Source organism: Sinohyriopsis cumingii, chromosome 19, assembly GCF_028554795.1.
Source record: "Sinohyriopsis cumingii isolate HCF-2022 chromosome 19, ASM2855479v2, whole genome shotgun sequence".
Lineage (NCBI taxonomy): Eukaryota > Metazoa > Mollusca > Bivalvia > Unionida > Unionidae > Sinohyriopsis > Sinohyriopsis cumingii.
In genome coordinates this window covers 66,400,454-66,472,542 of record NC_142979.1, presented here as the reverse complement: position 1 = coordinate 66,472,542, position 72,089 = coordinate 66,400,454, and the positions used below count along the sequence as shown (strand labels likewise).

The 72,089-nt window shown below is 36.2% G+C and overlaps 2 protein-coding genes across 11 annotated transcripts; one reads left to right on the top strand and one right to left on the bottom strand.

The window, feature by feature from the left end:
• Window positions 1-16,170: 16,170 nt before the first annotated feature.
• LOC149775874 (3 beta-hydroxysteroid dehydrogenase/Delta 5-->4-isomerase type 1-like) lies at window positions 16,171-56,714 on the top strand. Of its 5 annotated transcripts, XR_016416506.1 has the most exons (8): window positions 16,465-16,758; window positions 17,560-17,579; window positions 19,167-19,312; window positions 20,119-20,283; window positions 22,978-23,196; window positions 28,935-29,272; window positions 54,065-54,231; window positions 55,468-56,714. XR_016416506.1 is itself a non-coding variant. In XM_089943451.1 (6 exons), exons 3-6 carry the CDS (start codon window positions 19,177-19,179, stop codon window positions 29,495-29,497), a joined length of 1,083 nt encoding a protein of 360 aa, XP_089799577.1. In that variant the 5' UTR covers window positions 16,171-16,405; window positions 17,560-17,579; window positions 19,167-19,176; the 3' UTR covers window positions 29,498-38,682. The 5 variants fall into 5 exon arrangements, 4 of the variants coding, with proteins under 4 accessions (XP_089799577.1, XP_089799579.1, XP_089799578.1 ...); XM_089943451.1 differs by lacking the exons at window positions 16,465-16,758; window positions 54,065-54,231; window positions 55,468-56,714 and adding an exon at window positions 16,171-16,405 and having other exon boundaries at window positions 28,935-38,682; XM_089943448.1 differs by lacking the exons at window positions 54,065-54,231; window positions 55,468-56,714 and having other exon boundaries at window positions 16,468-16,758; window positions 28,935-38,682.
• On the bottom strand, window positions 38,670-68,660 carry LOC149775873 (uncharacterized). 6 transcript variants are annotated; one of them, XM_089943442.1, is made up of 9 exons: window positions 68,535-68,660; window positions 62,199-66,676; window positions 61,135-61,356; window positions 58,478-58,614; window positions 54,533-54,625; window positions 51,961-52,034; window positions 49,567-49,650; window positions 46,618-46,712; window positions 38,670-41,529 (listed from the first exon to the last, which is right to left on the bottom strand). In XM_089943442.1, exons 2-9 carry the CDS (start codon window positions 64,686-64,688, stop codon window positions 40,771-40,773), a joined length of 3,954 nt encoding a protein of 1,317 aa, XP_089799568.1. In that variant the 5' UTR covers window positions 64,689-66,676; window positions 68,535-68,660; the 3' UTR covers window positions 38,670-40,770. The 6 variants fall into 6 exon arrangements, with proteins under 6 accessions (XP_089799568.1, XP_089799569.1, XP_089799570.1 ...); XM_089943443.1 differs by having other exon boundaries at window positions 68,509-68,654; XM_089943444.1 differs by having other exon boundaries at window positions 62,199-64,605; window positions 68,509-68,654.
• Between the last annotated feature and the right edge of the window lie 3,429 nt (window positions 68,661-72,089).

The window sequence follows — 72,089 nt, the reverse complement described above, 5'->3', positions numbered from 1 at the left end:
TGTTTCTGTTCTTGCATCATTCTATGATATTCGTTTACTCCTGATAAATATGTGGCATAAAATAGGTCTCGTTTGTTTATCTGATCAATATTTCGATTTATTTTAAACACCCAATTAATCCATGCATCACGACTTATATCTTTAACATATTCGGGTTTTAAAAAACTTGCTCTTGAATAATAACTTTTAGCAGCAAACTCACCAAAATCGACTATATCATCAGATTTAATTGGTTGAATTCTTTTTATTGCTTGTATACCGCTTTCAGTAAATTTCTCCATAAAAGCAATCCCTTTTTTTCCCTTTTTTGGTTCTTCACCAACAGCACCTTGAGATGTTTTTTCAAGTTGAGGTTGATCTATAGCTATCTTTGCAATTTGCTCAGCAGTCTGTTTTGATACTGGAAGAAGTTTTTCTTTAATGACCTCTGTAACCCCCTTGGTAGCTATTGTAACGGGTCTAAATAACTGTTCTGCGCTTTCTGCGAATTCAACTTGGAATTCTTGTCTTCCTTGTAGTTTTTCTTTGACAGCATCTCTCAGCGGAATATACTTTTCAATTGCTTCTAGTCGCTTTCGAGCTAATCTAGCAGAATATGGTTCTCCGACGTTTGCCATTATTGATATAATAATGATTTAATTAATAGTAGCAGAGAGGGTGCTGCCTCCAAATTGGCACCGACACGATCGCGTATTTTCCTTGCGATTTTTCGCGATCAGCGATAGGCTGGGTAAGTCAACAGGGTTGTCTCATACTAGATATCGTGATTTTTTTGCGATTTTCCAGGAAGGCTTATTTTGCGAAATGGAGAGTGAACCAATTAGAGGATGTTCGCCCCCTCTGCTGCTAACATAGTAAATTACCAAATCCAACAATCGACATAAGTTAATCTTGCATGTTAATAATTCGCTATACGCTACGCTATGATATGTTGATAATTCAGCTATACATGGATGATTCCATTTCTAATAAATAAAATGTACATAATAACGTATCAACCTTAAAATACCTACTTCTGAAAGTAATGGTCAAACAACAGACAGGCAGTTTCTGTGTCCAGAATCGGTCTATAGTCGTAATCTTACATAAATACGTATTGACATTAATCCAGGTGCTCTTACTACGAATTAACTATAAGAAAATATGTGTCTACGTGAAGCATGAAGCATCAGCAAATTTTCCCCACAAAGTGACGCAAGGATATCCCAGTCAAGGGTTTACCTTATTTGTCTTCCCATCAGGCTATGCCGAGTAGCAAGACAAATAATTTAACCCTACTACCGGGATTTCTTTTTCTTGGCACAAACACCGATATAGATTATATTTTTCACCAAATGTTTTCCAATTAAATTAAAACAACCTTGCACTTTTACAAGTTAGTTAGCAGATTCAAAATACAGTATTTCCATTAGGTACTAGTATTGCTCTCACTCTATATAAAGGTCATCAGGTTCTCTACTATTTTATGAAAATCTGTGTACTTATCTAAGTAGAGAATCTAGCTATATATGCCGCTCTTAGAAAAAGGGAAGAAAAAAAATTAAGAAAAAGGTTATAACGGACGCATTAGGAAAAGATTACTATGATGTCACAGGTTTACATTCGGGTCTCCGCTGTCACGGAATGGTGTAAAGGTTGTTAATTAAATACATTTACTCGGGTTTCGTTTCTTTTTCTCTGTACAACGATACCCGAGGGTGATTATAATATGGTCTATGTATTTCGAAATCGTGAGTACGATTCGTCCTGTGCCACACGTGCAAGGTGCCTTTGATAAAGAATAACGAAAATTCTAAAGGTATAAATACGTTACTACATGTAAAGGACCTTTACAATACTAATGGTTTTGTCAGCAAGCGGCCTGCTTAAAGGATTCGCACAACTCCAGCTGTAGGGGTAGGTAATGTTTTGGGTTTTAAGTGATAACTAGTGTATTACCATATTTGCCTTTGCATGTTTGTTATAGTTTTCTTTACATACCATAATGCGTGCATTTTTTATTCTTGTTGCGACCTAGTGCAGGACTTATATTGGTAATGTAAAGCTACATTTTTTAAAAGAATTGTTTACTATTGTCTTATCAAGCAGGGTTAGGTTACTATTGAACCTCTGTTTTGTAATTGCCATTATAATATAATCTTTTTAACTTACCATGTATAACGTCCTTACGTTATGTCTGTATCAAGTTTAGTACACTGTATCGGGTATATTTTCAGCTGAGTTTTTGATGGTAGGAATATCCGGGGTGTCCGGTGTTGTCAGAGGGTAGAAACGTCCGTGTGTCCGGTGCGTTTAAGGTGCCGGAGCGTCTAATGTCTAGCGTCCGGAATGTCAAGAGTGACTAAGGTGACCCAGCTGTAGAGCCGTCAAAGGACCAGGGGGACCGGAGGGTCTAATATTTCAAGTGATCATAGTATTCCGAGGGTCCGGAGTCTATATTGGTTGTGAAATTGATTCGGAGGAGCTGTGGAGCGGATATGGTGCACGGGTGACGGAGTGCATCTCCACACATGTATTTTTAGCTGTATGCTAATTTTGGGTTAGTAAGACCCAGTGTATTATTCAGGACTGGAAGGATAGATTGTATATCCGTTCTTGTTTAGTGACATAATTTCGCTACCTGAGCGAATACATTTTTTTTACTATGTGTAAACGCTTACATTGTTTACTATTTGAGTGAACTATATTCATCTTTCCATTATTGAATCATTTGTGAAATCATTTATCCTGTGTTTTAGGGTTACTGACCTAAATTTATTTGTACATTTTTTCATCTTTGAAACTGTGCGTTTTTTGTTAAATAAATCCAATATTTGGATTATAAATACGCACACATCTTCATCATCCACTACTCATATAAATCGCCACATTAAACCATATGTGTCGTCAAAACGTGTTCTGTTGTTAATCCGAAATATCCCACCCGGTTATCTTCTTACATCCGCTATAGTACAATGTGGTCAGTCTCGCCAAAGAAGATGCAATTATCCATTACCATATACACAATGGCGAATCAGTCCTGTGCAATAAGAGCATGTCCATAATAATAATACGGTCGATCGAAGGGTGTTCAATTTTTAATAACATGTATATCTCCGATGAAGTGTCAAAAAATGCGTGGAAAAGGAACATCTTATCTACGCGAGTAGATGTCATGTCAGTGACACAGGGGCTCGTATCGTTGCTTACATTCTACCTGTAATACACGTACTATACAGTAACTACACGACTTCTGTCCTTTCTCACGCGACCTATTTAAGAATAAACGCTGATATTTCAAGCTACATTTCACGTAGCGTAATAAATTTGGTACCGATGTTGAGCTCAGGCATGTGACTTTGTATGCGTATGAGAAGCTTAGCTTATTATCGTGTATTTCAGGAATGCCAGACCATTTTCCCACGCTACTGCTCCACATGGCCCTGATCGCGCCCGCCTAATATGCAAGAACGCGCTGCATGAGTAGTGTAGTGGGGCACCCTAGCGACAAGGGGACTTTACTGTTAAAATAGGAGGGGCTGTACCCTGGCGACAATAGGAATTTAACACGGAGAGCACAGAGGTTGTACTATGGCGACAAGGGGAATTTAACATGGGAGATACAGGACCGGCACTATAGCGACAAGGGGAATTTAACATGGGGAAATTTAACATGGATGGGTCTGTATAGGGACAAGGGAAATTAACATTACAGACTTCCTATAGCAATTATAACGACAAAATTTATAGCGACAAGGGAAATTGAACATGGGAAATGGATATAACACAGACAATAGACAAGACATTTAAAAAAAAAAATTAGGCAAGAAAGTCAATTTCTTTTCGAGGCATATGAATGGCCCTAAAAAGGTCCTTTGGATTTCTTCTTCTTCGATTTCCTCCATTTTTTCTACCCGTTCCTGACTTTCTCCATTATTATTTTCTTTCTCTTCTTTTCCTTGTCCGGCATCTATTCTGGGTGACCCATGGCTCTAAATTTCTCTTGGATCTTCATCCAGTTGTTATTCAGTCGGTCAAAGTCCAATTTCTTCTTTCTATTCTCTTCTTAATTTCTTAATTTTGACCATTTTTCTTTGATCTTCTTTACCTCTACCTCCATCACTTTTCTCATTGATTCCTCTCCTTTCTTCAGTCTGTCCAGACCCTTCTGCACATAACAACAACACACGGTCCCATACAACATATCTTCCAGAAAGCACCTGACTTTGCTTACATTGTCAAGTGCTTCCTTTAAGCTTCCCACTCTGACATAGGGGGATTCATCAAACCTCTCAACCTCTTTTCCTCCTCTTCTATCATCCCTTCTAATAGTTCTTTTGCTACGTTTAGGCTATTAGCATAGTCCAGGTACTCTCCTATCTTCCATTCTTTTTCTAGCCTCTCCACTATATAGATAGCATCCATTATCCAATAGTATATATGTACCAAGTTGTTAAACTCTGGCACAGCCACCATCTTCCTTGTCTTTATTCCGTAGAATGGCGCGAACGACGAACGCTATGAGTTCTTATATGTAAAGCACGGACGTGAAGGAAAACATCCCTACTTTTCTCTTCTCATATTATCTACTATCCACACACGTAAAGTAGCAAAAACATAACCATAATCTACTATCCACACAAGGTAAGCAGCTAAAAACAAACTCAAATCTACTATCCACACACGTTAATCAACAAAAACCACAACCCCAATATACTATCCACACACGGGAAGCAGCAAAAAACATTACCATAATCCACTTGGGTGCGACTTCTGGAAAACTTGCGTCGAATGGGCTTGTGTAAAGTGTAGGTAGCTTGTTCTTGTAACCATCGTTGCGTTTGAGGTAAACAGAGACTTTTCAGTCGAGTTTTGGCAGCACGATACAATTTTTGAACTCCTCCGTAACCGGCAGGATGCGATGGATCGTAGTAAATGCTGGCTCACACCTGTTCCATTTTTTTTGTTTGTTAATAAGTCACCCACTCTTCGCTGATGCTACTTTGAATGGGGTGAAAGGGTGGCTTGGAAACGGATTTATGTGTCCAATGGGCTACGGAAGTGGAAGTCGAAGCAACTGGCAGAGGTGGTAATGGAATGGCTTTGGTCTTCTTTTCTTTTTTCACTTCTGGTTTCCCTTCTTTCCTCTTCACTTCTGTCGAAGGAGGAGTGGACATCATCTTTTTAACCCAAGCTTTCATTTCTTCTCGTTGGGGTATGGGGGAAGGGGTCAACTAGGATGCTGCAATCGTACTAGAAATGGAAGCTGCTGACGGTGTTTGAAAAACTTCTCGTATCTCTTCTTCCTCAGGCCTTCGTGGGGTAGCGTCTCTGGTGACCCCTGGGGATGGTAGTGGTGGTGTGGGGGATGGGCTTTTCATCAAGGTCTTAAAATCTTTCAGAGTGGGTAGAGCTGTTTCGTCTAAAGCTTTCTGGTGAAAGAGTTGCAGTCGTTGCAGGAGTTGACCGTACTTTTGCTACTTTTCTGTTTCGGACAAATCGTGGCGATCCCTCAGTGACTGCATATCGTGTTGTAACTGGGACATCTCGGTCAAATTGGGATTGGGAGGTAAATGCGGGGTCCGCTGTTCTTGCCAACGATGGTATTCCATCCATCGTTTGTAAGGCACTAAAGCTAGTTTTCGTCCTTCCATTGGATGTCAAGGGTAACGTCTGAGATCTTGGGACTTCAAAAGTCCTTTTTATCTTGCTCCCACGAGGCCTCCCAACATGGTTCCCAAGACTCCTTTCAGCAAAGGTCCTAACAAGAGGGGTAAAATTCCTCCACGTTGAAGCAACATCTTCTTTTCACGAATGGGAATTTTCTTTTGAACCATTTGACGAAGAACGTGACGATGTTTGCATAAGCATTGTTTCTGGTGTTTGGACAAAGGGATCGTGCCTTTCAAAACGTTCAAACAACATTCGCACACGGTATCGATGACCATACTGGAGGCCGTTTGAAAGAGTTTTTTTCGCAGGGGTGGAGAAGCTTTGGACAGGACAGACAACATGTGCCCATGTTTGACGAAACGAGGAGGCAGTCCTTTCCTTGTCTTTCCTTGGGGTTTATAAGAGGAATGTTTTCTGGTGGGTGACTTCTTTCCTTGTTGGTTCCGGGACATTCACCAAAAATACACTAACGTCGATGTCTAAGCTCATGCCCTTTTATCTTTTTTTTTGGACTATCGCTTTGTCATCAAGGGGACAATGTGTTTTCCGAAATCGCCAAGGAATCCTCCCCTTTGGTGACTCCTCTTTTTCTTTGAACGACTGTATCTTTTCTTAGGGTAACGTCGATGCTTGGTTAAGCATTTTGTCGCATGACGAGCCTGTCTTTGTCTCTTTCTTTTTTGACGATAGTGACGGTGTGTATTTCTTTGCGGTGACATCATTATGGTTGTTGTTGTTGTTATAGAGTTTAACGCCATTTTCAGCACAAGATAGGCGGCCAGTATTAATGGTGGAGGAAGAACCCGGGAAAACCCCAGAAAGAACCACCGACCCACGAGAAGCTACCGGCAAGCTTTCCCACATATCCACATTTGCCGAGCCCGAGACTCGAACCCACGCAGACAGAGGTGAGATGGCAGTGATCCGTGACGGACAGCGCTTTAGACCACTCGGCCACTCGGGGCCCCCATCTTTTTGGGAGTTCAGGAGCACCAAAAAAATACTGATACCTCTATTTTGTCGCAGTCCTTTTTATACTGGAATGCGTCGCCACTGATTGTCTTTACGTCGTATCAACTTGAGGACCGGCAACATACGTCGTGCAGGGGTTCGCAACGGACTAAATCGAGTCAGTTCTTGATTGGACAAATCCAGTAAACTCTGTAACATGCCCGAACTCTCTTAAATTTTGATTTTGGGAGCAGGTACTTTGTGAGCAGCTGCCACTCCCACTAAAGAGGAGGGTCCCGCCACTGGAGAAGTTCTTGGAGACACGGGTCTCAATGGTGTCATCAACGGAGAAGTGGATGAACCTGAGGCTACCGGAGACGCGGTCACCCTTGTTGCAGGTCGTGGTTTGCGAATGTAAGGTTGAGTCCTGGCTGAAGTGCCTCTCTTGCGACAAGTTTTCTGTGGACTTTTCTTTTTCGGAGGACTTATGTTTCTTTTTCTGTGGGCTTTTCTTTTTAGGGGGTTGTGACCTGGTCTTGACACTGTTGATCTTATTCTTCTTCGGGCTTCGTTTGACTTTTTTCTTGGGGAGAACTTTGGGAGCATTAGGATCCCATCTTAAGAGGGAGCGAATGATGACACCTCCTAGAGTACCGCTACCTCCAGGTTTCAAAATGATTTGCTTTTTGGTTTGAGTGTCGATGCGGGGATCGGCCAGTTGGGTCAAAGCTACTTTGTTCCGATCAGAAAAGCGTTTGGTTTGATGAGGAATCTGAATGATGCCTTGCAGTAATCGACCTGTTGTCACCGTGAACCATCGTAAGACTTCTCTGAGACTGGCTTCTAAGACACGAGCACGTATTTGTGGATTTTTTTCGCGACTGATGCCATACAAGGCACGAATCAATTTGACGGGATGATGAGACTGAAGGGACGTCATGTTCAGACTGTGTGAGACAGACGAAAAGTGACTGAGGTTTTTATAGATTTTCTTGGGTCAAGTCATGGACGGAGACGTGTACAGGACAGGCCCTCCGTTTTCACACCAGTGGTGAAACAAATGGGTACGAAATTGCAAATAATCTGGGGTAGTAGGTTTCAAATCGACAAGTAAATAGGCGTGTGGAGTTTGAGTGGCATCGTCGTACGCCTGAGTCAGCCAAGGCGTTCCTAACTGTTTGGCTAAGACTTGCACTTGCGATTTATCTCGAGGGCTTTTAAACAAGACCACGTAATGAGCATTGAGACTGAGGGTGCGATGGGCTTTACTTTGTTGAAACAAATTTTGAGTGATGTAAATGACACTGGCATTACGATGATGCCCTTTGTGCGTAAACCACAGTTTAATTTCTTCTTCGTCTTCTCCTAACAGATCGTCGAAAATGACTAAATGGGTTTGACGTAAGTCAAGACACAATTCCGTCGTCTTCGTTAGGAATGCCTTCCACAAACACTATGGAATCGCCTTGACTTTCTCGCAAGAGGCTGTACGCCGATTGCCACTCTTCGATACGTTGAGGTGGACGATCGATCAAATGATGTTTATGTTCAATCAAACGTTTGACAAATTCGGTTTTGCCTGAACCGCTAGGTCCAGCAATGATCATGTTAAAGGGATGGCGAAGATACAAAGCCTCCCAAATGTCATGGATCTAAGTGTTCGTCTACGACTTTGAAAGTGGAGGAAGAGGGAGCAGAGACAACTTAGGTAGCAATAGTGTCAGAAATGTCACTTGTGACACGAAAACAGGCAAGACAATAGTTTTTATACTTTTTGCAGGACACGTATATTGATGTTTTAAAAATGAACACGAAAGACTAAAATACATAAAAGCCAAAGTCTTAAGTACAACGATAAAATGCACATGAAAACGAAACGTGGAATAGAAATAAGTTTCTGTACAACATGTTTTGGGTAATGTTCTGTCAAGTTCAAAAGGGGGGTAATGTCACACAAGTGTCCTCCCGAAAGGGTCTTTCAGGAATGTCTATGACAGTCCTGTCCTGGGTGACGGGTTCTTCTGGTACTGTCACCAACACAGGTTAAAAAGTGACTTTTTTCGTTGGACGCTGAAAGGAAGGATCACAACTCTCGAGCATAATGGGCCACTTCTTGGGTCCAAGCCTCAAAACCCCATTTTTTCCAGGCACGTACATCTGTCCAATGGGGGTGTAAGTCACAAGCTACACACACATCGTCATACACGTCTTCGGTAGCTAAAAGTTGACGAATCTTTTTTTCCCGTAGAGGTCGAGAAGTATCCAGATGAAAACGCAAGGCTTTGAGTAAAATGAGTCTCTCGTCAACATTTAAGGCCATTCGGGTGGTAAGTACTGGTATGATCCACGGTTTGAATACTGTCATTGAGTTCCTTCCACGGAATCTGTTCAATCACTTGTGATAAAAGCCGTGGCATGGCAGCCTGTTTTTATACTCTCTTTTTTTCGGATGCAATAAATATACTTTCTAGCCAGAGATCTTCGTTCTCCAGTAGGAAATTTAAATGTTGCATACTGTAACCTACAGTCCAGAGTTCGTTTAGAAGTTTCCTCTTCCACTAAGCAGATTCCACGTAAAAGATGTTGGTAATCCTTTAACTCTTCTTCCTCAATTCGTTGCACTAGGTGAATCTCGAAGTAACCAAAATCATGAACATATCGATCATTTGCGATCTCAAAGTTTTGAACAATGTCTGACCACTGGAACAATTTCTTACGAATCAGTTCTCTTATACCATTCAGGTACCAGTGGTTCAAACACCGGTGACGTAACGGATGCAATTGTTCTTTACGGTTGACTTGTATTTTGACCAGTTCTCGGTAAAGGCGTTCTCTCAACTCCACAGGCAAGCCACGGATGTTCTCTTGTAAAGTATCCATGAATAGGTCATACTAAATCCTCTTTTGTCTGACAGAAGAAATGTACTGTCTACACAGGCATGATTTTACTTCAGTGTCGAATCTAAATTGTTTAGTCACTAATTTGCACATAACACTTCGTTCAGAAGTTTTCTCTTTCACTAAGTTGACGCTGTGTAAAAGATTTTGGTAATCCACTAACTCTTCCTCTGGAATTCGATGCAGTAAGTTTACAATGTAGTACATAGAATCATCAACAAGAAACCAATCCTTTTTAAAACCAAGGGGTAGTTGATGAATGGCTGACCAATGAAACACTTTCAACTGAATCAGTCCTTGTATTGCTTTCAGGTACCAGTGGTTCAAACACCGGTGACGTAACGGATGCAATTGTTCTTTACGTTTGACTTGTATTTTGACCAGTTCTCGGTAAATGCGTTCTCTCAACTCTACAGGCAAACCACGAATGTTCTCTTGTAAAGTATCCATGAATACGTCATACTAAAAAAAAAACTTTTTTTGTCGGAGACAATAAGTGTACTGTCTGGTCAGAAATGGTTTTGCTCCAGTAGCAAATCTAAATCGTTCAGTCACTAACTTGCACATCACAGCTCCTTTCGAAGTTTCCTCTTTCACTAAGGTGACATTCTGTAAAAGATCTTAGTATTCCTTTAACTCTTCTTCTTCTGAAATTTGTTGCAGTAAATCTACCTTGTAGCAAATAGAATCATCAGTAACAAAATAATCCTTTGAACGACGGAATAGTTGATGAAGGTCTATCCAATGAAACACTTTCAACTGAATCAGTCCTCTTATAGCATTCAGGTACCAGTGCCTCAAATACCGGTGACGTAACGGATGCAATTGTTCTTTACGTTTGACTTGTATTTTGTCCAGTTCTCGGTAAATGCGTTCTCTCAACTCCACAGGCAAACCACGAATGTTCTCTTGTAAACTATCCATTCAGAGATTACTGATATCGTCCTACTAGAGGTAAATAGTGACAACTGGGAGACCATCGAGCATGTTCCAGGTAGGCCGAATCTTGTGGTTCCCAGTGGTGAAGTGACACACCGCAACTGAAGCACTTCACTTTATCCCCTTCGCCCAAGTAGGAAAATCCGGCTCTGGCTAATTCTTCAGGGCTTGGTCTTCCCAGATACTTAGGCCATTTTCCTTTGAACGATGAAAACGATTTTCAAAGTTGCAGTATTCAGACAAGCGCACAGGGAACGAATATTCGTCTTTCACAGGTTCGTTTCGATGAGGACAGGGTGACATCGACAGGAGTTTGCTCAGAGCTGTATGACATCCGTATAGTGGTAGACGTGAAGCTTGACATCCACATTTACTATAAAACCCAGTAAAGTGTCCACGATAAGGAGAGCATCGCTTTCGCATCCATCAGGTTTGACACGCACAGCATCACTTTCCATGATAGGGGTAGTGGTAGTAGTGATATTAAAGTCCCCATGATGCTTTACTGCATCGCTCACATTGCAAGGCTCACAATCGCATTCTTCGGCAAACTCCGTTACGCAATTAGAATGGTAACCGCATGGACAATTGCAATTTCCTTTAGGACATTTTCCGTCGCAATGCATGGGTCTTATCCATCCAATACTAGTCACACTATGGAAAGGCAAACTTTTTTTTACAAGCCCCGAACTTGAATGATGTCTCTTTCAAAGGATTCATCTTGTTCGCTTGGTCTTGGTAGTCACAATGAACTATCGATCTTGGACATTGTCCCTTTTTATGTACAGTCCAATACCGACATGTCCATACGGCAAAGTGAAGTGATTGGGAAGTCGCACTCGCTTCTGGTACACAATATGATAGACTTTTTCCAAGGGTCGACTGACGATTTGGTGAGTGGGTAAACGTACAATCTTGTTCGTTTCACGTGTGATCACTTTAAAGTTTTCATCTTCTCCAGACTGCAAGGCTTCTTTCAATACGCCAAAGTTCACCACTCGACTGGTACGATAATTCAGAGTCAATCCATTCACTTTACATAGCCGTAATTTTTAGAACCGCCACTCGCGAAACTTAGAATCTTGTCGTCGGTGTGTTCGTCTGTCCAGGCTCCTAAACGGTCTCCTTCGATGTTAGGGTGATGTTGACCCGGGCACTCGATGTAAATGCAACTGTCCGTGTCAAAGTACAGGACGCGTTCCCTTAACAGTTCTAAAGTTTCGTACAATTTTTGAACAATTCCACGTTAACCCATGTCCACGTCAAGGTGCGTTCTTCCTCAGTGTGCTGACAAGGCTGGTCTTGGTTGCACGTTTCGGTACAAGTACGGCACAAGGGAAACATCAGCTTACCTTGACAATGGTGAGGTAACACGAGATGGTACAAGTCCGTGGGAGGCAAGACTATACATTTGATCAAGTCTTCGTACTGTCGAATGTGGTCCAGGTCAATGTGTTCCGTCAGCAATTGAGGGTGCCCTGCAGGAAAGTGACAATATTTGCACACGTAAGGATACAGCGAACACACGTCCAAGTATTTGATTTCTTCTCCTTTCTCTTCGTCGGCTTGGTACAACAAACAGGTGGCATTAGTCCTTCCTCCGTACAAACTATCCCTCGGGTTCAGGAGGTCCACCCCTTGGTAACTTCCCACGATGCGTTTAAACTCGGGATCGATTTTCAAACGGTGATCGTACTCGTGTTCCCACATTTCCACCACTTGGTATCCTTGTTGTTCTAACTTCAAGCGTCGCTAACAAGTGTCCTGGTACAAGTCTTCCATGGTTAGTTGTAAAAACTGATTTTTGGTGTTACATTCAGGGTAGCAGACGGGACTTCCGTGAAATAAGAAACCGTTAAACTCGTACACGATCTTGGGGTTTTCTAAGTCACAGCCTTCTACCGAAAGCATTCCGATGGTCTTTTCACCTCCTCCGTTGCGGGCATCCTGAATCCATTTGTCTTCCTTGTCGCACAAGTAATGTAACCAAGGTAGGGCTTTGACCGAGTATTGACCTTTGACAAAGTTTGTCGTTTGAGGACTGATGACAGCCAGGGTGTTTTCAGGCATGAATCGTTGTCTGTACACTAAGGGACACGCTTTGGCAATGGTGCAAGCTTCTTTCAAAGGATCGACCCCTCCGTGTTCCATGAACAGTTCTCGAAATTTTCCACAGCAACGACGTAAAATGTCTACGTCGGAACGACGATACTTTAACATTTCTTCCTGAAAGTCGAAAGGGTCAGAGGTATGAGTCTGGTACCAAGCGTAGAAAGCTTCTCGTTGTTCGGTACGCATGTTGTCGGGGCCGTAGTCTTTAGCTTCAGGCAAATGGGGTAGAACGGCATATTGATTGGCTTCGGTATTGAAAAAGTGTGGAAAGTAGCCTTTGGCCATTTCTATCATTCCAAACGTTTTAGGCATTCGACTCAAAGGCATAGTCAAATAGCTCATCGAATCTTTAAACTGTACTTGTCCCACTTGCATGGAAATGAATTTGGCTCCGTTCAAAGTCACTTTAGGACGTTCGGTGCCTTGTTCCGTATAGTACCTCAAAAGAAACTGTCCATCGTATCCGGAGAAATTGTGATCCATCACCGTGGCATGGCGATGACAATCTCCGTAACGTTCGATGTCCTCTTGGCTCCATGTCTCGTCGATGGGGTCTAAGACCCATTGGGCGAAATCGGCTAACGTGTTCGGCCCTCGAAAGTTTTTTCACGTCCTCTAGGAATCTTACTGCAGTGAGAGCAGTGACTAAAGATAGGCTCTTGAATGCACTTTTCACACGCTCGATGAGCCACGCAGAAATTAGGAATGTGAATGCCGGTCTCTTGCATGCATTCGAAATCGGAAAAGATGAAATTCCCTTTCTTCTTCTGGTCCTCATTTTCCTCTTGTTGGGGTTGGTATTTTTGCATGTAGCATTGATGTTCCAAGTCCACGATTTGGTGACAAATGTGACATCGCTTCTTTCCTGGACATACGTGAAACTTGGCATTATTGGTACGTATGCCTTGTCCACACGTAGGGCACAATCTCAACAGTTGACAAGCACATCTTTGCTGTGAACCTTGCGTCTTTAGATGTTGTTGGTAACAGGTAGGGCTGACAAACGTGCGCAGACAAGCTGGACAATGCACTCGTTCTTGTCCTTTGTCAAGACAGGGTTGAGAGGCCAAACATCCTGAGCATTTCCAACCACAATGTTTGTGTTGCTCTCGATTGTTATAGCCATAGTCACATTTCTCACAGTAATATCTGTATCCCAGGAATGCGGTGATACTGGTAATGGTATCGAAATGTTCATCGTGATGAAAGACGTGAATGTATTTTCCGTCCTTAAAGTCTTGGCCTCGAAACAACAGAGGCCCGCGCACTTCTTGAGGGTGCACTTTCGGGGTGTAGCGTGGAGCTATGGCATCTTGCACATTTTGCATTTCAGGAATGCCACAAGGTGTGTCTTTGGACAGGCCGGCTTGTTGTAACAGGAGTTCTGCTTCATTTCGTTGTTTGGCTCGGTCCGATTTTTGAATAGTTTTCCAGGTTCTTTTCCATTCTGCCGTGTCATTCTTGTTGGCGTAGGTTCGTCCCACCACGATAGCCCGGGCTAAATACATCTGGTCTTGAGGGTTGTTAATTTGGACGAGGCTCTTTTTGGTGCTGCGAAGGACGTCCACCAATAACACTTTTCTGCGTCCTGTCCCTTGAGGAGGAGAGACGTGGGTCATGAACAGTGTGGCTTTTCCTTTGGTGATGTCAAACTGGTCATTAGATTGTTGAACGTGTTGAATCTTGTCCATGACTTTGGAAAGGGTAATTTGTGCGGGACTGCTAATCTCGATCCAAACAGGGGATTTCAAACCGTTGTGTTGTATGGAAAGTCTCAAGCGATCGTCTTCTTTGGCTTGACATTGTCGCTTTAGTGTGGTGAGCAAAGAATCGCACATCTCGGTGATAAACCCTTCTGCTTTCTCCAACGGTACGTCGGACTTGAAATCTTTAAACTTCACATTGTACGTGTAAGCCGAGGTTCTAAATTTTCTAGAGGAGCGCTTTTCCGTCTCTCGAATATGATAGCACTTTTCAGGGTTGACTAAGGGTGGTGAACTTTGATTAGATGCAGACTCTCTGGGTTTGGATTCTGGTTCACTCATGTCATCTTCAAAATCACTGGCATGAATTTGTGTCAAGACTTAGCTATGGTACGAGGCGATAGATCACGTTTCTGCCTCTTACTTTCTTCTTCTTTCTTCTCGAATTGATTCGATCGTTTCATCTTGACTGCAAAAAGTCAAATGACTACATGTTAAACACCATGGGTCACTTTATATTCCTGAAAACAAACAAAAGAAATAAGGCCAACCCCCCCCCCCCCATCCTATCTACTTATAAGTGTGAATGAGAAAGTGAGCGTGAATGTGTGTTGTCGGGATATATGGGAAAAGCAGAAACACGAACAGAAATGTCTATAGCCACCACACAAATATAGCATACACACTCCCTCCGCCGCCCCCCCCCCCCTTTTTTTTTCACAAACAAATTTTACCACATAGGGCTTTCATTCTGACCCACGAAAGCCCTTTTTTGACCAACAACTTGCTGGCCCTGAAAAACACTGATTGGTTTAAATTCACACGTGCGAAATACTTAACCAAATTGAGATCTTCAAAAAAATAAAGGGCTACTAAAGCCTACTAGATGTGACAAACTTTTCGGAAAATTCAAGTACGCAAAGTACACAAAATTAAATAGACCTTACAAAAGATAGGAAACTTCACAACTCAGAAATATCTGAAGCGTATGTGACAATCACATGTTTGGCAAGGTAGTATAGGAATAGCCCAATAAATATAGGGAACTGGGCATTGATTGAAACGAAAATTTATTAATACTGCTGCTGGTGTCAATGTGGGTATGTGAGAAAGCTTGCCAGTAGCTTCTCGAAGGTCGGTGGTTCTTTCCGGGGATTTCACGGTTTCTTCCTCCACCATTAATACTGGCCGCCATGTATAGCCTATCGTGTGCTGAAAAATGGCGTAAAACCCTACAACAGCAACAGCTGCTGGTGTACTTCGGTTACTGCCTGAAATGAGAGAGGAAGGAGATGCAGGATGCATATATTGACCACCAACGGAGTACAACGATGGAGGAGGTTGCTGCGACGAGAGCCTGGGCGGGACTTTTTGGGGCACCTGGGCTTCCTCTTGCTTGCTTGGGGGCATTGTACAAATAGCGGTTAATCGCACAATTCAAAAAGTACACAAACGTGTACAAACAAACCAGTCGCACATACCGAAAAGGTGCACGCGACTTTAATCAATGAATGAATGAATGCATTCCTTCACCTGTTTTCGTCACCAAGATGTGGACAAACGTGGAATCGTCTACTCTAGTCTCTTCAACTCTGTTTCGCACGGACTTACCGATGTATTTCCGATCATCGTGGACTATTGTCAGGATGACAGATACAAGCCTTTGGAAGAGAAGAATATACGTGGAGAGGCAATTTAAATGACCGGTCCCTAACATTGCCGGTATTTTGTTTCAGCAACATCATTATAATGGTGATGGTTATGACGATGATAATAATGACGATTTTAGCAAAATAAACTTGTAACTAGGTTTTGCTGATTACTCTTTCGACTCGTTCTTCAATACTTTCACAACGTCGTGGTCATGTATACTCACCGCTTGTTGATTGTTATTTCTCCGGTTTACCCGGATGTAACGCGATGACTTACCGACATCTTTTGCTAAAACCCCCATTGTTAGGGGTTGAGGTATCTTTGGGTAGACTTGGGGTGTTTAGTCTGACCGGTGTTGGAAGTATTGCGCAACGAGGGCCTCGAGCCACGTGTGCCTTCCAAGACGGAAATAGCTGAAGGAAATCGACGGGTAGGCGTGGAACGAAGTTTTGGAAACTTACTTACCTTGTTAGAACCGGTCATGTGGGTAATCTGAGGTAATTTTGTCACTCGGTATGAGTATTTTTCCTTCAGATTATTGCTTTTTTCAAGATCAAGCTTGCGTCGAGCACCTGTGACTTGATTTAGAATACTCTGAAATTGTTAATACAAAGATATCACGTACACTTTATCTGATACGATTAAACATGAGCAAAGTGTTGCAAATATGTACACAAAATATACCAGGTGTTCAAAGTCCTTTATTGTGGGTGTGTCAAGAGTCATTTGATATTTCGGCTGCGTCATTGTATAACAAGGATAACCTTTTAGATAGTTTTGTTTTAATATTGCATCACATGTGCAATACAGTACACCTAAAGGACATATTTAAGGTAGCTGTAAAATGAAAGTAAGTAGATCTGCGTTTTTGTACATGTCGATAAAGATATAATTTATATGAAGGAAAAAGAATTGAAAATTGCTGATACTACTATTGCTACTGTTAGTACATGTACTTCCTTTTCTACAGCAATATTACTCCCTCTTCAAGCGTCAATATTGCTACTGCTCATATTACTGCTACTACTACTACTGTTAGTACTCCCTCTTCTAGCATCAATATTACTACTGCTGATAGTACTACTACTTTTAGTACTCCCACTTCTAGCATCAATATTACTATTGCTGATAGTGCTACTACTGTTAGTACTCCCTCTTCTAGCATCAATATTACTACTGCTGTTATTACTTCTACTGTTAGTACTCCCTCTTCTAGCATCAGTATGACTATTGCTGATAATACTACTACTGTTAGTACTCCCACTTCTATCATCAATATTACCATTGCTGATAGTACTACTACTGTTAGTACTCCTACTTCTAGCATCAATATTGCTACTGCTGATACTACTGCTACTGTTAGTACTCCCTCTTCTAGCATCAATATTACTACTCCTGATATTACTACTACTGTTAGTGCTCACACTTCTAACATCAATATTACCATTGCTGATAGTACTACTACTGTTAGTACTCCCACTTCTAGTATCAATATTACTACTGCTGATATTACTACTGTGATTACTATTTAATCCACAGCTGCCTTTAGAGTTTCATTAACATTGTTTCTTTATAATTTTATTTTATTTTTTTATAAAAAAACAACTGCATTGTTTCTTGATAATTGTACTGTTTTATTTGTTGATTCCAGGTGTGTACATCCATCAACAGGTAAGTACTTCATAGAGAGTATGTGCCAATGAATGTATGTTTTAATGCATCTAATGGCATGTGTCAACTCAATAGTCAGTAATTTTAATCCCTGTGCTGAGAGAGAAAGAGACACACACACAGACAGAGAGAGAATAGTAATACTGAAAATAAATGGCAAATATATATTTTTGTGTATGATGTGTGTGTGATTTGGAATTTTAACATAACCTTAACAATTTTTCAGTTATATTGCTACAATGTCTGCAGTGTAGCAGTTTTATTGACGTCTAGCACTGGGGCTTTCATGCTGGAGACATGTAACATGATGTCCCACCCAGTCACATTATCCTGACACCAGGCCGACCAGTCCTAACACTAAACTCTTAATGTTGAGTGCAAAGCAAGGCAACTGTTAGTACCGTTTTTATAAGTCTTTGGTATGACTCAGCCGGGGTTCGAACCTATGATCTCCTGCATCCTAGGCGGATGTTCTAACCACTAGGCCACCGGATCGGTCTACATATATTTTTGTTCTTACACACAGTTCTTCAACCTAATAAATAATAGCTTTAATGCAGATGAGTTGCCAGATCAAAGCACAGTGCAGTGGTTTATTTTCCCAAACACCAAAATAGAAATTGAAAATTGCATTTTTATTTTAAAATATCTTAAGCAAACAAAGTTTATCATGGAGAGTAGTTTGTATGTTCCAAATACACTTGTATTTTTTAATGAAATTTTTGGAGCATCCTTCTTTCTGTACTTGTACACTTTTTAATGTTGTTGTTGTTGTTGTGGGGTTTAACGCCATTTTGCAGCAGACGATAGGCTATACATGGTGGCCAGTATTAATGGTGGAGGAAGGACCCGGGAAAACCCCAGAAAGAACCACCGACCCACAAGAAGCTACTGGCAAGCTTTCTCACATACCCACATTGGCCGAATTTGAGACTCAAACCCACGTAGACAGACATGAGATGGCAGTATCCATAACGGAGAGCGCTTTCGACCACTCGGCCACTCAGGGCCCCTACACTTTTTAATCCATTCCAAACAGAATCACCAAGTAGATCCTACAAGTGATTGCCATACACTATACTTGGTGCATCTCAATAAAATATATCCATTGCTGCTTTCTTCTTTATTTGGTCCTAGAGGTCATGAAGGTGCCAAAATCATTCAAATTCATGAAATCCGTAGTGCACCAGCTTTTTATATTTGTCCTTTATTCTCCTGATCCATAAATCCACATGGTAGAAGCTACAGCAGGTTCTTATATTTTAATTTTTCACAAAATTGATGACTCTCTATCTGCTACTGCATACATTTTCTTGCCAGCATGCAGAATGCGAACCTGCATCCCCAAAGAATCTGTATTTTTAAATTGTGTTTGTCATGTATAATCAGGTATACATGGAAGTGGTATTGTATCCATCAGTAAGTACATACTCATGTGTTGGATTTATGAGAAGAAATGATTGCAGTAAATTAGAAAAGGAATAAAAAAGTTACCAATGACCATACTTATCAGGTCAAAACAGCAAAGGTATGGAATTTTTATAACATTATATTTTGATTTGCATATTATCATTTCCTTTTTAACAGATTTGTTACCATGGCAACAGATGTTGTGCTGGTTACTGGTGGTGCTGGGTTTCTAGGGCAACATGTAGTTCGGCTGTTACAAACACACACAGATCATGTCATGGAGATAAGAGTACTGGATACAGTGCCTTATAAGAATGAACTTGGTAAAGAAAACCTTAATGATATTTCAGTCAAAACTGACATTATGCACATTTCATCATTTGTACCTACTGTGGCAAACGTACATAAAAATATCTGGTTATATTTCTATTCTCTTTATACTTGTAAGTTATTTGCAGTTTTTTACTCTCAGGATCTTTTAATAATATTTAGTAATAATCGCTTATTGATTAATGGATTATTTTTTTTATTTGATTGATTGTTTGATTAATTATTTGATTGATCAAGCTGTATGATAAATTTATAGGTTTTAGTATCTATGTTCATATCTGTACTATACTGCCCCCCCCCCATACAGTTGTGTTCTTTCAACCTAGTTATGTGAAATAGTGATTATGTAAGTCTTGATAAATGTGTATTTGTGATATTATGCTGTCATATTGCTGGTGTACTTGTGTAATTGTTATACTCTTTATTTAATATATAGCTTTAGTGTTACATGTATTTTATGTCTGTTTGTATTATAGTCATTTTATGTACACATCCCATGTCACATGTTATCATCATCTTTGTCCTCATGGGTTCGAGTCTCAGGCTCGATCAGTGTCAAGCTCTGCAAGTAACTTCTCATGGGTTGGTGGTTTTTGCCAGGATTTTCCTGGGTTCTTCCTCCACAAGCTATACTGGCTGCCATGTATTGCCTTTCTTGAGCCGAGAAATGGCATTAACACCAAAACAACAAGAACAATGCTACTTATTTAGATTTGTGTTATGTATTACTATTTGCATTATATGCTGATGCCACCTAAATAACATTTATATATAACTATAATGGTTGCTTTGCTTTTAGACCATGAGGATAATAAGCCAGTGATAAGCATTGTGGGAAGTGTATCAGATGTGATTACTGTGGAAACTGCCTGTAAAGGAGTAGACAGTGTTGTGCATGTTGCTGGTCTGGTGGATTTCTCACTTTTTCCAGATATGAAGAAACTTGAGTCAGTCAATGTAAAAGGTAAGGAATCACTTTGCATCTATTCCCTTGTAAAATATTTAACATCAGATTTATTGTATGCTAGTGGTTGAGAAAGTACATATATAGTACTCCATCATAATGCCATCCATGGAGCAGAGTACATATAGTACTCCATCATTATAATGCCATCCATGGAGCAGACAGCCTTGAAATGAAGTACATTTAGAGCCATCATTATAAAGACAGCCATTGAGCAGATAGCCTTGTAATGGAGTACACATACCACTCCCACATTATAATGCCATCTATGGCAGTCATAGAGCAGACAGCCTCATAATAGAGTTATATATATATATATATATATATATATATATATATATATACTGTATATGTTGCAACACATTCTTTGTTGGGACACCATAAATTAATTTTTGAAGTAACTTTTGTGTGCACTGTATGATCCTGGACACATCATTTTTTTTGTTGTAAGGTGTGGGACACATTTTAAATAATTCAAAAATTACATGTCAGAAAATGCACTCAGACTCAAATTTTGCCTCCAAAAATATAAACTGTGTACTTAAGATAAAACTCCTTAATCCACTGCAGCAGCATCTCGTCAACACAACCCTTCTCCTGCATACAGACGAGCTATTCTTTTGGTGCATGAATATTTTTTTTTAGCTTTCTCATACCATAAACAATTATTGTTAGAACACATCTCCTGAAGCAGATACTGCAAGGACTAAAGTCAGACTTGTTAAAATTTGCATCAGTCGTGCTAATTCTCACACTTTTACCCCCCACCATCATCGTTTCATCCGGTAATGAGATCAAAGTACCCCAGAAATGTAGCACAACATATAGAATGATGTCCCACGCAGTCACAATTTGTGTTATGTATTACTATTTGCATTATATGCTGATCCTACCTAAATAAAATTTATATATAGCTATAATGGTTGCTTTGCTTTTAGACCATGAGGATAACATAATAGTCACATAACACTAACCTCTTAATGCCAAGTGCCTACCAAGACAACTGCTAGTACCATTTTATAAGTCTTTGGTTTGACTTGGCTGGGTTTAGAACCCATGACATCCCACATCCAAGGTAGATGTTCTACACAAAACTATGTTAAATTATATATTCTATTTAGGATATATGATCAGTTTTGAATAAAATTAAAAAATTGAATTATGCTTAAATTGAAGGACTTATTATAATGGGAACATTGAAATGTTTACCATATGTACTATTTTGTAAGTCAAGTCCATCTGCAAACTAAAAACACCTAGATGAGATGTCGCATAATGCACTGCAGATCTGGGTCTTTGCAGTTTGTTGAGAGTAATCAGTAAAGCAAACAACATAGACCCTGATCTGCTATCACATTATGTGATGCCAGATCAGGGATCAAGGTCTGTATTGTTTATAGTTGGACTGGACTTATAAGCAAGTATATAAGGAATTTAATTTACATTTACCCACCAAGTAGTATAGTTTATTTGTGTATGGTGAACAACTCTTACATAAATATAAACTCTTACATAAAGATAATTACAGCTTTATCACAGTTGTTTCCCATGTATTAAAAGGCTCAAATTGTTATTTTCTTTTGACATTGTCTAGGTTTTTCACAGAGCATGTATACCATTCAGCCAACAAATTGTTTTCCATCCCTTGTTTTGTCTTCTGACATTAGTGGCTTTAATGGTAGAAAATTAAGACGCAGATAAGTTGTTGACCTAACAAAAAATGGTTTCTTAATACACTTTGGTTGAATTGAATAAAAGATGATACATTCTTTACTTTCTTTGGTACAGATCAGCATTTGTATATAGCATCTTTTAATGTTATTTATTATGTGGGGATATTTTCCTTCCTCCATTTGGAAAGAGCTTTGTTCTCAGTTTTCTACATTTATGGTTGGCAAATTCTGGAACCATTGAGCAGTATTGTTAATGCAAGTTTTGGTTTATAAATTCTTTAAATGTTCCTTGTCTTTTGATGGCTGCTTCATTTGTTTCAATGTTTTACAAAAAATGTTTACCTGGTACATTAATTTTCAATTTTTGAACCAGAGAACCTGTAATCAGTTATACAGTGGTATCACATGCAGTACACTAACCAACTTTCCAGTTGTTTAATAATGTATCTCTACCTCTTTCTGTCAAAACTAAAATATTGTTAGATTTTGTGTCCTACAGGTGTTACTTGCTTTGAGAAATAAAGGAGACAAAGTACAAAAGGGCAATGGAACCTGAAGAAACAAAACTTAAAACCTCACCAAAGCACCATGTCAAACTTACCCTTTTTTTAAACACATACACAAATTTTATTTTTCCTGATATTCCTTGCCAGGGTGGTTAGTTATATCTAGCAGGAGTCATAATCAGCAAATTGCAATTAAAATTCTGTTTGGACCAGCATATACAAGGCAATTTTGGCATTTTATTCCCATTTCTTTTGCATGAGATAGTCTTTAAGGTTCTTACATACCATTAAGCACTTATTAATTAATCAATCAATCACTCATTCTAATTTAATTTTGTTGTATATATTTAGACAATTTACATTGAAAAGACACATCACTTGGAAGCAATCAGCAAATGATGTTATTTTTTCATTATAAATTTGTATGTAGAAATATTGCCTTTTGCCCAAGTTCCCACTTTTTATCTCCTCTTTTGTCATCTTTTTTTTCTTCTGTATGTATATTCCCATTATAGGCACTCAAAATGTGATCGAAGCCTGTATCAAGCAAAATGTGAAGCGACTAATACACTGCAGCTCTGTTGATGTTGTTATGGCACCTGGTATGGAGGTCTTTGGAGGCACAGAGAAGTCTATGCCAAAACCTGAACATTTTTTTTTTGATGGGTATGCATCAACCAAACAGAAAGCAGAGGAGATGGTCCTTAAAGCAAATGGAAGAATTCTTAATGATGGTAAAAACTTTTTCTATTCCTATTAAAGTAATAGAGTCAACCTGAATTTTCCTCAGAATGAAAAATGATGTTTTTAGAGTCTGCATTGAAATGTGGCAGTGGCAGTACAGCTCTACTAAGGCATACATGCCAACCGTTACACTTTTAGCATAATCATTACGCTTTTTTTCACTAAATTACGCCTTACACGTAAACGTATATGGATTATGCTTTTTCAGTATATCCACCTTCCAAAAAAAAATCAATTGTTTGTTTTCTCATTTTTATTAACATCCCATTAATACCACAGACCATATTTTAGAAAAGACGGTTTCTATGTAACTACAATATAAGAGTACGCTTGTCCGTGCACTTTCCTAATCGCGTTATGTTCTATTTATAGCAACTATCCTATCACCCAGAAACATGCTGGTTCTACTTTCAAACTTTTGACCTGGTATTCTATTTATAGCAGCTGTATGGCTTAGTGTGGAGAGAACAGACTGGTTTTCTAATTTTTAATCTTTATTCGCAGATTCTTTTTTCTAATTTATATTTAGTACAGAACCAGTCTATAGGTATTTGGTGCTAAAAAGTATAATTTATTTTAGTCGATGTGAGTATGAGAGCAGAAATATTTCCTTTTAAATAATTTCACAGATGGATTAGAAAAAGGCCAAAAACAAACGAAACAAAAAATAACAGAATCCTCCAAAGATGAGGACAGGAGGGCAGCATCACGTGACGTCTATTGCAGGCCGTGTGGAAATAATTTTACTATTTGGCGCTAAAAGTCATCAGATGTATTCTAGTCAATGTTTGTGTTTGAGCACATATTTTTTCAAAGAATTTCATAGGTGGATCAGAAAAAGACAAAAAAAAAAAAAACCTGAATCCTTCAAAGATGAATACATGAATGGCATAATACAGCGTTCCATTCTCGGGCACAGGGGCTCGTATCGTTGCTTAAAATTGACCTGTCTTACCTGTCTTACATGTACTATATAGTACAGAACCAGTCTATAGGTATTTGGTGCATAGTACATGTATGACGGGTCAGTTTTAAGCAACGATATGAGCCCCTGTATTCTAGGGCAGCATCATGCTCGTTGCAGTCTGTGCGGAAACAATTTTAATATTGGGCATGGTGGTAAATTTTATGTGGAGAAACACTTGAAAACAAAGAAGCACATCGAATTGGCTCGTCTTATGAACTAACTTCTTATCTACAGCAGAACTACAGTGCGGACATGAATGTTATAAATGCAGAGGTGTTATTTACCGAGTTCTTAATAGAAAGATAATGAAGATCTTGCTATTGGTGCAGAAGCAAGAGAATTCATAGAACACAATTCTACTCTAGCTGTGAAGGTGTTCTATGATAATGTTAGAGATTATTATGCTTTAGCCTGTGATTACTTGCTCCAGAAATTCCCCATGGAGATGAAGTGCTTTTAAATGCATCAGTTGCTGATGTAAATGAGAGACAGTCAAAAAGCTTCAAAAGTGTTGTCAAGAGATATCCCTTTCTATTACCATCCTTGTCTACCTTGGATCATCTGAAAGGAGAATTCCTCAAGTATTAAGTTGGGATTCTACCTGACAATATACTTAATGCAGATAGAGTTGATGTGCAGTGGCACCTTATTTCCCAGCTGAAAGACACAATCACTGGAAGATATAAATTTCCTCTTCTTTGTCAGGTTATGAAAGGAATATTGGTTCTTTTCCATTCTAATGCTGACCATGAGAGATTGTTCATCAGTATTGTTAACAAAAATAAAAGTGACTTCAGATCCAGGCTCAGTAACCCAGTACTTTGTGCTATCCTGGTATGCAAAACATTCATGGTCTCAGCTGGTACAAAGTGTTTTAAAATGCAACATGAAAATATGTTGCTTTTGAAAGCTAAAAGTGCTACATATGAAAACTTGAAGCAGTAAAGGCTGTTAAAAGACAAGAGGGGCAAATAAATCATTGTTTATTGAATTTTTAGCATGTTATATGTGGATTCCTCTTTTTCTGCTTGGATTCCTCTTTTTGTCCACTTGGATTACACTTTTTCCTCATCAGGGGTAGGCATGTATGCTAAAGTCCATCAAAAGGATAAATTGTTTCTGCTTGTAAGTAGATTCATGCCAGAACTGCTCAAGATTGTCACTATCTGCTTCGAATGTTATTTTAATGTCAGTACATATATTCATATGAAGCACAATACCCTTTGTGACTTTAAGCATAATTTGCAGACACCTGTGTTGTCATTATCATCATCATTATCACGAATCTTTAATAATGACAAAAAAATCCAGAAAACATTTATCACTTACTTGTATTAAAAATGAAAGATAATGACCCCATTCATACCTGCAGGCATTATGGATTACAATGACAGTTAGTTGCATGTGAGTTGGTCTGCTTTACATTCTTGTTTATAAATGAGCAAATCAATGCCATTGGTGTTTTTTTTTGCAATGCGGTTGTTCAAAGTAGTGTTGAATGCATATTTTGCCTAAAAATCTTAGTCACTGGTCACATTCTGCAGATTGTCATTCAAAACATTGAGTTTACATAATAAATTATTATTAATATTATTGTTGTTGTTGTTGTCATCATAGTTAAGATTATGATTTCTTGCAAGCAATAAAAATGTCATTATGTTAGCAGCTTTGTCTGTTTGCATGAAAACTTTTGTGCAATTTATGAGTCAGGATCATTATTTTGACTAGATCTAAAATTTATCTGCTACCTGAAATGGGAGATTTTGTTTGGCTATAAAGTTGGCAAATAATATCTTGGCACATTCAACTTTATCCACATTTGGTGCAGATTCCGTAAATATGGATTTCATTAACAATATTTGTTGTTACAGTTAATATCATTTTATAAGATGTGGTTTCTGCACTGTAACAGATTTTAAAATCAGTTTAGAGGAAGAGCAGAATTCAGATTCATGTCTCTCTAAACTTGCAAAACTGTAATTCTCATTTTGAACCATCACTGAATTTCATGTAATTTCAGTTTCTTGGATTTTTATATTTTGGCATTGGCATTCAGACATCTTGACAAATTTTAAACACTGAAGTCAAACTGACATAGTTTTATGCCACTTCAGCTATTGAGTAATTGCTACAATTGGTTACCATCTTTAGTCTTGTCCAAATTAGTTTTGATCATACATAGTAGCAACTTTGCAGAAAATACCTTTTGGAAGGAATCGCAGTAATGTTTATTGTTTTAAACTGACTGACTCTTTAGTAACCTAACCATCATCAAATAAGTCTTTAATCCTGGTGCAGTCAGTTCTGCTTATACATAGTATAATCCACCTCAACAAACTTAAAACACTCAGTGAAGTGAGTTGATCATACCAACAAAATGACAAGATGAAATTAACAACTACATAATAATAATAATAATAATAATACTAATGAGGACTTTGTGTAGTGCTTAATCTTTAGAAGCTCTAAGCACTTTACAACATTAGAAAACACCTATAAGATAAAAAAACATATAATGCTATGATTACAAAAACAAACACCATGAAATTAGAAAACATTAAAAAACATGCTGAGAATATTTAAGGTAGGAAACATTATTCAGTCTTTAAATTTGTTCTTGCAGTCAAAATAAGTGAGTTTTGAGAGCACTCTTGAATGTGATCACTGTGTCTTTGTGTCTAAGTTCAGTGTGCAATTCATTCCACATTGCTGGGCCCTGGTATGCAAAAGAACGCTGTCCATATGACTTTGTTTTCATAGTGGGAGTAATGAGTATACGATTGTCAGAAGAGGAGAGTAAGTATCTTGCTGGTGTGTACACATCGGTGAGGTCAGATAGGTATGTTGGACTAGAGTCCGACAGTGAAACGTAGCACAGAGAACAAATTTTGTGTTTGATTCTGGATCGAATGGATAGCCAGTGTAGGATACAGAGCAGCAGGAAAGTGTGCTCTGATCGTGGTACTCTAAGTATGATCTGAGCAGCTGTGTTTTGAACTTTTTGAAGTTTCTGGAGCAGATATTGAGATGAACCAGACAGAATTGAGTTACAGTAATCCAGTCTTGAAAGTACTGATGAACACACAAGTGTTTTAGTGGCATCAACTGAAAGATACTTGCGAATTGAGCTGATGCATCTCAGCTCAAGATATGCAGCCTTGCATATGTTCATGACATGTTGGTGCAATGTGAGAGTACTGTCCAGAGTAACACCTAGGTTTCATACTGATTGTGTGAATTTAATGTAGGTGTTGCTGATATTTATTGTTTGAGGTAAAGGATGTGAATGAGAAAGTCTTTGTGTTGTGATCATAATGGCCTCAGTTTTATCATCATTCATCTGCAGCTTGTTACATGTCATCCATGATTTCACATCAGAAATACACCTCACTACACCTTGGATGGTATATATATTATGTGTTTAGGCTCAAATAAACAGTAACACAGAAAGAGTGACAACAACAAGCTTTTTCAAATTTAACAAATACGTTATTTTCCTGGAAAAATTCTGTAAAAATGAAAAAAAGAGAAGAGCTTACAGTTTGAAGAATCAAATCCAAAAATAATCTAAGAATAATCCACAAATTATTTTACAAAAGTCCTTGTAACAAATGTTCTAATAATTTCAAGTTCGAATCCTGATGGAAAATTCAAGATGGATGACAGTGACGTATGCTGTGGTCAGTACTGTCCTTATCTACAGTTCCTTGTAGAAATACAAATAATGGCACTCCGTTGTTGGAAATCCAAATTAAATTTGTAAGCAATGTCTTTCCAAAATTTTTGTGTGAGCACTCCTTAAAATATTTCCAGAGAAGAAAGAATTAATCCTTTTGAAATCCAACTGATCTGAAGAACATTATAGCTCAAAATCTGGCTACAACAAACTAACTTGACATCAGTGTAAAAAGCCCCAAACTGAGAAATCTCTCACTACATATTTCTATTAAAACTAACAAATGTGTAGTTATGGAAAAACCAGAATTGCAAAATGGGGGTGGTCATGTGATCGTGTTTATGTCACGTACACCAAAAATGACCCTGATAAAAACCAATCATTTTCTCTAAAAAATAAAAAAAAAAAGTTGTTTACATCTTAAACCCAAAGCCCCATCATGACCTTGACAACAACCAATCATTTTAAAATAAAAATATAACTTTGTTCACTTATTTTGAATCAAGGTCAGCATCCAGGCCAACACTTGGTGTTTATGAAAAGAATGATTCAGGTCAACCAATTTTCTGGAAAAATATCATCTCCAGTTAATAAATTTACATTACAATAACATGTAACAAAAATAAAACATAAAAAATTTACAAACAAACCATTAAATTAAAATAAATATATATTAAATCAGATATACGTAACTATATCTATATATATATATATATATATATATATATATATATATATATATATATATATATATATATATATATATATATATATATATATATATGTGTGTGTGTGTGTGTGTATGTGTGTGTGTGTGTGTTAAAATTAGGTTTAGTATACAATAAACCTTCTAAATATTGTATTTTTTCTGATCAAAATGCAGTAGTAATGCACGAGACTTTCATTTTTATTTTGCATTTATTTGAACAAAACTGAGATGTGAGCATGATGTCATATGTTACTGGTCACAGTATCAACTTAGTTTAATATTTTGTGTAAGTTTATAAGCCCAAAAAATGTGATACACAAACATTCAACAGAATGTTTGTATATAATAGAGGACAATTTATTACTTGTATTTTCAGGTGGAAAATTACGGACACTTTCTCTCAGACCAGTAGCTATGTATGGAGAACTGGACAAATTTTGTGTAACCTTCAATCTCCATGCTGCCCATAAACTAGGAGGAGTCATGTATCAGCTTGATCCAGGGAAGGCAGTCCAACAGTTCATGTATGCTGGGAATGCAGCATGGTTTTTCATTTGTGCAGAGAAAACATTAAGGGGAGACAACTCTGCTGCTTCAGGCCATGCCTATTTTCTGGGAGATGAAACTCCATTGAACAATTATTTTGATTTCCTCAAGCCATACCTTGCTATCCATAATTTCAAGCTTTCAACTTTTCGAATTCCTCTCTGGCTAGTACTGTATCTTTTGTATTTGATATGGTTCTTTTTATGGGTTATCTCCCCTGTCAAGCAATTTAACTTGCCTTTAGGCCTGGCATCTGTGATTTATATTGGCAAAACTAGATATTACAGTTATGACAAAGCCAAAACACTCCTGTCTTACAGCCCTCTATTCAGCCCAGAAGAGGCTTGGAAGAAAGGGTATAAATTTTATTCCTCACTGAAATTTCCAAAATGAGTAAGTGGTTTCTGTGATCTTTTTTATATAGAATAATGTATTTTTTGGCACAGTAAATAAATAAATATTAAAGCAGAGTCCTGAAGCTGGTGGTAAAAGAACATTTTCAAATAATTTGTTAAAAATGAAAATTTCTTTTTGAATTAACAAATCACAATTGTTTAAGAATTTAGCAATGAAGTTTGTTATACTTATGATTGAAACAAAAATAATCAACTATTTGCACAGACCACACATACACACACAAACAGGGTCTCACAGATCTTGTGCCCAGAACCCAGGGCTACCCAAGAAATGTCCTTAGGCTACTATGTATTGAATTTTTGTAGCTTTTTGGGTTACTACTTGATATCATTAATATATTGTGCATATTTTCACAACAGTTACTATAAATATATATTACATTGGAGACTAATTCCCAATGACTCAGGTTCATCGAACAGAAAGATTTTTCTACCCAGTGAGAGGCAGCCACAGTAGCTCACCTGGTAGAACATCAGGCTTATAATGCAGGGGTTTTGGGTTCAGTATCTGTCCAGGTGAACTACCTCAGTGTGTCAGTTAGGTATAGCCACTTTACAGAAAGGTACTCGGCTTCTATTTCATTAGCATGATATATGTAATGTGCTAAAAGTGCCATTAAACCAACAAAAACCAGTGCAGTGAGTGCAGTATAAATCTTGCTTCTAAATCAAATAGTTTAATTTATTTTATGTAGATGTTTCACAGAAGCTCAGCACTTCACATTAATTTTTTAGATCACTTGCTCTGTCAGACATGGTCTTAAAGAAATTTCATGCTTTGACCAATGCATGAGAAGGATAGAAATAGTAGCAAAACAAACTGATAACTGGTAGAATTATTGTATTATATTTATCTAAACCTAAAGCTAAAAGGAAAAATAACTCAGCAAAATCAGAGATCTGACAGGAAAAATTATATCTAATGGATATAATTTAAGAACAGAAATAAAAATTGAATATGAATAGAAATTATTGTAAAATTGACAAATATAGATGATTGTGTACATATGTAAAAGATGCAGCTAAATATAATTAAAGCATTAAATTTTAAACTTATTGTAATCTTTTATTATTCTAGTAAATCCCTGAACAACAATAAATGATCACTAAACAGAATAGTAAATAATCCTCTTTTAAATCATGGCACTTGTATTATTTACTCTGTTTTGGCAGAACTCCAACTGTCCTATTCATATAATCTATCTGCAGCTTTTTCAACTTCATATTTCTCCGCTTTCCTTTCTCTTTTGATGATAAAAAGCTATATCAAAACAACATTTTATATTTCACCCATGTCTTTGACCCATGCACATAGTTATAAAATTTATCTATTTTCACACTAATACAGGAAGATCTGCTAATTTAATAATATTGTAAATACGTTTATGCTCATTATATTATTTTGCATATGCAAGCATTTTTTGGACTGGAACAGATCTTGATGACTTGCAGCATCATATTTTGAATAGTCCTTAATTTCACATAAAGAAAGAAATATTTCAGCAAAAGTCTTGTAATTATTATAAAATATTACAAGGGAAAAATGGTGTGGAATAAAACTTTAAATTGTTGTACCCTTTGCATTACAGTATTTACAGACATTTTCCTCTAATATTGTTCAGCAGTAACACTTTTAAGTGCCTGGTTGGACAGACTCTTAGCTTCCATGTGTCTGACCTTGGTTTCACTTTCCTTGAACAGTCAGTCAAACATTAATATCAAGCCCTGATCCTTTTATCTGTCAAAATATATTTTTGCAGCATAGTATTCCAGTGTTGTTTCTAGTTATAATCCATACATTTTAAAATAGTATTTTAATTTGCTCAAAAATTATTTTAAACAAAATTGCAGTTAACTGAAGATTATATTTTTGCAAATTCTTAAGAATTGTTTAATTACAGTCTCCCTGTGACCCATACTGTTAAATTGGCCATTTTTTTACCATGTAATTTATCCAGTCTCTAGGCTTTAATATTTTAAATGACAACTTTCCATTTTTTTAATAAATGTATTAAAGTTCATTTAAGTTTGTAGGAAAAAGTCTGCAAATGGCTTAGTACATATTAGCTAACATGCAAGCTATTGCAAGAAGAAAAAAATGGCGGACTGCAAATGGTTGAAAGAAAGCACAACATAATAACCTTATATAAAACAGTGCATACTTTCTATAGCAAGCATATCAATTTGTGTCTTTCATAGATCTTTGAATTTTTTCAGAAGTAAAGAGAAAGTATATCAAATCAAATGTTGCAGTACATTGGTGCAGTATTCTTCATTGAATTATATATATATATATATATATATATATATATATATATATATATATATATATATATATATATATATATATATATATATATTTCATTTATACATCCATTTAAAAATGTGTCACATGATCATGGAATACCATTCCATTTTAGAAACAGTAACTCACTGACAGCTCAGTTATATTTTTTTAAGCTAAAAATATAGAATTACATGAGTTCTGTACTTATTCATACTATATTACGGCTATATTTTTGTGTGTATTCCTGAAATGTTTATGCCAATGTTTCTGATGTTTATGTACTAACAGCTTCCTCATTTGGTGCTCAGCATTAAGAGGTTAGTGTTAGGCCTGGTTGGCTTGGTATCAGCATAATGTGATTGGGTGGGACATCATGCTACATGTCTGCGGCATGACGCCCCAGTACTAGACATACTATAAACTGCCACATTGCAGATATATTAGCGATATGACTGAAAATTTTTTAAAGCTATGTTAAGAATCCAAAACATACACACGCACACTAGAATGGGTATTTCTTTTAGACTGTAGGCCTGTAAGCTGTTTTAACATTTTGCAAGATTTTTTCGATTTGCATAATGAACATTGCTCACATGTTATACACAATGCTAGATCTTGGTAAAACATCATTTGTAGGATTGTCCCATTACATTTGAATCCAGAATGCAGTTCTCTGTTTATAAAGGTAAATATTTTTTAAAATTTTGCAAGTTGTCTTTGGTCAACATTATTGATAATTCAACATACCTTTTATGCCAACATTAGCAGTATCTTTTATACATCTTTTATGGATAGGTGTCACTTGAATGAAGTTTTAAAGTTAATAAGACATTTATAAAATATATTTGTAAATGCTCTCCTTTATTAAAAACGAAGGTGTTCTTTATTGTTTTCAAAGACAGATTTAATTGTGTTTGCTGTTTTCAAATATAGTGTGGGGTGCATGCTTACATATATTGAAACCTCTCAAGACCAAAGTCACTTGGAACCAAATAAAGATTTCAGCTTTCAGATGTTTTTAACTTTTTAGAAGTAATGAAAACATGTTTGAAAAAACATGTACAGGCAGTAATTTTTAAAAAATATATGAGAGAATAAAATTGTTTTTGTGTAGGATTTGCTATTGTCAAGGAACAAATGTACACCACTTCCAACTACCTTCTCTTCAGTCGACATTCCGGACATGTTTGCAAATTTCTTCCATGACAAAGTACAAACCATTAGAGATAAGCTTCACACCACAATTACAATTGACTCGTCATCAACATACAGTTGGGATACAGAATTTGAGCGGCAACCATTAGCAGCATCTGAACCTGTCTCTATGGATTTCGTACGTACAATCCTGTTCAAGAGTGCACCAAAGTCATGTGAACTTGATCCAGTTCCAACATCACTGCTGCTTGAGTGCTTAGATCCGGTATTGCCTTCACTAACTGATGTTATTAATACCTCTCTCTCATCTGGGGAATTCCATTCATTTTTCAAAACTGCCATTGTAAAGCCTCTGCTGAAGAAACCAACACTAGACCATAATGATTTAAAGAACTACTGCCCAGTTTCTAATCTCCCATTTATATCAAAAATCTTAGAAAAGATTGTTCTATCCCAGCTTGTATCTCATCTGAATTCAAACAGTCTTTTAAGCAATGTACAATCTGCATATCGCCCTTGCCACAGTACTGAAACTACTCTTCCAAAAGTAGTTAATGACATTCTATCTGCTTTGGATAGCGGAAAGATTACCGTCCTCACCCTCCTTTGCAGCATTTGACACAATAGACCATGATATATTACTTCACTGTCTCCAGCATGTATTTGGCATTCATGATACAACCTTACTGTGGTTCAAGTCCTACTTGGTCAACAGGACTGCAAATGGAATACACTCCAGCCCAGTTAATCTATGTTGTGGTGTTGCACAGGGGTCTGTTCTTGGACCTGTTCTCTTCATTCTATATACTCAGCCACTTTCAAGTGTCATAGATCATCATCCAGTCTCACCAGTTGTATGCTGATGACACCCAAATATACAAATCTAGCCACCCAACTAAAGTTGATGCTACCATCCAAGGTGTAGAGAGGTGCATTTCTGATGTGAAATCATGGATGACGTGTAACAAGCTGCAGATGAATGATGATAAAACTGAGCCATTTTCTGATCACAACACAAAGACTTTCTCATTCACATCCATTACCTCAAACAAATATCAGCAACACCAACTTTAAATTCACACAGTCAGTACGAAACCTAGGTGTTACTCTGGACTTTACTCTCACATTGCACCAACATGTCATGAACATATGCAAGGCTGCATATCTTGAGCTATCAGCTCCATTCGCAAATATCTTTCAGTTGATGCCACTAAAACACTTGTGTGTTCATTAGTACTTTCAAGCCTGGACTATTGTAACTCAATTCGGTCTGGTTCATCTCAATATCTGCTCCAGAAACTTCAAAAAGTTCAAAACACAGCTGCTTGGATCATACTTAGAGAACCATGATCAGAGCACACCTCCCCACTGCTCTGTACCTGACACTGGCTATCCATTCGATCCAGAATCAAACACAAAATTTGTTCTCTGTGCTATGTTTCACTGATGGACTCTAGTCCAACATACCTATCCGACCTCACCGATGTGTACACACCAGCAGGATACTTAGGCTCCTCTTCTGACAATCGTATACTCATTATTCCCACTATGAAAACGAAGTCATATGGACAATGTTCTTTTGCATACCAGGGCCCAGCAACGTGGAATGAATTGCCCACTGAACTTAAGACACAAAGACACAGTGATCCCATTCAAGAGTGCTCTTAAAACTCACTTATTTTGACTGCAAGAACAAACTTAAAGACCTAATAATGTTTCCTACCTTAAATATTTCATCATGTTTTTTTATGTTTTCTAATTTCATGGTGTTTGTTTTTTGTAATCTTATCATTATATATGTTTTTTATGTTATAGGTGTTGTGTAATGTTGTAAAGTGCTTAGAGCTTCTAAAGATTAGGCACTATACAAAGTCCTCATTATTATTATTATTCATTAATTTAATCTGCATGATTTCTACTCTTTCTAGATCAGTTTGTGACCACATGCACTTATTATGAGGCCTCCAGTTTACTTAGGTTTTACAGATTTGAAAAAAATATGTTTTTCTAAGTGTTTATGTGCTGCAAGAGAGATTATATATTATAGATACATCCACATTTACATCAGCATCAGCCATATTTGTTGTATGCTGGTAGATTTACTGTTAATTTTATAAGGTGTTTGCAAGTTGAAATAAATTATTGAATCTGAAGAAACTGGTATAAAACACACATAAACAGAATGTAAATAAGGCTTTCTGCTAGTATCTATGTCATTTATAAATTGATTCTGCCTCAGTGTGTCTTATTATAAGCCAATGTTTCCATCATCCAGGTAAAATAGGCAGAAAATCATCTGCTAGTGACCTTATCGGGAAACATCTATTGAATCAGATAATGGAATGGTTTTTGGTCCTAGCATGGTTAAACAATTGTTACGCATGATCGTTCAGTTTGTCAAATTTGCAGGCATTGTTGAAACAAAATTTGATGCATCACTGTTGTATTCCAATTCATGTTTTGAAGAATTCTGTTTTCTTTAGAATATCTTAAACAATAGATGTTTCTATGCCATATTTTCCCCCTAGTTTCTTAGAGCAGTTTTGGCAAGATTCATACTCACTAATGAGACCAATTTTATCCTGTTTACATTAGGTAGTTCAATTCTTTGACACAGTTGGTAATTCTGACATCTTGACATGCAAGTGAAGATGAAAGATAATCGTGGTTACCGAAGACATATAGGTAATGACTTTTCATCATTGAAAATCAACTGCGTGAATCTGGCTTTTGGAATGCTGTTTGTTGGTCTCCATCGGCAAAGCATCGGAAGTGAGGCAACATGCCAGGTTAATAAAACCCTGATATTTAATTAAAAATATTCAAAAAATGTTCTATCGTCACAATTAGATGATAAGCAAATAATCTTTTTTAAATGGTTTACCTACAAGTATTTAGTTATGGTTATTTCACCTTAAAAGCTGGCTCTTTTTATGGTGCGGAGACTTCAGATTAGCCTATTGTCAGCCCTAATCTGTATTGGGGTACAAGTATTGTTTTTACCTCACATGCCTTGGGCCATTTTCAGGTCTTTTGTCTTACAGATAAGCCTCCTTCAGTAATTGAAATTAACCAGTTTCAGCAGGTGTCAGAAATTTAACTGTTAAAATACATCTCCAAGTTTGAAATTTTTGATTTTCCAGGTTTTCTTTGAACATTTGGGATCAAAATTTGTTTTGGTATTCAAAGTTGCATGGTTTCAGTTTACTGGGAAGAAAAATTATGATATTAAATAAGAAAAATTTGAGACTCCAAAAATATTTTAGTCTTGCCGGGATTCTGGTATACTGAGGTTTAGGTTTTGAGGAGGTACACTGTATTACAGAGCCCCATGTGTCTAGTTGATCAAAACTACAGAGTATATAATACTGTCAACTCTCATGCTGGGAGAAAAAAAAACTCCTGATTCTGGGGGTCGTTCTGTGCCTACCTCCCAATTTCATATCTTCCGATTTTTGCAGACTGCCAGCTAACCCCTGATTATTATATGATGTCAACTCTCATTTCTCTTTTTAAAAAATCCTACATAAAGATATATTTTATGCAAGCCATAAAAGTAATGTTCTGTTCTATCACCCGTGACTATTGTTGTTTCAAAACAATTATCATCACACTACTAAGAAAATGTTTTCTTCAGTAAATAGAATGTTAAGTTTAAACATTATTCATGTCAATTTTTGATTTTTTAAAAATCCTACCAGAATACTAAAATCTAAAAATAAACTGCAACAAAAAAATAAACCACAACAAGAAAATTTTCAGCAATTAGTTTCAATCCCAAGAATGATCACTGTGAATGCTGTAGCATTTTCATTCCCACCAAAGAAACTTACACAAGTAAACACCTGGCATACTATACCATATATATTAACATTTATTACCATCATTAAATTAAACAAAGGAATGAAGAAACATACCACACAGCTTATGTGCCCTAAAAAAAATTAATTAAGTATAAATGTGTAATTTAGTAAACAATGTTATATGCCATTTGAGTTGAGAATAAGGAAATAAGGCGGAGTATAAATTCTGGGGAAAATAGTTGCCATAAGTACAGTAGCTTGAGACTGCATATTTAGGCACAGCTAAATGCAACAAAATAGGGCATTGTTTATTTGTAAATCAATTGCTGGTGCTTACATAACACACATGGTAGAACATGGTTTCTTTGATTTATGTTTGAGGGCTAGACCTTTCCACAAGATAATTGCAATAATAAGGATTAACTGTTAATTAGTCACACTGGCTTTCTTGTTTACTTCCAAAGACTAACCTTTAGCTATTTTGAGCACTTTTGCCACAGCTGACCAGAATATGAAAAGAAGGCATGTCCTGGGGTAAAATAAGGCATGATACAGGGAGAAATGGTAAATCCTTGGAGAATTTCATGCATATTGGACCAGGTAGATCAGTCAATACTTAGTGAAAATGTGGTTTAAAAAATGTCAATTTAAAAACCTCCCAATTTTAGGTCCTAATCTCCCAATTTTTTTTTAATTCAATCTCCATACTTGGCTTTTGAAAAGTGGACAGGTATGTGATAACAGGGATTTCTTTATAGCCTAGCATGCATGTTACTTGTTATATACTAACAGTATGCTAGGCTATACATGTACTGAAATTTCTGTCATCACTTCAGATGATCAACAGATATTACACATGGAAACTTTGGTTGGCTGTCACATTCAAACTTTGTCAAAGTGGTCAATCTGTGAACTGGCCGAAAGTGGCCTTTACAGAGAGGTGGCCTTTTGTAGAATGTCACCTAATGTTGCGATTTGAGATGGCAAAATATGAAGGGACTAAGTGAATCTGACCATTTTATGCATCATACAACTTTACTGAAAGTCATACTCAAAAACATTCTGACCATTCAAACGGCTGCATTTGTAAATTCAGATTAAGACTGTCCAGTCATTTGTACATTTGGATTAAGACTGTCCAGTCATTGTACATTCAGAGTATGACTGTCCAGTCATTGTACATTCAGATTATGACTGTCCAATCATTTGCACACTTGGATTAAGATTGTCCAGTCATTTGTGCATTCAGACTAACATTGTCCTGTCTGTAGTAGCATATACTACTAAAAACATTTGAGTAAAATATTTTGGCATGAAGTGACCACAAAAGGGACATTTTGAAGATAGAGATAGTCAGACAGACAAACAGATATGGTATTCAATCAACATAGAAATAAAAACCACAAAATCTAAATCATCCTCAGTTTTAATTAGAATCAGAAGTTCATGTACTTCAAGGATAAATTTGATGGTGGCATAATTTGTCTTTCTAGTGAATGCTGCATCACAATATATTTTTTTCAAGCAAATGGACATGAATAAATTTGACTATGTAACAAAATTAGATCTGCTTATACAAAAGTTGTCAGGCTTAAAGTGTTGTTCACAAGAAAAAAGTGGGTTGAAACTCAAAAATAGTGCACAAAATGGCTATTAGGAACTTTTTAACCATTACCTTACTATTTGTGAGTTTATGGCATCCAGTGATTTACAAACTGAAGCTATAATGTTAGCTATATGTAAAACTATCAACAATGTGGCTGGCTTTGTATTATGAATTTACAATGTTGCACTTTTTGCACTATGAATATGCCATGATGCTCATTTTTTACTATGGATATACAATGCTGCCCTTCATATTATGTACATACAATGCAGCCAATTTTGTAACATGAATACAATGTCACTCATTTAGTACTTTGAGTATATGATGTCAATCATTTTGTTCCCTCGGGTTCTTCCTCCACCATTAATACTGGCCACCATGTATAACCTATCGTGTGCTGAAAAATGGCGTTAAACCCTACAACAACAACAACAACAACAACATTTTGTTCCATGAATATACAATCTAGTTCACAAACTAAAGATGTACCAATAAACATACCCTAACCAGAAAAATTCTGATCAGGTATTCATCACCTGTTCGGTACTATTTTCCATAACTGCTAACAGTACTCTAATAACAGTTATTAAGTACTAAGTAGCCCATAAAAAAATTATCTTTGGTTCACCTGAAAAAGAGCAGGACTATGGAGTTGTCCATTCTGGGTTTACACTCATCTAACTGTGGTCTTAACCGATTTCTATCAGCATTTCATATAATAAATCCCTGTCTCTTAATTATTCTTCTTCTAAAACTATAATTGATTGATTAAATATTAGGTCCCTTTTGTTATTAATTTATGTGTGTGTGTGATTTGGATTTTTAATATATCTTTGAAAAAAATGTACAGTCATATTGCTATGATGTCTGCAGTGTGGCAGTTTATAGTGATGTCTAGCACTGAGGCATCATGGCACAGACATGAAGCATCATGTCCCACCCAGTCACATTATCCTGCCACCAGTCCAACCAGTCCTAACACTAACCTCTTAATGCTGAGTACCTAGTGAGGCAGCTGTTAGTACCACTTTTTAAAGTCTTTGGTATGACTCGGTCTGGGTTCGAACCCGCGACCTCCCACATCTGACGCAGACATTCTAACCACTAGGCCACCGGAGCGGTCGTGGCTAAATGTAAATTCTACATATTACACTCTGGTATATCAGTGACTCTGTACTAAAACAAGCCATGAATATTTCAAAAACCAATTTGCTATTTAAATAAAATGAATGCAAAATAGACGTATCTGCAAAACAGATGCATACCAAAGAAAAATTCTTATAAGTTTTTATTTCTATTTGTTGAAGATTATTATATATATTGGTGCATAGGAATCTGGATTTGGGGGACAAAGGACTAAAAATTGTGGGAAACCCATGACCCCACACTTAAGGTGCAACTGGGATTAATCTTTGGAGCAGCACCGAGACAAAGAAATCCCAGTCGAAGGTTACATTAGGGAATAGCACTGATACAAAGAAATCCCAACCAAGATTTACTTTGGATATGGTACTGAGACAAGGAAATCCCATTGGGGGTTTACATTGGGAATGGCACTGAGATAAGCATATCCCAACTGAGGGTTTACATTGGGAATAGCACTGAGATTAGGAAATCCCAATCATGGGCTTACATTGGAAATGGCAATGAGACAAGGATATCCCAATTGAGGGTTTACATAATGGTTTTGTTGCCCTGCAAAATAAAAATATCTGCCCAGTACCAATCCCAATAATAGATTGTGATCTCACTTGTTCCAGATTTTCTCTTAAGTTGCTGATTGTGCTGTATAAATTTTATTTTATGACACCCGAGATTTTCAGTCCTCAACAGTTTGAACACTGAGCAGATATGTAATTTGTAACAGTGATTGGTAGAAAGGGTCCCAATATTTGTTTAATGCTTCTATATATTAGTGAAACTTTATTGTTTACAATGGCATGCATATAGTTGTTAAAATCAACACATACATTTTATGTTTCATCTCTCCCACTATAAATACATATACATAAAAATGAAGGGTAGATTTGCCTATAATCATTAACATGTTTGTCTCAAAAAATTTATGGTGAATAAACAACAGCAATAAAAAGGGCATGGGAGTCATTAAATATATAAACTCAAAGTAAGACTGCCTTATAATGAAATAAATGTTACATGTAACTTTGCTCCTGCTTAATGAAATGTGATTCATGGCCATACATACCTTATAACAGGAACCATGTAATAATTCAGAACCTTAAAAGCAAGGAAGTGTTGTACTTGTACATTCTGTCTTTGGCATGTAAAATCGAACCAAGATGGTAATTAATCTTAGGATGTCATTAGTAATTCTGCGACACACTGATAATAGGAAAGAAATAGAAAACAAAGAGCTGAACAAGGTCATGGTGTCCTATTTAATCCACAGCTTGTTGGCCTGCAGCAAGCAGCGCTGTTAAAATGCCTAGAGATCGGCTCGTCTCATCTCCTTGTCCAATAGCAGCTTGTATTAAATCAGCTGTCTCAAGAAAAGAATCTCCTGGATTGGATTTGATGACAATCACTCGCTTCTGTGGTGAATTTGACGTAGTCTGTATTGTCTCTTCCTGAGACACAATGAGATCCTCAGCTGCAATTGCATTTTCCTGAAGGAAGGCCTCTGCATGAATTGTAGACTGGTTCTCTGTATGATACTGAAGATCCTGACTGGGTATCAGATGCATTCCTGTTGAATTATGTGAACCAGAAGGAAATGGTTCCTGAATATTCACAGCAGCATCTGTTGGTACCTGAAATCCTATATCCTCAAGGAGTTCCATGTTTAATTGTTCCAAATCTGAAGCTGCTTTCAAAATCTGTCTTGAAACTGTCTGGGATTCCATCTGGTTCATAACAGGTCTCCTATTTCCATGTGACATCTGAGAAATACTTCCAACTGAAATAACTGGTTTGCAACACTCCAACTTTTTTCTAGGTACTTTATCAACACTTGGATCAAAGCATTTGCCAGATTTTGTAATTAGTGTCCCTGGCTGCATGTCTTTGTATTTCTCTTTGTCTTTTAGGGTATACTTTGTAACAACATCTAAGTCATGAACCAGTCGAATATGCTTGACCATGTTACCTTTAATGACACATTTGTAGGAACAGAACTGACATTCAAAAGGTTTCACACCCTGAAAGTACAGAAATCTCATTTTAGATGATGTAGAATGAAATCAATAATTAGGTAGTTTTCAAGCAGGTGATAAATCTGGATTTATAAATATTTATTCATCAATATATTTACATAAGAAAACTCATATTAAATATATGTCAGTAGTGAATTTGTTCAAATATTTTTGGAGTGTGATGGTGTGTACTGATTCAAATGAACAAAGGAAATTTAATTTCCTAAATAAAATGCTTTTTTATTTTGTAATGATATAGATATGCAAAGATGTTCCAACATAAGATTTGATCTTGATCCAAAGTCTGTGCCTACTGAGAGTTTGATGAACATGGTATGTCATCAATTGACCAGATTTTGTATCAATAACAATAACAGCAAAATTGAACTACATCAACAACAGTAATCAGTGTGTAATAATTTTCACTTAGGATTAATATCTGAATTATGTCCCTTTATGTAGGTAGCTTTGCTTTTCAAACCACATAAAGCAATATAGCTAAATATAGACAAGTACCTACAATTAGAAATTAAAACTACAGGTATTCTAACTTAGTAACAGAGGGTAGACTGCATAAAGTTTGCCTGAGTGCAATAAATTCTCCAAGCCAAAAAAGACACAGAATTTAACTGACCTATGTGTAGGGCACATGAATAATATCAACAAGTAACTATTCCATCCATCCCTGATTCTCACCCATGTCCAAGCAATAATTACTTTTGTATAGAGTCAACAACATGTAAATCAGTGGTAAATCATTACTGCATGATGTCATGCTGCAAGTAGTTTGACTTTACATCCATCATGACATCATCATGCAAGCAGTTACACTTTACATCATGATGCAAGCAGTTACACTTTAAATCCATCTTGATGTCATGATGCAAGGAGTTACACTTTACATCCATTATGATGCAAGCAGTTACACTTTACATCCATCATGATGCAAGCAGTTCCACTTTACATCCATCATGATGCAAGGAGTTACACTTTACATCCATCATGATGTCATGGTGCAAGCAGTTACACTTTACATCCATCATGATGTCATGTTACAAGCCGTTACACTTTACATCCATCATGATGTCATGGTGCAAGCAGTTACACTTTACATCCATCATGATGTCATGGTGCAAGCAGTTGCACTTTACAGCCATCATGATGCAAGCAGTTCCACTTTACATCCATCATGACATCATCATGCAAGCAGTTACACTTTACATCCATCATGATGTCATGATGCAAGGAGTTAGACTTTACATCCATCATGATGTCATGGTGCAAGCAGTTAGATTTTACATCCATCATGATGTCATGGTGCAAGCAATTACACTTTAGATCCATCATGATGTCATGGTGCAAGCAGTTACACTTTAGATTTATCATGATGTCATGGTGAAAGCAGTTGCACTTTACATCCATCATGATGTCATGATGCAAGGAGTTACACTTTACATCCATCATGATGTCATGGTACAAGCAGTTACACTTTACATCCATTATGATGTCATGGTGCAAGCAGTTAGACTTCACATCCATCAAGATGTCATGCTGCAAATAGTTAGACTTTACATCCATCATGGTGTCATGGTGCAAGCAGTTAGACTTCACATCCATCATGGTACAAGTAGTTAGACTTTATATCCATCATGGTGTCATGGTGCAAGCAGTTAGACTTTATATCCATCATGGTGCAAGCAGTTAGACTTTATATCCATCATGGTGAAAGCAGTTAGACTTTATATCCATCATGGTGTCATGGTGCAATCAGTTAGACTTTATATCCATCATGGTGTCATGGTGCAAGCAGTTAGACTTTACATCCATCATGGTGTCATGGTGTGAGCAGTTAGACTTTACATCTATCATGGTGTCATGGTGCAAGCAGTTAGACTTTATATCCATCATGGTGTCATGGTGAAAGCAGTTAGACTTTATATCCATCATGGTGCAAGCAGTTAGATTTTATATCCATCATGGTGTCATGGTGAAAGCAGTTAGACTTTACATACATCATGGTGTCATGGTGCGAGCAGTTAGACTTTACCTCCATCAAGATGCAAGCAGTTGGACCATATCTATCATGGTGTCATGGTGCAAGCAGTTAGGCTTTATATCCATCGTTGTGTCATGGTGCAATCAGTTAGACTTTACATCCATCATGATGTCATGGTGCAAGCAGTTAGATTTTACATCCATCATGGTATCATAGTGCAATCAGTTAGACTTTGCATCCATCATGGTGTCATGGTGCAAGCAGTTAGACTTTACATCCATCATGGTGTCATGGTGCGAGCAGTTAAACTTTACATCTATCATGGTGCCATGGTGAAAGCAGTTAGACTTTATATCCATCATGGTGCAAGCAGTTAGATTTTATATCCATCATAGTGTCATGGTGCAATCAGTTAGACTTTACATCCATCATTGTTTCATGGTGCAATCAGTTAGACTTTACATCCATCATGGTGCAAGCAGTTGGACCATATCTATCATGGTGTCATGGTGCAAGTAGTTAGACTTTACATCCATCATTGTCATGGTGCAAGCAGTTAGACTTTACATCCATCATGGTGCAAGCAGTTGGACCATATCTATCATGGTGTTATGGTGCAAGCAGTTAGACTTTACATACATCATGGTGTCATGGTGCAAGCAGTTAGACTTTACCTCCATCATGGTGCAAGCAGTTGGACCGATATGGTCCATATATCATGGTGTCATGGTGCAAGCAGTTAGACTTTACATCCATCATTGTGTCATGGTGCAAGCAGTTAGACTTTACATCCATCATGATGTCATGGTGCAAGCAGTTAGACTTTACATCCATCATGTTGTCATGGTGCAAGCAGTTAGACTTTATATCCATCATGGTGTCATGGTGCAAGCAGTTAGACTTTATAGCCATCATGGTGTCATGGTGCAAGCAGTTAAGACTTTGCATCCAACATGATGTCAGGGTTGATTCGTACAGTTTGCTTTTATGGCTGATACTGTGAGAGGTTGCCCAATCTAAATAAAAACACTTGCCCAGCTGACAAGTACCATATGCTTTTACCCACACAGAATAAACACTTATGTTGCCAATCTATAAAAAAAGAAACAAACTTGCACTGTCACACAAGTACTATATGGTTTTATCCACCCTGGATAAACTCTGATATCACCAATCTAGAGAAAAAACACTTGCCCAGTCTGACAAGTACCATAAAGTTTTAATTACCTAGAATAAACTCCAACTCAACCTGTTATTATGGAAATATAAAAGTTGACAATGCTAGTGATCTAAATCTGATCTTGTGAAAGCTTGTTTTCCCAAACATATGAGGTGACCTTTTAAACACCACTCATAAATTATGCAACATAATAGCTAAACATACATATAACTACATCTACATAATACACAGAAAATTAAAAGCCATTGTGACCTACTTTTGATATTGGTGAGTAGTACTATGCATGATGAAACAACCCTTTAATACCTTCAGGGCATAATAAAGGATATGCAATTGCACGGTTCATGCTAATTTTAAAAATTTCCACCAACAACTGAAATCAATTTTTTTTAAAAAAACACATTTTTCGCAAGTTCTGTCTTTATTTATTTGTGAAATTCCTTCTATATCAGAAAGTTTTCCCTTCTCCCCTGATGAATCAGAGAATTTCTCCTACAAATTTTCAATTCTAGAGGATATACCCTGCATCAGACTGTACTGTATGAATGAAATGAAACCAAATTTATCACTTATTACCTAAGCCAATAATACTAACACTACAAATGAAACTATATATATATAGTCCTTCAAAGGGCCTGACACTCTATTTTCCAGAAAGAATTTCCAAAAATTCAATTTAAGACCATTTCTTTTTAACTGCTGAGTGTTGAATACATATCTGATACTCTTCAGTGGCAAGATTGTCAAATTATCTACTTCACTTAGGCCCAACTAGACCTTGGAATGAATGTATGTATGACATGTATTTATGACAACTCTTCAAATAGTTTAGAATGAGCATTGATAATGAACTTGTGCTAATGGACAGACATTAGATGATGGGTGATGGACAGGCATTAGATGATGGGTGATGGACAGACATTAGAAGATGGGTGATGGACAGACATTAAATGATGGGTGATGGACAGACATAAGAAGATGGGTGATGGACAGACATTAGATGATGGGTGATGGACAGACATTAGATGATGGGTGATGGACAGACATTAGATGATGGGTGATGGACAGACATTAAATAATGGGTGATGGACAGACATTAGATGATGGGTGATGGACAGGCATTAGAAGATGGGTGATGGACAGACATTAGATGATGGGTGATGGACAGACATTAGATGATGGGTGATGGACAGACATTAGAAGATGGGTGATGGACAGACATTAGATGATGGGTGATGGACAGACATTAGAAGATGGGTGATGGACAGACATTAGATGATGGGTGATGGACAGACATTAAATGATGGGTGATGGACAGACATTGGATGATGGGTGATGGACAGGCATTAGAAGATGGGTGATGGACAGGCATTAGAAGATGGGTGATGGACAGACATTAGATGATGGGTGATGGACAGACATTAGATGATGGGTGATGGACAGACATTAGAAGATGGGTGATGGACAGACATTAGAAGATGGGTGATGGACAGACATTAGATGATGGGTGATGGACAGACATTAGATGATGGGTGATGGACAGACATTAGATGATGGGTGATGGACAGACATTAGAAGCTGGGTGATGGACAGACATTAGATGATGGGTGATGGATAAAAGGCTATCTTCTGGTCTATCACCAGATGAACAAGATAACACTACATGCCCTGCCACTGTAAATACTTATCTGCATTAGGATTTGATTTCTTGCACAAAATTGTTTGTTTATATGTGGATGGATGAATGGATATAGATCAAAAACAGAAGAGTGAAATGATAAATATTTCAGTTATTGTTAAATTTAGCAGACTCTTTGTTTTAAAATGAACATGCTCTTGGCAGGACATAATATTATCCTTGGTGAAAAACTGTTGACAATTTGTCACTGATGAAATGGAAATGTATTCATGCTCACACCTCCTGTGTATGCTTCAGCTTGATATGGGACAGCAGAGTAGACTTGCTAAATGCTGCATAGTTACAGTTTTGATGCTCACACATAAATGATGGTCCTGTAAAAAATAAAACTGACATTACATGTAGTGAAAGCCCTTAATTATTATATACTTTATTTTATCTAGACTATAATGTTCTGCCGTATCTCTTTTAAAATAAAAAAAATGCTGAAATTATTTACAAAACTTGCTGACAACTGTAACAGAAAAAGATGAAAAATTAAGGGCTTTAGCAGCTCGGATGTTAGCCAATGGCTTTACGCAATTGCAGTCCGGGGTTTGATTCCCATAAGAAGCATATGCAAAAGGTGTGTACAGAACTACTTCATTGTCGGGCCCCTCATTATTACACACTCCATGTTATAGGTCTGGTATCACATGGATCCCATTTTATTATGCAGTAGTAAAACTAATGTACGTCATTATAAGGCAATCTAACCATAAGGTTCCTATGGACAACAATATAATGAGTGCCATATTTGGCATGTATGTGATAGCACATACATCAATTAAGATAGATATGGACTCAATGGAAAAAATCTACCATACTGGCTCAATGCAAGGTAACATTCTTTGAATTTCTCTCCTGTAAATTAACTAGTTTATTTAAATCCCAAGAGTGTGAGTGTGATTTGGATTGTGATAAGAGCTTTTAAAAAAATTCTGTGATGTATGAAGTGTGACAGATTATAGTGATGTCAAGCACTGGGGCATCATGCCGCAGATATGTGGCATCATGACCTACCCAGTCACATTATCCTGACACGAGGCCAACCAGTCCTAACACTAACCACTTAATGCTGAGCAACAAGTAAGGCAGATGCTAGTACCATTTGTATAAGTCTTTGGTATCATTTGTCTGGGGCTTTTGAACATGCATTCTCCCACATCCAAGACAGAAATCTGTGTGTGTGTGTGATTTGGATTTTTAACGTAGCTTTAACAATTTTTCAGTCATATCGCTACGATGTCTGCAGTATGGCAGTTTTTAGTGATGTCTAGCACTGGGGCATCATGCCACAGACATGTGGCACGATGTCCCACCCAGTCAAATTATCCTGACACTGGGCCGACCAGTCCAAACACTAACCTCTTAATGCTGAGTGCCAAGCAAGGCAGCTGTTAGTACCATTTTTTGTAAGTCTCTGGTATGACTCGGCTGGGGATCGAACCCACAACCTCCCACATCCGAGGCAGACGCTCTAACCACTAGGCCACCGGAGCGGTCGACAGAAATCTTGAAAGCATGAGATATGATCATAAGTTTCAACAAACGTCATAAGATCTTATTTCCTGCAAAAGTGACAAAATTTTGAAAGCTTTGAGTACAGTGTATAGTATGTACTAAAGGCAATTTCTTCCTCAAATCATTGCAAACAATCATTTTCAGAATTTTGTTGCTCATCTGCAAAATATCAGAAACTCATAATTACTGTCATATTTGGAGTTTCCAATAGAATCATTACAGGGAAGAAATGCTTGAGTATGTGTCTCAAACTAAGCTAATAGGCATATTTTTTCAATCTTCCTAAAGTAGAAGTTCATTTAAAATGTAGATTGCATAACAATTGTGCATGAATGGTAATAAACCTTGGAAGTTCTTATTTCTTGCAAACGTAGTATGAAAAATTCTCAAACATTTCAGTTGATACTGACTACACGCTTATTTATAAAGTCCATCATTTTTGTCTGCATGTGAGCAAAAAAATCCACATTAACGTAAATTAATATAGAAGTCAGTAGATACAGTATATATAGTCAAGATACTTACAATCTGTACTGTATTTGTGTGTAAATTATCTCCCTTGTCCAGATTTTTCAGATTAGATGGATTTTAGTCATAGCTGTGGAAATACAGGTGCATAATCCAAGATTGCGGTGTTTTTTTAATGTTCAAAGTTAAATTTCTAAACATGGCATTTCTTTTTAAAATAATAGAAAAATGTCCTTGGGGTAAGTGGAATTTGAGTCAGTGCACAAGACTTTTTACAGCCACTTGCTCTGGGACTGTCTAAGAAAAAAGTTTTTCTGAGCACTGATTATTATTATTATTATTATTATTATTAAAATGCATTGTGTCTGCACCAGTTTTCCCTCAAATCCTGACCTAGCGTGATCCTTGAATCTTAATGTAAGAATCATATTAAAATGACAACTGGAATATTTACAGCAAAACAAACTACATGTATGTTTATTTTCATTAATATCAGTAAAGCAATACCAAAATCAAAGACTTAAGGTAGTCTGCTTCTGTAAAATCAGTGCTTTCTGAGCAGCTAAATATGACATCACTGTTACATTATTATGTCCTCAATATGATGTCACTTTGTACTAAGTTGTATATCATAACACTATAAACTCTACAAGATATCTGGCATGATGCGGTTGTGACTTTTTTGTTTTATTTATACAAAAAAACAGAAAAATTCATGCACAATTTAAATAAATGCTATTTGAAAAGAAACAATAAAGTAAACAAAAAATATAACACCTTTGAATATCTTGAATAATTTACAACATACCATAAATTGGCCACACAGGCTCTCTTTTGCAGAAAACTGATCTGATCTCAATAATTCCATCAGTACATTTTTTTGCATATATAGCCACTATAGTGTTGAAAGTGCTATTAAAAACCAATCAACAACAAATTCCTTTCAACTTCTACATACCTGCATATATCAAATTGTGTCTTATCCAGATGTTCATGTGGAAAATTTAGAAAAGCCTACTTTTTATGTTCAGACAAGAAATTGAAATTATAGCACAGAAAGGCAATGTGAACTATTGGCTTTCAATAAAATGCAGGAGTTTTCCTTGAAATTCTTGGCCATAACTGATTCAACTGTGTAAGCTGTATGCAAATCCAATGCAAGCAATACTGAATATGAACTATGTACCAGATACTCACTGTCATGGTACGTCATGTGATGCTTAACAGCGTTGACACTTTTGAAGGTTTTAGAACACTTTGGACACTGGTGGTCTCTTGATTCTATAAAAAAAAATTCAAATATCAAGTAAACTACTAAACAATTTTATAAAAAATGAACGGTTTGTGATTTTGAATAGTAATAAAAGGAAAACAAGTATCTATACAAGAAAGCTAAAATCTTATTGCACGCTATATCAGTGTTTATTCTACCTGAATATAGTTTTGTATATCACATATAGGCCATATTTTGCATACCATATATATTCAATAATTTCTAACTACAAACATCACAGAACCTGATCTGCTGTCATATAATACATCAGCAGATCAGGGACTATACTGTTTGCTCTACTGACTACTCCTAACAACTTGCATAAACCCAGATCTTCCAGTGCATTACATGATGGCAGATCTGGGTCTGTACAGTTTGCAGTTGGACTCATAAGACAGCGTGTACAACACCAGATGTACTGGAACATATGCATTAAAACGGATATAACTAATTATGGATATAATGGCCATCTTTGATAACAGGTCTGCATCATCTGTCAAAATTTGAAAAAGTGTCAAGCCAGAATGCTCTCAGTCAAACATTGGTCAAAATCTGTTGCGTGGTTTTTATAATAATGAATGATGTACGATGGACAAAGGACTATACCATGAGCATACATGGCCATGTGAACTGAAAATCAGTGAAGCATGAAATATTGGTCAGTGTGAACTGCTTCCTTTATGAAAAATTTAAACTATATCACCAAGTTGCATGACTCCATCATAAAGAATCTTTGTGAAATAAACCAGCATGAAATATAAGACCAAAAAACCAAATCTTATAAAGAGATTGTAGTACAATAGACTCAAATGCATTCAGTGACCAAGTTTCAAGACTACCATGAGCAGTGCCTGAGTTATTACCTTAAAAACAAAATAAATGTGAAAGTATATGATGCAGGTAATATAGGTCAAAGTGACCTGCTCTTATGGAAAGGATGTTCTACTCTGAGAAGCATCGATCACTGCCAACACTCAACTGCTGTCATTCAAGCATGGAATAGAGGTTAATTACACTTTCCAGTGTAAATGATTGTTTTGTTTCTTTTTAAGCTGAGGTATACACATCAATTATTTCAGCACGCCCTGCTCAAGCATTGTATCACTACCATGCAGAGTATGAATACCACATGATTACAAAAAATGTGCTGCATATGTTTCCTGGAAATTTATATTTTTCAAATGTGTATTAAGCATTAAGATGTTTTGGACCAGAAATCATATGATTATATAATTAAAATAAACACTAATCAATTTTTAGTTTTAAACAAAGTTTTGCAAATATGAAGCCACCTTATTTAATCCCATTTTATTCTTTGTTTTAATTATTTTCAGACATTATGTAAATACAAAAAATTCTTAATATAAAAAGTAACATATCTTATCCAGTTTTAATATTCTGCATTAAAGAAGTATTGGTCAAAATTCTAGGAATCTTTCAAAACATTCAAAGTGTATCGGTCAAAATTGAAGGAATCTTTCAATAAATTTAAGATTTCAAGAATGAAACAAACTTTAACACATAAATTACACAGATAGTTAATGGTTGTACAATTATGCATAAGTAAGGTGTACTTTGTAGTACATGTATTTCTTCACCGCCATACAAGACTAATCATACGAATTGCCTAGACACCTGATAGTGCAGAAGTGTCTGTGTAGATGAAGTATACAGGAATTTGTTATGCAATAAAAGTAACACAAGTTAAACTATAGAATAAAATATATACATTATTTTTCCAGTGATTACCCCATGGTGAATGCCTTACAAATTTTGTATATTCTTATAAAAGTACTCATGGACTCCAACTGACAAGCAAATCTTTTGTACGTATGTGCCAAGTCATGTGACAACATGGCATGGGCTAACTATCAAGAAGGGGCTTATCATCAGATAAAGATATCAGCCATGATGCCAACTGGTGTAGTGTTTCCTAAAGAGCTAATCATAGCCAAAGATTGGCTGCTACAGAACTTATTCATTATAATACCATTCCCTGGAGCCATAGAGTATACTGCCTTAACGAGAAAGACTACCTTATAATAAAGTATTTGACAATAAATATAATTTCACAAACATTTAATGAAAAGGTATCCAAGTTCATAATGACTTTATAACAGGAACCATGTTATAATGATGGAATGAGAAGCCCTGTCCTAATTATACATGTTAACTTCATCAGCTTATCAATGAAAGATATGGTTAAGACTATCATAATTTCTCTCGAATACATCAATCTTATACTGTAACTTTTGAAATTTCAACACCTAAAAATTTACAAAAACATGAAATACCTGGTTAGTTCTCTATATACCCACCTTTATGTGATGCTTTGTGCACAGTTACATGGTAACTAGAGAAGGCTGTGAAATCACACTCATCACAGTGGTATCTGAAATTTATAAAACTGGTAATAAATTCATTTTGACAAACAAAATCAAAAATTTACTTGGAACTATGAGCTGATGTACAATTTAAAGTTGTAGCATAATTGTGGTTAAGTCTTTTGAAAGCAACCATCTGTGGAACCAAACCATTTAATTTTGACAGGAAGATGGAGACCAATCAGTCTCTATGACCTTGGTCTTTTTACTTACATTCTAGGAACCATTATCTTCTTATTCCACTTACAATGTCTTTAATCTCTGCACTTTAAATCACAAAATCTATAGGTTTCTTTCTTGCCCTCAATGAAAGCCAACTGCAAAGCTTGATCAAGGAACTTAGTTCAAACACAAAACATCTACAAAATGTAGTCCTGGTCTATGATGTGGAACTAAAGCTGTTGTGCAGAAACAATTTTGTTCCTTTAGTTACAGTACCTTAATCTTTGACCATTTGGCCCCAAAGTTGGCAAACCCCAAACTTGACAAACTTTAATCTTACAAGAGGTGCAAACCATCCACAAAATTTGGTCCAAGTCTGCGATGTAGAAGCAACTTTATTGTGCTGAAAGCAGTTTTCTTTTCTTTGTCACAGTGATCTTGACCTAGGACCTTTTGAGCTCCATATCGGTATGCTTCTTTCAAGTGCAAGTCATCCACAAAGTCTTGCAAAGTTAGAGGGTAAAAAAACTAAAGTTATTATGTGGAAACAAGAAAGATAACAGGTGGGTGGTCGTCATGACATGGACATAGCAATGGTCATCATCATAACAATATATATGCACCATCTTTTGATAAGTATATAAAGAAGCATTGAGCTACTTATTGTTACCGGGCACTGATGATGATGATGATAATGATGATGATGATGATGATAATGATGATGATGATGATGATAGTGTTAAGAAAAAAGGAAGGAGTTAATGACCACTAAACTACCCCATAAGGCTGCTATTAAGGAATTTTACTTGCTCCTGTTTTCCAAAGACGACTGTGTGCATGATGAATGCTATTTTGCAAAATGATTTCAAGTAAATCCTAACAACAAAAAAACAAAATAAAATAAAAAAAAGTAAAATCCCCACATAAGAACTTTTTAAAAACAAAAACAAAAATTCACCTGACATCTGATTTTTCACTTTGTTTACAAAGAGGCAAGAGAGTTTGTAGATAAACCATTTGGACAAAAAGGTCACATTTTTCCTCACGTCCAGCTGAGTTACACATTCACTCTATGGCTAATGAATAAGAAAAAAGGACAGTATTGTGAATAGAAAATCTGTTTTGTTTGCACAAAAAGAAATTCTTAACATAAGAAGTCTAAAGTGTCACTTTGATGGAATAACATCAGAAAGGAAATCAGTTCTTTACAAGATGGTGATAGATATGTATATGTAATTAGGGTTCTTCCAAAAATAAATCAACTGGAAGGGGTTAAGGGGTTGGAAGGCACTTTTCAAAGATAACACCACCCATCAAAACTTTACTGGACCAGTCAACACAAAGCACTTAGACCAGTCTGGATTATTCACATCACCAACATGAAGGATATACTGAATAGTTCATTGCATATACTTTTTCACATTGATATGGTTTACTTTGCTGGACTAATATTTTTGGACAGGTGATCAAATTTATTCAGAAATGTACATAACTGGGTCTAATATTCATTCCTATTGATCAACTATTGGTTTGAACCATTAGAGCAGTGATAGGTGCATATGAAAACCAATGAAGAGGGTGATATAAATCTGTTGTAGGAAAAGAAGAATTTTAACATAATATAAATGATCATGGTATAGCATTTGCCATAAAAACATTATTATAGTATTATCGATAATAGTCTAAATGAACATTTCTCTTCTTTTACAGATGAGTAAATTGTTCCTTTATCTAGATAAGAACTGAGTGTCCCTTTTTAACTAAAATTTGCCAACAACAGACTTCACTTTATGTATGTGGATACATGTCTCAAAACTGTGTGTGATTTATGAGCGTGTGATTTGGATTTGTAATGTATCTTTCAAATATTTTTCAGTCATATCACTACAGTGTCTGCAGTGCAGCAGTTTATAGTGATGTCCAGCACTGGGGCATCATGTCGCAGACATGTAGCATGATGTCCCACCCAGTCACATTATCCTAACACCAGGCCGACCAGTCCTAACACAAACCGCCCAATGCTGAGCATCAAGCGAGGCAGCTGTAAGTACCATTTTTTTAAGTCTTTGGTACGACTCGGCCTGGGTTGAAACCCATGACCTCCTATATCCAAGGCTTTGAAAATTGTATATGTGTGGCAAAAGTTTAATTTTTCATTGTTTCACAGCTCCCCACTAGTGCGACTACCTCAACAATTATAGCTATTATTGGAACCAATGGTCTTTACTTAACTGATCTGTAAATATTAAAAAATTCAGCTTGCAAGAATTTGTTTTCTTAAAAACATTTCTTAACACATCAGAATTTCTATTTTTCCACAATGCTATACATCAACATAACATACTTTTGTTTGGTGAACTTTCCAAAACAATCTAATCTGTTGGATCCCCTTATCATTATCTGCAATGAATGTAGCTTCCTCTTCCCAAAGAAATACCTGCAAACAAATCTCGTTGGTGGATTAGACTATACTTTTCATCCTTACTTATATTAAGAGTCTTCCATTCACCAAACATTTGATTCTGGAACATGGAAAAGCCTTTCAGGTTCTGACATTATTTCACAATACAGTGACAAAATTTAATTTAGTTAAATATGATTTTCAAAGTTTTTTGTCACATCTAAAATGGATATAGATATTATAAGCAAAGGGTACAGTGTAACTATCTGGGATTCATTTTTCCTAACATAATTCAGATGAATATAATCTATTATAATATGCTTTAGATCAGCTGATATTGGTGCTTTTCTGCAATAACTTCATTATTATGGTACATATAATATCTGAGTAACAAATATGAAACACATCAATCAGATAGGTTACCATTTTCTCTTTGTGAAATAAAATGATGTAGATGCTACATTTAGTGCTCCATAATGAGCATTCAATAGCCTCTGTGGGGTTTTACAATGGCAATTTGCTGCTATTTTGATACTGTCATTCTCCATTGACTAGTTCCATTTACAATGTTAGACTGGAACCAAGGTTTGAAATTTATTATAAAGTCAATTATGGAACCAGTCTGTAACATAGTAAAAATGGCATCCAGGTGCCAAAACACAGGCTTATAGGGACTGTCAAACACTGTTTAGCCACACTAAATCAAGCATTTCGAAGTTAGTACTTTAATAGAAAATAGTATTTGTTTGTACTTAAGGTATATCTTGTTTATTACAAAACATACATAATGAATGAAATTATCTTGTAAAAAAGCAGGTATCTGGCTAAATTAGAGCACACAATACGTCTCACGTGATTTTTCATTTCTCCCTATGCAGTACTGTGGTGGTGCAGTTAATCCCTGCAATGAAGTTCTGCATTGGAGAGGTACATATCTAGAAATCATCATGGCAACTTGGCAGGCATGTTACGCCATGGAAAAGGCTGACAGACATTAGTGACTGAGAGTTGAACAGCCAGTACACAAAAACAATCCATGGAAAGACATCACACTTATTACAGTCAGATATCATCTTTATGATATGTTGATTAGATATTTGTACAATAAATAATCATTTCTGATGTATCCCCTATATTCATTCTTTTTATACTTTTAGTTAATTTTTGGTGACTACTCCCAATCTACCTTACCGTCTTGTACGCACTTAATACATTCATTACCAAGGCAACTAATTGTACAATCATCTTAGCTTTCTTCAGGTTTCTGTTATTCTGCATTCCAGTTTTTCCTATGATTAGCAAGCCTGAGTTTTGCCAGCTTCTGCATGCAAAATCTGTAGGGACTTTTATTATTATTATTATTATATATTTTAAACAAAATTGGCAATGATTCCAATAAAAAAGGACTAAAAAGACATCTAAACACTAAAAAAGATGATTCACTAATATAATGTGTTAACAAAATTTGCATCACTGCATTATGTTGATGTTATCTAAAATCAAAGTAAAAAAATTAAAGGTACTTTATTTCCATAATATAGGCCTCCGACTCATAATACAAAATTCTATTTATGATATATACAACTGGAACACCACATTTTCTTTAATACAGGTGATATATAAATTCTTGATTTACTTCTACACTTTTTCTACATTTATTTATGAATAGTAACATTTTCACATGATTTTATTCAGATGGAAATAAAAGAGCCTCTCCTAGCAAATGATCTGTACAGGCAGTGTGACAAATTATATGTCACTACAACACTGTTAGAAATCTCTCCATCCCCACAATGACATCTGGAGAAATGAAAATCATGTGAGCTGTACTGGACTATAAATATAATACATGCTGACCAAAACTGTATTGTATCTATATAGCATATATTATATGTAATTCCAGGAACATCAAAAGAGTGTGCTGTAGGACATGCTGTCTCCCCTGCAGCCATCACTTGATTAATATCTCAATCTCTGCTTTGCAAAAAGCTTTCATATAAGCCTCTAATAGGTCAATATAGCTGTCACCTCTGCCAATCTTGCCACAGAAACATAATACTAATGTCATGCAATGCAAATAAAACCAAGACTAATGTGATACAAAGCCCAGGATTCTTAATCTTTTTCTGTCACAAAACCTGAAGCTTAAGTTCAAAATCTAAATTAGACATTATATGTTAATATATCAACAAATTCGATATCTAGAATGTAAGCAGAGGAGCTAATGTTAACAATACTCTTAAATTTCTAAAAGTCTACCTTAAGTTTGATTAAATTTAAAGAATGAGAAAACTTTTGAACTTTGAGACTGACCTTGAGTTTCATTTGTAAGATGCAGACCACACAGGGTCTGGACTGGGAAAGATTTCTTATCCTATAGCCAAGAATGACTTGCATTATTTGTGTAATTTGCTTAAACATTTTATTGAGGAAATGAAGGTACCTCTGAATATTGTACCAATTCCATAAAAATATCCTTTTCAGATTAATAAAACAGTACATAATGTTTTACATCACATACCTTTTGACTAAAAGAGAACTAGGAACAAATTAGTAGCAACTTTAAGACTGAGGCAGGACTTTAGAAAAGTATGCTAGTAAATAGTGTAATATATAGTCACCACTATTATACTGTTCATGGGAGTCATAAAAGTGTACCATGTCAAAAGTAAGGTCAACTTACACTGGCATACGTTGCTAACAAAACAAACACATACCTGTGTAATTGTATCCTTGACCATGTGTGTGCTATATCAGGGACAGTGTTAAACTGATATGTTCTGTATAGAGGGACAAGTGTAATAACAATAATATATTCAATATCAAAGACCATGTTATGTTTAAGTGCCTTAGACCTGCCAACCCTAACCAGACCTTAACAGTAAGGCAGTCACAAATTTTCCATAAGCTACACCAATTTTCTGACAGGTGTAACGAAATATCATGTACTGCAATTGTCGACCCAGAAATATGCATTTAAAGAGTTTTAGAAGTGTGATCAGAGATGAAGGAAAAAATTAAGTTCAACTAAAAAGTTTGTAAAGTACACTTAGACCTTAATTACCTCCAGTAACGATTCAGAAACTACAGTTCCAAACCCCATGGAGCTCAAAGGATTCTTTCTAAATCCCTCAACTGTGTGTAATCGTTGGGTTTCTTGGTGGTTTTATTTTTCAATTTCATTCCACAATGGCAATCATATCTACCATAATAATTATTGCCTTTCCAGCTTTTTTCCCCCAGATAATCTTAATATTCTTTTTATCTTCAATTCTAATTGTTTATAATAACAAGCTTTTTTAAGAAGCTTATTGTCCTTCATCTTTAGAGTGTTTCTGTTTGTTAGAATGCATATTTAGAAACTGCTGTACACAACAGCTTGATTATGCAGGTGGTCAGCATGAAATATATGGGCAATTTAAAGCACCTGATTTACTCCTGTAAAGTAAGACTGGTTCCCTGATGAACTCCGCTGAATCTAATATGAAACCTTGATCCAGGTCAAACATGGACAAGCTTTTTGACTGCAGCAATCACATTTCATAACTTTGCTACTATTGTTTAAGTCCATATTTTAAGGGGTATTTCATGATGACTTATGGTCCAACCATGCTATACCAAGGTGCCCTGTATAGAGGAACCAGCGCTACAACCATAATACATGTGACAACAAGAACCATGCTATACCAAGGTGCCCTCTATAGAAGGACCAGTGTAATAACCATAATACATGTAATATCATAAACCATGCTATACCAAGGTGCCCTATATAAAAGAACAAGTGTAATAACCATAATACATGTAATATCAGAAACCATGCTATACCAAGATACCCTATATAGAGGGACCAGTGTAATAACCATAATACATGCATGATAGTGTTCTTACATTTTGTATTTGTCTGGCATCGGGACCAGGTGGACTTTAAACATGTGCTTGTGGTAGTCCAAGCGTTTAGCAAATGCTCGTGAACAAAGATGACATAGCTCCTTTCTCTCCTTGTTGTGAACGTTCTTTATGTGTTCCTGTTAGGATTAAAGTGAACTAGAACATGTATGCATTTTCTAAACATATACTATTGACAATATAGTATACCGAAGTTAAACTGTATCTTTTCACTAGATTTTGCAATAATTTATTACAATTAGTTTATGTAATCATCTTGCAACATTTCTATAATGTTTACCTGAAAATGGACAAATAAATTTCTGATTTTACCTGCCTGTTCAAAGTGTAACTTTTCCCTTACCAAGCATCTTAAATTAATGACCAAACTAACATAATTCTTTCAAGATCACATTATTTCAGATAAAAACACAACTGATAATATCCTTACATGTTTCACACAAATCTTTAAATGTATATGGCCAGGGATGAAAAGTTATCTAAAAAGAGTACCAGCTTTTCCAATGGAAAATATACATCTTGCAATCTGCTTGCCCAAGTAAACATTAATGTGCCCCAGGCAGGACAAAATGGGAATTCAATCAAAAGCGCATTGTGAGACAAGTATAACTGTTTTGCATAGGGTGGTCTTTCTAGTCGATACATCCAACAGCCATGAGGAAAACATCAATTAAGGATGGGCACATAAAAACTCTTGCATGTGTAAGAAGCCAGGATGGAACAGCAAGACTGCACAAAGTGATTGTATTACATCCAGACTATCCTGACAATATGCAGTAAAACTTTGCTAATCCATAATGTCAACATTTGAGCAACACCAAGCTTAACTTCTTCCAGCATTTTACCCTTATGACTGTTTTAAAGTTCCCACAATCCATCATCATCCAATTTCTCAAAATTAATCTTGTAAAGTCTTGGGAATAAATTTCAACATAGTACATTATTAGCAATCAATATTTGGTTCTAAACCAAAATTAACAGGTTACAAGGATTTTTCGGGCTATCAATGTCAAGCAGATAAACAGACATACTGTTTTGATCACCTACCTGGATCAGTGTGTGTGTGTATCTGTTTTATTTGTAATGTAGCTCTAGCCATTTTTCAGTCAAAGTTTTTGCTGTGATATCTGCAGTATGGCAGTTTATAGTGATGTCTAGCACTGGGGCAGATATGCAGCATGATGTCCCACCTAGCCAAATTATATGGAAACCAGGCAGACAAGTCCTAACAATAACTTCTTAATGCTGAGTGCCAAGCGAGGCAGCTGCTAGTACCATTTTTATAAGTCTTTGGTATGACTCAGTTGGGGTTTGAACCCACAACCTCCCACATCCGAGGCGGACACTCTAACCACTTAGGCCACCAGAGTGGTCGATACAAGGCTCTATAACATCAAATCAACAACAACAGAACCACTGATGTTGTTACTGTTGTTGTTGATTTGGGCTTAATATCATTTTTCAGCACACGATAGACTACAAAAGGCGACCTGTATATCTGGTGGAGGAAGAACACAGAAAATCCCAGGGAAGAACAAACAATCCACAGAAGGCTACTGGCAAGCTTTCTCACATACCCACATTGTTAGAGCCAGAGACTCAAACCTACACGATAAGAGGTGAGATGTCAGTGATCTATAAAGAAGAGTATCTCAGACCCAACAAAAACAATGGGATCCATGACCATACTGATAGCAAGGATGGCAGTGTACTAAAGAGATTTATAATGAGGACCCTTTGCACAATTAATTCATAAATGACCTAAAGTCATCTTGAATGTGCTAGCACACCAGAAGAACAAATCTATTTTGCGATAACTTCTGGTCAGCTCACACAACTAATAAGGTGTAAACACAAATAACTGATCAAAAGATGTTCTTGTGCTGTAGAATATACATTACGCATAAACTGTATGCCATATTCAAAAGAATGTGTACTGTGGAATCCATCTGGAAAGGCCACCCCACCTGCCCCCCAAAAAACTGGACCTCTCAAGACAGGCCATCTCTCTAGACAAGTTATAACACGTTACAATCAATAAATCAGTTGTCTTTCATAGCAGTGGTCTTTCAAGACAGGTCTTACCACATAAAGAAAACAAGAATTATACAGGAAAATGAAAATTGCTCATGATATGCAATACGACATTCTACACTATCATTATCTACATGTATATATAGGATACTTGTCATACTGCCCATTCACATATTTTTTAGCACAATCCAATTTCATGGTTTTGCATACTATGACCATAATGACATTTTCATCAAGACTATAGTATATATCAAGGGCAAATTCTGACTTAACTCATTTATAAGTCAAATCCAACTAAACAGACCCAGATTTGTCATTGCATGAAGCAATGGCAGATCTTGATCTATGCAATTTGTCAGGATTTTCAGTATAACAAAAAAAAAGAACCTGATATGCAGGTACATTATGTGATGGCAGATTGCAGTCTATGTTGTTTGCAGTTGGACTAGACTTATAAGTCAGTATATATGGTACCTGACAGAGAAAAATAATAGTTGGTTCTATAAAATTCAATATCTGAATAATTCACAAAATTTAGAAATATTGGTGCTGTGCAAACAGTATTGAAAAAATAATGTTTTGCAAGCACTGCATCTGTTGACTACCTTTAAATATTGCTCTCTTTTGAACCTGTGTTCACAGTGTGGACATGTATGTTGTGTATTGACATCTTCTACATGGATATGGGTCAGTTGATGAGATCTCAGGTTGGTCAAAGACTTGAACTGTTTCCCGCAATCTTCACAAATGTGGGGCCGCTCTTCTGAGTGACTGAACTGCTTGTGTTTGATGAATCGATGCTTGTCAACAGTTTTGTACTCACATTTCTAAACCAAATGGCAGGAGAAATGGTTAGAGTCATGACCATCCGAAATCCAATATGGTTCACAGATTAACTTAATTAGCATGACAGGACTATTAAGTCACCATAATCAAGGTACTGATATTTTTCTAATTTATTTCACATGGTTTATAATAATCAAATCAACAAATAACAGTTGCTAACTAGATCTAAGTATATTTAAAAAAACATGTGAAAGCACTGGAATAATAATGTTTCAGTGTAATAAGTTCAAAACTGTAAAACAATGTGAAAAATTGCATTAAGGTCAAATAAAATCTTATTAGGTCATCTACATATTCATACAAACATGCATATTAGAATTCACTTGTCCACCTCAAGTGGTTTTTACTTAACTGTGCAAAGGTTTTCTCAAAAATAATGTCAAGTCCAAAATGCTGTAAAAAATGTTATAAAACTTAAGATCTGCTGTAATGGTATAATCAGGTCATCTATGTATGCATACTAAATTTTATTTCTCTACCTCAAGTGGTATCTGTTTCAATGATTCAAAAAGTCAAAGTCCTAATAGTTCAAAAGTTTGTAAAATACTGAATAATGTTGGATTGGTCTGTAAAAACTTGTCAGGTCATCTACTTACAAATATAATAAAGTGTAACATTTCATAGCTGTAAGTGTAATACTTTTTGCACTATTGTGCATGAAAGTATTTGAGACAGACCCACATGTAAGGATGTAAAGACATATGGATAAAATAGCAGCAAAACAATATTCACTAATCTGCTATCACAATGGAAGCAAAATCTTTATTACTGTACACAAACTACCTTAAATTTTGATGGCCATAAAACAGAAGACAGAACATACCTCAAAGTCACACTTGAAAACCTCACATTCAGTTGGGTCATAAGGCAGTCCATGTTTGGTGTGTTCATGACTGGCCCTATACACTTTGGCTCGAAATACTGAAGAACATACACGACATCTATACCCCTGAGAACTATTTCCATTATCCTTCTTTGCAAAGATCTCAGAGTTCTCCTTTCTCTTAATCTCTTCATTTACTGACCTAGTGGATACTTCTGAATGCAACTTACTAGGTGATTCTTCAGATTTTCTTTTCTTCTGATAATTCTCTGCCTGTTTGGAAGATGACCTAGTTCTCTTTTCTGATTTCTTTTTCAAAATAATGTAACTTTTGGGAGGTACACCAGCATCTGTTCCATTTAGGTTCACTTTTTTGTCACCAATATTATTTTTGGCTGCAATCTCTATCATGCCATCGACAAAGTATTGTTCCTTGTCAATGTTGTGTACTTTCTCAGCTTCTGGTGAGAATTCCATATCAGACCTTGACAATGATATGCCAGAATCCACAGACATAACTGCAGATGATACATTTGAAGATGGTGATGAGGATCTTCTCTCCACATTTTCATTACTGCCATGCTCAACTTTCACTGGATATTGTATACAACATTGATTTTTATGTAACCCTGCATCATTGCCATTTTTAAAAAATTCACATTGTTTTATTGTAAGCCTCAATGACCTTCTTAAAGACATAACTGGCTCCGTTTTAACTTTCTTTTCAGATATATTCAAATTCTTTTTTAATTCCATCATTTTCCTCCTGGTCATAATCTGCTGTCTTCTGCTTCTATCAAGTCTATAGTTCCCACTTATGTCCTTTCTCATGCTTGAATCCTTCATAAAGGATCCTATTCTCCTAACATTTTTATGTTCATCTACAGACAATTTCCTTGGGCTTCCAGTTTTTCTGTTCTTAGTACTAGAAACACATTCAACCATTGGATACTGATTTGACATTGTATAATTGTCTTCAAAATTGTTATCATAATCGCTGTGCACTTCAAAAGCATTACCATCATTTGGGTCCTCAAAACCATGACCTTCCTGCTTGACCTTAACCTCTTTGACCTTTGGGTCAGATAATGGTCTGGCAACATTTTTCAAATTTTCACGTTCTTGAGTCTCTGATACTTTATCATCTAAAGACTTTCTTGCATTCTCAGCATGAACATCTGAAATGTTTTTTACAGCATGTTTCTCATGAAAAAATGAGTTCTGAACATTCTGCTGACTTCCATTTTCATGAAAGGATTCCATACATTCTGTATTATTCGGTGTTTGTGTATATGCCTCAGATCTTCTTCCTGTGCTGCTCCTGCCATTGCCTAACACTGGCATAGTCTGTCTACCATCTTCAGTGATAAATCTGTTTTGAATTCCTTCAATTTTAATACTATCATGGTTACTTTTATAGCTACCAGAGACAATGTTCTGAAAGGACTTCATGAATGTTCTGATATTGATAGTGGCAGTTTTGTTACTTGTTCTGCATTGTGAATTCAAAGATTTCATTTTATAATATGAGTATGGTTGAAATACAGATGCAGTTGTTGCAAAGCATATCTGGTTGCCATAGTTACCAGATGGTCCAGCTGGTGATGTGATATTACCAATTCTGGACATGTCAGCTGTTGTGGCAAGAGTTAAGAGTCCACTGTCATTACAAAAATCATTATCAACACCTTTAAGAAAATTTGTGGCACTACAATTTGTATCCTTCTGCATACTAGTGGAATTCCCATTGGTCTGGAAGGTTATAATATTTTTCAATGATGGTGACTTTCTTGGCTGAGTAGTAACATCTATACTTACTGGCTGAATGGCTGCATTACTTGTATTGATGACTGCAGTACTGAATGTGCAGTGCTGACCATTTACTAACTCATCTGGAATTTTTATTTGTGCTATGATTGGTTTTCTACAGTAACTGTTTGTGGGTGTTAATTGGTTCTCATTCAGATTTAATGCCTTTGATATTGTAGACAATTTATGTGATCCTTTAGACAAAATAGTCTCACTGCAGTCTTTAGATATCTCTTTCAATTTCTCAACAACAAACTTCAAATGTAAAAGTTCACAAATTTGTAAAGTTGCCTCAATAGAAGCTGTGGTTATATCAAATGTTCCTGCATACATATACTCTATAATTTTCACAAGCTCCTCCATATAGACCCCCTTCAGCACAACTTTAGTCATTTTACTGGAGAGAGGAACTTGGCTGAGAAAGTTCCTAAAGAAAGGGCTGGAGGCAGAAAGAACAATTTTGTGGGCTCGCATTTCCCCATCCTCAACTTCAATGACAACATCACACATCCATCCCCTTTGTTTGAAGCTATAAAGTTCCCTACATAGGGCTACAGGATGGTCAGTGGAATGAATTCTGTAATAATCTGCCATCTTCCTGAAAAAATAAATAATAAAGAAAAATGATAATGAATACATCAGCAAATATATTATATGGTTGGTGTAATGCCTCTGGATCATAATTATAATGTGTATATACTTATTTATGAAATGAAAGTTGGATTTGTTTGTCAAGCATATTGTCACAATTGTAACCAAAGCATTCCAATTTATGAAAGTCTAAACCTAATTATTATCATTATCATACATATATATATATATATATATATATATATATATATGCTTATAAATTGAGTCCAACAGCAAACAACATAGACCATGATCTACCTTGGCATAACGCAATTACAAATCAGGGTCTACGTTGTTTGTTCTAATGATTACTCCTAACTGAATGGACCCGGGTATGCTGTCACATTATACGATGGAATCTCTGGATTTGTGCAGTTTGCAAGTTGATTCATCTTATATCTTCTAGTTCATCATTCACAGTTTGTAGCTGGACTCCACTTGTATGCAAATATGTATGGTAATCTTTCAAACATCATTTAAATTTATCCAGGTCATCTATGTATGCACATGAACATTCATTGTAAGTCTAATTTGCCAATAATTATTTTTAAGGTTTCGGCATACAGACCCTGAAACAGGCAATCTGCAGTCATTCCAAATTTAATTTGCATTCCATTCTCCTTTCAACTTTCATTTTGTCAATGGTCAAATATGGTCACAGAAAAGCTTTGAATTTGCATTTATTACTTCCATTCATTGTTTCCTTTCATTTTGTCCAGTGCACTCACAAATGTTGGGATTTCTATTTTGTTTATTACTAAATAGAACTATTGCATTCATATTATCTTGTCTCATACAAAATTGCTTTAATAAAATAATAAAATAATTAAAAATATGCATTAAATTCCAAAGACATTTAATTTACAGTAGACAAAATTATAACTGCAACTGTGATAAATGTAAAAAATAGACTGTGCATTTATCAGCACATTTCTTCTTCCACTTTATTCTGAAGCCATGGTAGTGCAGCTGGACAAGCATAAGATTCATAATTAAGGATGACAGGCTCAATTCCTGCCTAGGTCAGTAGCCGTAGCATGTTCTTGGGAAATGCATTTATGATATAGACAATTATGTCTAAAAAGGACCAAGCAAAAATCCCCAAACTTTTCATTCAAAATTAAAATTGTACAGATACAACAAGTAGTGATGACATCATATCAGTGGCAGTTCTTAGAAAAATTGTATAGCTTTATAGCAGTGAACAATTGTCTGTCAGTGTAATACATCTTATCTGAGATTATCATGAAAAAGGGCTTTTGAATATGGAAATTTAGCAGCAGCCCAAATTACTGGAAAGAAGAATTTTAAATCCATTCCTGAATTGCGTCTGAGTTTCATATTATTTTTATTTTTTGTTCATCATTATCCATTCTACATCTTGCCTCTGTTCTCCATTTCCTACAAACTGTATTCATTCTATATATTCTGTCTCAATTCACTAGTAAATTATCTATTTCGGGACCTGTAATCCCATCAACAAAGTTTTATTAAAAGAGTCAAAGTCAGAAAAGAATAATTATAATTATAAAATCCAATAATCATTCATTTGACTTGAAAATTATAATGAGGTCATCTACATATGGACATATTTCTATACTTACAATAGTTAACCAAAAGTATATTGGTAAAGCAATGTGATATACATATACACTGTATGCTGGTTTAATATTTTCAGAGTCTATCCCATATATGAAAACTATTTTGGGGAGACTTCCTGCCGCCATTTGAATTAAAGGGAATTTTCCAAATACTGGAGGAATTTTACAATGAAATTAAGTTATGCTTACAAATATAAGGTCCTGGATGTAATATAACCAACAAATAAATACACTACACTCATCTCCACAAGAACATGTGGGATCTACCTGGCCAATTTGTGGGCTTTTATATTCAATTATATGCACTAAGGATGCATAGCAGGTAGAAATTCACTGGGCTAGAAAAAAATCAAAATCTATACTTAGCTTTTGGTTGAACACTTTGTGTTACACCTGAACATTACTCTGTGTGTCTTTGTGTGTGTGGGGATCCAGTGGCTAGTATTTAAGAAAAAGAAGAAAATGATCAAATTATTTATTATCTTATATAGGTTAAATGCTTTTTCCATGATAATGCTAAAAAAAGATCTTAGTCCAATGAGTAAATACCATAAAAACTTACAACATTATCAAAACAGCATGTAAATCTAATCAGGGTATCTCCATCTACATATGGACTGAAACAGTAAACATTATTTCATTTATCTATGTCATGTAGTTTTTGTGTAATCATGCCAACAAGCTTCTCAGATTAAACTGAATAAGTACATGCAGTATGGACAGAAAGAACCAAATAAAGATACATGTACCCTGCTGTAAGAAACAGGTGCATAAAAGTATGTTTATTAGACTTTTTATGATTGACAGTTATCAATGCCAAAATGTATGGCTGACAATGTTTGAGCTGTAAATGGTAGTGTTGAATATAACTAAAAAATTCAAAAGCTAGGTAAAGAGTTACAAATTAAGATTAATTATTGTCAGGGCTGTAGAAAGTGATCATGGACCCTGGGGTAAGAAACATGTGAGCTCTCCTAGTTCTTGTTCAAACAAAGTTTTACTTTTATAAAATTAAAGTGTTGTTCAGCCTGGGCCCCCTCATGGGCCCGGATCCTGGGAATATATCCCCAGTTGCCCCCTCCCCCCTTGTTGGCCCTGACTATTGTTACAAAATTCCATCCCCAGGTTGAATTTTAAATAAATATTCTTGATTTTTAAAAGAATTTCTTTTTTTATTCTATTCATTAAACAAGTTAAAAAATAATTATCTTAAAGTAAATAAAAAAAGTGTTCCTGCATGAAATAAAATCCCAGAAAGCTGAATGTCAGTCCATTCAAAAATATTTTCATTGGCAAACTTTATTCACTTACTTAAATAATGCGAAATTCTTGCTAACACTGCCTCAATGTTACACTCATTTAGATATATTTTCAAATTACTCATTCATACTTGTGACCTTATAATGCAACTTAATCAACATAAAAATAATAGAATATATTATTTGGTAGGATTCTGAGAAGCCTTGACAAAAATACAGAACTGTGTCATCAAGAAACACTTTGTGGCATCACTTAGGGCATCTGCATCATTAAGATATTCCAGAACACTGCACTAAGCGATTGTTATGCTTCATTTTTTTGTGTTAAAGCTTCAGATAAACAACATAAAGTAACCAGTGTCTTGTTGCAAATGGACTTTAAAAAAAAATACAAATATAAGAAAAAACAAGAAAAAATCAAAAAATTCAAACCAAAACAGGAACTTGCTTTAATGCGTTTATAATTTGTGGAATTTTTTTTTTTTTTTTTTTGATGTGGTGATTGTGGTTACCCTTTATTATTAATTAATATCTTAACAATCTAGAACATGAAAAATGTTATAAGAACGGGAAAATATTAGTGCGGTTGTACAAACGAATCTACGATTATATATGCATTGTTAAGAACCCTTGACTTCTGCTGTTTTACAGTAACATGGTAGACAAAGGAAACTCAAATTTTGAAAAGGTATGTACCTCAGAGGGTGTGTAATTTGTTGTTGTTGATGTTGAGGGGTGGGTGTCAATTATATTACTGTCTAGTATTGCCATTTCCATTTCGCCGAAAATAGGTGACACGGTATCAAAAGTATAAACATAGAACATTCGATAGGTTTATCATTGTAAAACTGCATTATGAACAATGAAAGATTTAAGCAGACGATGCTTTAAAATGTGACGAACGTAAACTATAATGACACACATGCAAATATGTATTTAGTGAAGAGTACTATAAATGTACCGACCTTGAAACAGCTCGTTCTTAAAGTAATAATAACGATAAACAACTACCTTTGGCTGAAGCATATATTACTCACAATGACGACCAAACCTTTCATACAAAAAAGCTGCATAAAAAACAGGTTCAATCCGATAAAATATTACAAACATAACAAATATTTCAAGGGTCTAAGAAATACTCCATAATTGCCCTGTGATTTAAGGGATACAACTCTAGCAGTACAATGCTGTAGGGCATTTCTGCACACGTAAGCACACGTAACGCATACCGAATTCGACCGATTGACGAAACTAAAATACTGCAATGCTTACCATTTCAAAAGAGGCAATTGTCACCAGAATATTTTGTTCAAAATAACATTAATTTTGGACACACGGGATACCACCCCCGTATTTTCATGAGTCGCGATATGTAGGTTTTTGAAAATATGTAATGTTTATCCATCGGGCTATAGAAATGAAATGCATTGCTTTGGGCAGTTTGTGTCAGCAGTTCAGTCGAATAATTAGGTCATGTTTATAGCTAGTTTTACAATATATATATATATATATATATATATATATATATATATATATATATATATATATATATATATATAAAAGCTATCACGTGGATGAGAAACAACAGTGAATAGGATGTAATGTGTTTACAACGTCTTGTTTATGGGGGAAATTACTAAGTTGACACGTTGGGTAGCAGACGATTTTGTACGTGTGGGATAACTTCTTGCAAAATTGGAAACTTGGATTAAGATGCATGATTGTTTTAAGGTATACATTCCCATCATTTATGTAATGTATTTATTTGCATGAATCTAAAAGATACATAGTAAAATGATTATCTGGGTTACAGGTTCAAGAAGGTCATGGAGTGGGTCTTCATGACATTTAGAAATCACATTTTCATATGCATTTAGAGTACACTTTATGAATATCACTTTCCTTAATCAATGTACGATTGTTCTTTCTTGATACAAAATGGATATTTGACCAAAAATTACATGATCCAGAATTACCCGACGTGCAGAATTGGCCGACATGGTGGGTATATATATATATATATATATATATATATATATATATATATATATATATATATATATATATCAGCACGGGAAGTACTAAAAAATGAACTTCTGTAAATCAGCAACAGAACTGCATTTTTCTCCATTTTTTAAAATTTAGAAGTAGTATCACTGTTCACATCCGCTTTTCGAAAGAAAAACATATATTAGTTTCATTTCCTTGTTTATTGTGATGTATACAACCATCAAGTGTTGTGTAATCACAAAAGGTTATCATAGTGTTCATGACACTGCAGTAAAACGTGGCATGTGACTTGCATGTAGGGCATAAATTTGCAGCAAGATTTTGGAATTTGTCTACGACCTAAGAGTACTCAAGAGAAAGCCAGAACTGAGTTAGTGTAGTCTTTCCTATTTTTGGGGAACTTAAAGGTTATTATATATCCAACGTGACGACCTTTCCTACATGTCTTTCTATTTTGCGCAACGATTCGTCATTTCTGTAAACATTGGATCACGTGTTATTTTTGGTCGAGAATCCAATTTTTATCAAAAATGACGACCATCCTTTAATTTAGGTAAGTATTAATCATAAAGTGTAAAAAGAAAATAATGTCGAACATTTCTTTTTAAATATTCTGAATCATGTGACAATGGGCCTTCGAACTGTAAGAATGAAGACATTCCCATGGCGTTTCTTAAACTTGCGACCTGGAATCTATAATATACGCTCCCATTCATAAAAATTTATTTAATAATTATCTTTAAGAACCATACAAATGAAAACATTACTTAAAAAATATATATGTTTACCTTTGAAGAAATTACTGCATATTAATCTAAGTATCAGTTTTGCAAGAATTTGTCCCACACCCTCTTTATTGTCCGCTCACCAACTTGGTGAGTGAGCATGTAAAAAAAATTATCGGATATATAGTCTATTTTAAAATTCTTGAGTACTTTATTTTCTATAAAGAGACGTTGTAAACACAATAATCCATTTCTTTGTGCTTTCTCTTCAACTGAATAACTTAAACTGAAAAAAGTTCCAATACCAAACAACGAAAGATATTTCCGTCATTATCTTTTGTTTCAGATAGTAATTATAATGGTGGGAATGTATAAAACAGGTGCTGTAATTAGGAACGTTGCAAGATTGTATGTTGTACCAGAATCAACACTTTGTTCCAGGACACAAACCTTAGTTGTTACAGCAGAAAGCAGGTTATCGAACCATCTTTTCTACAGCCGAGGAGTTACAATTTGCTGAGCACTGCAAGCAAATGGTCAGATATGGTTGTGGGTACTGCAGGTGGCAAGTTATTGAGACAGCTGCAAATATGGCTAAATCCACTGGCATGAAAATTAAACCTCAGAAGGACCGTTACCATGGATTCTTAAAAAGATTTCCTGACTTGACATTAGAGACGCAGAAACAGGGACATTTACAGACTTCACAGCACCAGTGACCTGAACATCACAAAGTATTTTAAGGAATAGTTCAGATAAGTATCAGCTAAAAATATATCGCAGCAAATATGGAAAGTGGTTGAGACACACTACCACAAATAGCCACAGGTAGAGGCTCTATGCCTTTAGCTGTAATGGCTGATCGAAGTGCCACAGCAACGGCTGATTGTGGCAAGCAGTGCTACCTTTTTGCCAGCCAAGGTTCCGATATGTTAACCTATATACACCCTCGCTGATCGATCAGATCGGGTCAGTGAATTTCATTGGATGCGGTGACAAGCCACCGCATCCAATCAAAATCAAGTTGTTCAAGTTTGAAGACTGTTCCTACATGTTCGAGACAAGGGGTGCACACAGATGGAATAGACTCATAAATAATCTATTTTCCACTGCTGATCCGTGTTTGAACCAATACATCCTTTCCTTCAAACTCGCATGTAATGGCTTCTCTCTGGTACGTAGGCATACTTTCGATGTTAAGCTTATAAAGTATACTTTTGAGGTAACTTTTCTCCACCATTTTCGACCGATATACTACGCACTACTGTTACACGCTATTGGTTAGTTGCCACATACTATGGGGCGCAGTTCATTAAATAATATTAGATGTCACTAGGACAAAGCACTGAAACATTTGATCGACCCGTCAAGGCGTAGACGGGTTACTTTATCGGAATCTTTGCTATCGAAAATGGCAGTTCTCTTGATGAAACCATTCCACCATATGCTATATATAAATGCAGAAGACTCTCCCCAGATCTGACAGCTGGATGTGTATCACAAACTAAATTTGTAGTAGCAACAAAAGTTTAGTCAATATCAGAAACAAGTTTGGATTTCTTTTGTTTTGAAAATCATTTTTTACAACATTTAACGCCAGAATAATATTCATACGTATGTTTTGCCACCTCATGGCAACCATCAGTTGCATCCCACTTGACGTTGGAATCTTTAGCACTTCAGGTCTGCTTTGTCTACAGAATGTCACAAATTAACACATTCAAAGGTGGGTGTCAAATCACTAGGCATGATAGTAGTGATGTGGGTCACTATAGCTTCAATGGAAAACTCAGTCAAAAAGGTTATGGGCCACTATAGTGTCAAGGGGAATTGAACATGGGGAAATTGAATGGGCCA

Coding starts and splice junctions, on each gene's coding strand:
- LOC149775873 (XM_089943442.1), bottom strand. CDS start 64,688: ATGATCCAGAGGCATTACACCAACCATATAATATATTTGCTGATGTAT. Junction 58,615..61,134: donor AAAGAGAGCAATATTTAAAG/GTAGTCAACAGA, acceptor TAATCCTAACAG/GAACACATAAAGAACGTTCA. Junction 52,035..54,532: donor GGAAAGTTCACCAAACAAAA/GTATGTTATGTT, acceptor TATAAATTTCAG/ATACCACTGTGATGAGTGTG.
- LOC149775874 (XM_089943448.1), top strand. Junction 19,313..20,118: donor GCCTTATAAGAATGAACTTG/GTAAAGAAAACC, acceptor CTTTGCTTTTAG/ACCATGAGGATAATAAGCCA. Junction 23,197..28,934: donor TGGAAGAATTCTTAATGATG/GTAAAAACTTTT, acceptor TTGTATTTTCAG/GTGGAAAATTACGGACACTT.